The sequence below is a fragment of the Rutidosis leptorrhynchoides genome, chromosome 2 (genome assembly GCF_046630445.1).
Source record: "Rutidosis leptorrhynchoides isolate AG116_Rl617_1_P2 chromosome 2, CSIRO_AGI_Rlap_v1, whole genome shotgun sequence".
Taxonomy (NCBI): domain Eukaryota; kingdom Viridiplantae; phylum Streptophyta; class Magnoliopsida; order Asterales; family Asteraceae; genus Rutidosis; species Rutidosis leptorrhynchoides.
The window spans coordinates 64,647,654-64,719,742 of record NC_092334.1 but is presented as its reverse complement, the minus strand read 5'-3'; the positions used below and the strand labels follow the sequence as shown (position 1 = coordinate 64,719,742).

General features: G+C 33.0%; 2 protein-coding genes across 3 annotated transcripts; one reads left to right on the top strand and one right to left on the bottom strand.

Moving 5' to 3' along the window:
- Positions 1-54,439: 54,439 nt before the first annotated feature.
- Positions 54,440-65,123, top strand: LOC139890954 (uncharacterized). 2 transcript variants are annotated; one of them, XM_071873887.1, is made up of 23 exons: positions 54,440-54,683; positions 55,449-55,780; positions 56,351-56,454; positions 56,580-56,648; positions 56,825-56,885; positions 57,348-57,487; positions 58,203-58,392; positions 59,012-59,073; positions 59,164-59,252; positions 60,077-60,149; positions 60,233-60,292; positions 60,402-60,548; positions 60,636-60,671; positions 60,776-60,813; positions 61,526-61,612; positions 61,907-62,063; positions 62,339-62,413; positions 63,039-63,172; positions 63,326-63,402; positions 63,998-64,067; positions 64,214-64,279; positions 64,461-64,611; positions 64,797-65,123. In XM_071873887.1, the coding sequence occupies exons 1-22, from the start codon at positions 54,618-54,620 to the stop codon at positions 64,593-64,595; spliced, it is 2,268 nt and encodes a 755-aa protein (XP_071729988.1). In that variant the 5' UTR covers positions 54,440-54,617; the 3' UTR covers positions 64,596-64,611; positions 64,797-65,123. The 2 variants fall into 2 exon arrangements, with proteins under 2 accessions (XP_071729988.1, XP_071729987.1); XM_071873886.1 differs by having other exon boundaries at positions 61,898-62,063.
- Positions 65,124-65,952: 829 nt separating this feature from the next.
- On the bottom strand, positions 65,953-71,265 carry LOC139887934 (probable E3 ubiquitin-protein ligase ARI1). Its single transcript, XM_071870980.1, has 5 exons — positions 71,234-71,265; positions 68,589-68,948; positions 67,031-67,579; positions 66,788-66,954; positions 65,953-66,335 (listed from the first exon to the last, which is right to left on the bottom strand). Exons 1-5 carry the CDS (start codon positions 71,263-71,265, stop codon positions 66,193-66,195), a joined length of 1,251 nt encoding a protein of 416 aa, XP_071727081.1. The 3' UTR covers positions 65,953-66,192.
- Positions 71,266-72,089: the final 824 nt, after the last annotated feature.

Sequence of the window (72,089 nt, the reverse complement as noted above, 5' to 3'; positions counted from 1 at the left end):
TTTCCTCCTCGGGTTCACTTTCCGGGTTCTCTATAGTTGGTTCATCCGGAATTTGTGAGTCTTCCCCAAGGATATCATTTTCGTCATCGGACAGGTTAATGACTGGAACGCCATCTGAAAATTCTGATTCGGAGTCGTTGATTGTGATAACAATTTTTGAGCTCGACATCTATCACACAACAACTAACCCATTAGTACTTATATAATATTTACATATAAATTTTAACCAACAGTGATAAGCAATGGTTTTTTTTTTTTTAAATCAGACCCGGTCAAAGTCCAGACTTACTAATGTATCCTAACGGCTTCTCGGTTAGACACACTAATGCAGACCTGGTTCGCTAAGACCAACGCTCTGATACCACATGTCATAACCCGTCCTTAACCATAAGAACGTGTTAGATAACGTATGATTTCATTGCGAGGTATTGACCTCTATATGCGACATTTTTAAAAAGGAAAACTGCATATATTATACATTACAAACCAAACCATTATTTTTGTTACAAGCTTTAGACAATAAAAAGATGATTATCATTTAACGATAATCTTCGACTTACAAACTTTACAAATGATAATAACAACACGATTTCTAGCATATTTTACAACACACGTCCTCGGATATGCAGTTTTATTTTTGACACAAATATGAGTACGCATGATCCTGCTTAGATTCAACATAATGCAGCGGAAGCTTTAATTATCACCTGAGAATAAACATGTTTAAAAATGTCAACATAAAGTTGGTGAGATATAGGTTTAGTGCGCAGCAATATATATATATAGACCACAAGATTTCGTATATAAACATTTCAATAAAAATATTCTAAGTGGTTGAGCACTTGGTAACCATACTTAACATTTTCACGTCGCATATTCCCTTTAATATGAAATCTTACTACACCGTACCAAGTGTAGTCACAAAACGAAGTACTGTGCAACCGTTGAATACTGGTCGTCCAGTCCGATTGGGGTTGTCAGGCCCGATAGATCTATCAACAGGATTCGCGTTTACAATACCGCTGTAAATATTAGTTACCAAGCTACAGGGAAGTATGCCAGTGGTACAACTCAACGTAGAATATATTTTTCAGTTACTTGTGTCCATAACGTAAAACATAAAATACATGTATTCTCATCCCGAAATATTTAGAGTTTAAAAGTGGGACTATATACTCACTCTTGTCTTGATGATATATATATTTTGACTCGGTCTTCCGGTTGATATCACGAACCTATCCATATATAATATATCAATATGTTTTCATTTTAAAACAAACGTTATATATATATATATACTTGTTATACTTTTAATATTTTGAATATTTCCTTACTCCGTAGTTAGCATTTCGATGTTAGTAATTCAATTTTAATGGTTCATTTTTAGATGTTTAATATACCCGCAATAAACAAAACCCCCAACGAAATAAATAAAACCCCATCGTATATGTATTGGTCGAGATTAATCTTGACCCATGGTACCGGTGTTGTCAAATGACGTGTTGCGTACATAAAGTACCGGTGTTGTCAAATGACGTGTTGCGTACAATCATGGAATCTTATGATTAATCTTCTCGTGTTGTTTACGGGTGATCCTGAACCATATAAAATTGAATTATAAGTACATATATATAAAATATCATGTTATCTTAGAAATATGTGATTTATATCATTTTTTTCCAATTGATCCCGTAGTTGAAATGATCTAGGATAACCAATTTTGTTTCAGTCATAGTTTCTTCGTTACAAATCCGTTTTCGTTGATTCAAATTGCCATCTTCTTGGATCGAGTTCTTCTTTAAGACTATGAACTGTAAATACCTTGGTTTGTATTCAAAATCATACGGCATAAGTGAAACATTAGTGAAACATATGAAGTTAAACATTTTTGTTACAACAAAATCATTTAATGACCATTTTTCTAAAAATACTTATACTTTGAAAAACCAAGTTTTACCTTGTTAAATTAGCATATACATAAGTTATATTACAGGTCTTGAAGTATTTTAAAAGTTAAGTTAGAAGGATCTATTTAGTTTGCAAACAAGTTTGAAAACATTCAAACTATGTTCTTGTTGTTAAACTTTTGTACCACAAAATAAGATAGCTATATATATATGAATCGAATAAGGTTATGAACATAGATTCTACCTCAAGTTCCTTGGATAAGTTTGCTGTAAAAGAGGAGTAAGAAGCTAGAATCAAAAGGGTGATAGAAGTGGATGAAAGATTGGAAGTAAGTTGGTGTTCTTGGAAGGTTTTCTTGAAGTGTTTTTGTAAGAGTTTTCTTATGGTGTTTTAGTATGGTTTTTATGGCTAGATCTTCTTGGTTATTTACTGGATTGTTATGGAGTTTAGAGAGTAAGAAAGAGTGTGTGTTTTTGATAAGAAAATGGTAGTAAAAATGGATCAAAATGATGATACATATATACTCCTAAAAATGTGATCTTTAAGGATAACATGACAAAATTTTAGTTTGTATTTTTGTAATTAGTCTTGCAATGATTCAAAAGTAATTACCTTATACATAAGGCATGAATAAGGGCTGGTTAGGTGGTGATTTGATGTGTATATACCAATAGTAAATACGTATAGAAGCTTGGTATGATACGAGTACAAATACTCTAGGTATACGTATAGAAATTTTGTGAAAAATGGAATGAGGATTCAAATATAGCTATCTTTTTGTGAATACACTTATATGATTTTATGTATTTAAGTTCTTAAAAGTGATTAAATACATTACTTATACAATATATGTATAAACATTATATGTCTTAAGTATTTATGTCAAATAACGTTACGTATAGTTATCGTTTTGAAAACTTAAGTTAGTAGTTTCAAAATACACATATAACTTGTTGTTATTAATATAAAATGAGGTATTAAAACATTCCTTAATCATGTTAAATATGTATATATACATATATATACACAAACGTATAATTATCATATATTGTATGGTTCGTGATATCATCGGTCAAACTAGACGGTCAAACGTTGTGTAAAACTCTTTTCGGAAATATCAGTCTCGACAATTTGGATTGCTTATCATGTTGGCAAGGTTTAATTTATGTAAATATTAATCTTATAAGTATAGAATGATCGAAAAAGTGCGGGTCGTTACAGGTTAGTAATGTTCGCTTCTCACCAAAGTGAGAACAAGAACATCGGGCTACAACTATTAAACAAAACGTTCCCTCAAGTGACGGAGTCGGTAATTGGGGTAAGAAATGAGGTTTTTAGATTATTACGGGACTGTTGGACATTACGTAACCCTCGTCCCTTTGACGACGTTACAACACGCTGTCTTATCAACGGCCATAACGGTTATGTTCCACAAGACCAAGGATGGGAAGTAATCCTAGTAAAACCAGAATGCATGACTTGTTTCTGGACGTATGAATTACGTGTCTTTATTGCCTTTGCTGAACGACTTGTGTACTAGCTAGAATTATCTTCACAACCATCTTGTATCAAATTTATTGTGTGCTATATTTCATGCTATATGTAAAATAAGCGGTATTGTAAGTTTGTAAAATATTGTGTAAAAGTTTGAACGCGAAATATTATTACAATCAGTTTTTCATATAGAATTGTAGTAGTTGAATTGTATATTAGCTACTAAGTATGAACTTAACGGGTAGGTACTACCCGAATTTAAACTTATAAAACGCTAATATGAAGAAAAAGCTTTTATAAATGAGTTCATATTATGCTACGAAATACTATTAACTACTCTTAATATTCTATATGATTAACTTGTTCCATTTAACTATTTTGAAGGAAATGGCACCGACTACTCGACACACCGTGAATATGAATGAAGAGGAATTCCGTACTTTTCTAGCTTCAAACATAGCCGCAGTACAGGCTGCGCTATATACCAACAATAACCTTGGATCTGGCAGTACAGGAAATCGTGTAGGATGCACCTACAAAGAATTCACTGCCTGCAAACCTTTGGAATTTGATGGAACCGAAGGACCGATCGGATTGAAACGGTGGACCGAGAAGGTCGAATCGGTGTTTGCCATAAGTAAGTGTACTGAAGAGGACAAAGTGAAGTACGCTACGCATACCTTTACAGGTTCTGCATTAACATGGTGGAATACCTATCTAGAGCAAGTGGGACAAGATGATGCGTACGCACTACCGTGGTCAGCATTCAAGCACTTGATGAACGAGAAGTACCGTCCCAGAACCGAGGTCAATAAGCTCAAGACAGAACTTAGAGGGTTACGAACCCAAGGATTTGATATTACCACGTACGAAAGACGATTCACAGAATTGTGCCTATTGTGTCCGGGAGCATTCGAAGATGAGGAAGAGAAGATCGACGAGTTTGTGAAAGGATTACCGGAAAGAATCCAAGAAGATATAAGTTCACACGAGCCCGCCTCCATACAACAGGCATGTAGAATGGCTCACAAACTAGTGAACCAGATTGAAGAAAGAATTAAAGAACAGACTGCTGAAGAGGCCAATGTGAAGCAAGTCAAAAGAAAGTGGGAGGAAAACGGTGATAAGAATCACCAATACAATAACAACAGCAATTATAACAATAATCGTAACAACTATCCTAACAATCGCAACATCAATCGCAACTACAACAAACGGCCCAACAACAACAACAACAACAGCAACCACAACAATCATCTTAACAACAATAATAACCGCAACAACAACAACAATCAGAAGCAGCTATGCCAAAGGTGTGAAAAGTATCACTCGGGGTTCTGCACCAAATTTTGCAACAAGTGTAAAAGAAATGGTCATAGCGCGGCGAAGTGTGATGTCTACGGACCAGGGGTTAACAGAACGAAAGGAACAAATGGTGTCGGAACAAGTAATGCCGGAGCAAGTAGTGTCGGAGCAAGTTATGCCAATGTAGTTTGTTATAAATGTGGAAAACCGGGCCACATTATTAGAAATTGCCCGAACCAGGAGAACACGAATGGACAAGGCCGCGGAAGAGTTTTCAATATTAATGCGGCAGAGGCACAGGAAGACCCGGAGCTTGTTACGGGTACGTTTCTTATTGACAATAAATCTGCTTACGTTTTATTTGATTCGGGTGCGGATAGAAGCTATATGAGTAGAGATTTTTGTGCTAAATTAAGTTGTCCATTGACGCCTTTGGATAGTAAATTTTTACTCGAATTAGCAAATGGTAAATTAATTTCAGCAGATAATATATGTCGGAATCGAGAAATTAAACTGGTTAGCGAAACATTTAAGATTGATTTGATACCAGTAGAGTTAGGGAGTTTTGATGTGATAATCGGTATGGACTGGTTGAAAGAAGTGAAAGCAGAGATCGTTTGTTACAAAAATGCAATTCGCATTATACGAGAAAAAGGAAAACCCTTAATGGTGTACGGAGAAAAGGGCAACACGAAGCTACATCTTATTAGTAATTTGAAGGCACAAAAACTAATAAGAAAAGGTTGCTATGCTGTTCTAGCACACGTCGAGAAAGTACAAACTGAAGAAAAGAACATCAATGATGTTCCCATTGCAAAAGAATTTCCCGATGTATTTCCGAAAGAATTACCGGGATTACCCCCACAGCGATCCGTTGAATTTCAAATAGATCTTGTACCAGGAGCTGCACCAATAGCTCGTGCTCCTTACAGACTCGCACCCAGTGAGATGAAAGAACTGCAAAGCCAGTTACAAGAACTTTTAGAGCGTGGTTTCATTCGACCAAGCACATCACCGTGGGGAGCTCCTGTTTTGTTTGTCAAGAAGAAAGATGGTACATTCAGGTTGTGTATCGACTACCGAGAGTTGAACAAACTTACCATCAAGAACCGCTACCCACTACCGAGAATCGACGACTTATTTGATCAACTACAAGGCTCGTCTGTTTATTCAAAGATTGACTTACGTTCCGGGTATCATCAAATGCGGGTGAAAGAAGATGATATTCCAAAGACTGCTTTCAGAACACGTTACGGTCATTACGAGTTTATGGTCATGCCGTTTGGTTTAACTAATGCACCAGCTGTGTTCATGGACCTTATGAACCGAGTGTGTGGACCATACCTTGACAAGTTTGTCATTGTTTTCATTGATGACATACTTATTTACTCAAAGAATGACCAAGAACACGGTGAACATTTGAGAAAGGTGTTAGAAGTATTGAGGAAGGAAGAATTGTACGCTAAGTTTTCAAAGTGTGCATTTTGGTTGGAAGAAGTTCAATTCCTCGGTCACATAGTGAACAAAGAAGGTATTAAGGTGGATCCGGCAAAGATAGAAACTGTTGAAAAGTGAGAAACCCCGAAAACTCCGAAACACATACGCCAGTTTTTAGGACTAGCTGGTTACTACAGAAGGTTCATCCAAGACTTTTCCAGAATAGCAAAACCCTTGACTGCATTAACGCATAAAGGGAAGAAATTTGAATGGAATGATGAACAAGAGAAAGCGTTTCAGTTATTGAAGAAAAAGCTAACTACGGCACCTATATTGTCATTGCCTGAAGGGAATGATGATTTTGTGATTTATTGTGACGCATCAAAGCAAGGTCTCGGTTGTGTATTAATGCAACGAACGAAGGTGATTGCTTATGCATCTAGACAATTGAAGATTCACGAACAAAATTATACGACGCATGATTTGGAATTAGGCGCGGTTGTTTTTGCATTAAAGACTTGGAGGCACTACTTATATGGGGTCAAAAGTATTATATATACCGACCACAAAAGTCTTCAACACATATTTAATCAGAAACAACTGAATATGAGGCAGCGTAGGTGGATTGAATTATTGAATGATTACGACTTTGAGATTCGTTACCACCCGGGAAAGGCAAATGTGGTAGCCGATGCCTTGAGCAGGAAGGACAGAGAACCCATTCGAGTAAAATCTATGAATATAATGATTCATAATAACCTTACTACTCAAATAAAGGAGGCGCAACAAGGAGTTTTAAAAGAAGGAAATTTAAAGGATGAAATACCCAAAGGATCGGAGAAGCATCTTAATATTCGGGAAGACGGAACCCGGTATAGGGCTGAAAGGATTTGGGTACCAAGATTTGGAGATATGAGAGAAATGGTACTTAGAGAAGCTCATAAAACCAGATACTCAATACATTCTGGAACGGGGAAGATGTACAAGGATCTCAAGAAACATTTTTGGTGGCCGGGTATGAAAGCCGATGTTGCTAAATATGTAGGAGAATGTTTGACGTGTTCTAAGGTCAAAGCTGAGCATCAGAAACCATCAGGTCTACTTCAACAACCCGAAATCCCAGAATGGAAATGGGAAAACATTACCATGGATTTCATCACTAAATTGCCAAGGACTGCAAGTGGTTTTGATACTATTTGGGTAATAGTTGATCGTCTCACCAAATCAGCACACTTTCTGCCAATAAGAGAAGATGACAAGATGGAGAAGTTAGCACGACTGTATTTGAAGGAAGTCGTCTCCAGACATGGAATACCAATCTCTATTATCTCTGATAGGGATGGTAGATTTATTTCAAGATTCTGGCAGACATTACAGCAAGCATTAGGAACTCGTCTAGACATGAGTACTGCCTATCATCCACAAACTGATGGGCAGAGCGAAAGGACGATACAAACGCTTGAAGACATGCTACGAGCATGTGTTATTGATTTCGGAAACAGTTGGGATCGACATCTACCGTTAGCAGAATTTTCCTACAACAACAGCTACCATTCAAGCATTGAGATGGCACCGTTTGAAGCACTTTATGGTAGAAAGTGCAGGTCTCCGATTTGTTGGAGTTAAGTGGGGGATAGACAGATTACGGGTCCGGAGATTATACAAGAAACTACCGAGAAGATCATCCAAATTCAACAACGGTTGAAAACCGCCCAAAGTCGACAAAAGAGCTACGCTGACATTAAAAGAAAAGATATAGAATTTGAAATTGGAGAGATGGTCATGCTTAAAGTTGCACCTTGGAAAGGCGTTGTTCGATTTGGTAAACGAGGGAAATTAAATCCAAGGTATATTGGACCATTCAAGATTATTGATCGTGTCGGACCAGTAGCTTACCGACTTGAGTTACCTCAACAACTCGCGGCTGTACATAACACCTTCCACGTCTCGAATTTGAAGAAATGTTTTGCTAAAGAAGATCTCACTATTCCATTAGATGAAATCCAAATCAATGAAAAACTCCAATTCATCGAAGAACCCGTCGAAATAATGGATCGTGAGGTTAAAAGACTTAAGCAAAACAAGATACCAATTGTTAAGGTTCGATGGAATGCTCGTAGAGGACCCGAGTTCACCTGGGAGCGTGAAGATCAGATGAAGAAGAAATACCCGCATCTATTTCCAGAAGATTCGTCAACACCTTCAACAGCTTAAAATTTCGGGACGAAATTTATTTAACGGGTAGGTACTGTAGTGACCCGAACTTTTCCATGTTTATATATATTAATTGAGATTGATATTTACATGATTAAATGTTTCCAACATGTTAAGCAATCAAACTTGTTAAGACTTGATTAATTGAAATATGTTTCATATAGACAATTGACCACCCAAGTTGACCGGCGATTCACGAACGTTAAAACTTGTAAAAACGACTTAACGATATATATATGGATATACATATGGTTAACATGAGATTATGATAAGTAAGTATCTCCATAAGTATATTAACAATGAGTTATATACATATAAACAAGACTACTAACTTAAGGATTTCGAAACGAGACATATATGTAACGATTATCGTTGTAACGACATTTAAATGTATATATATCATATTAAGATATATTAATATATCATAATATCATGATAATATAATAATTTAACATCTCATTAGATATAATAAACAATGGGTTAACAACATTAATTGAGATCGTTAACTTAAAGGTTTCAAAACAACACTTACATGTAACGACTAACGATGACTTAACGACTCCGTTAAAATGTATATACATGTAGTGTATTTAGATGTATTAAAATACTTTTGGAAGACTTCAAGACATATATCAAAACACTCATACTTAACGAAAATGGTTACAGTTACTTTCCCATTCTTTTCTTTCATCAAGAATTCTAGTCGTATTCTTACCCGTATTATACACAGCTTCAAAACGTACTTACTATGGGTATATACCAATAGGAACTAGCATGGGATTCCACTCTTGATTATGTCATGTATGACTAATCAATTTTAACTTCTACCATGAGCTAGTCAACTAACTAGAACTCCTTTTAACCCCACTCACCACTCACCAATTAACACTCATCATTCACTCCATTTCACTTCCAAATCTCTTTCTAATTCTCTCTCAACACACCCACACTATTATGAACGTATTTTTCCAGTAGTTAATCATCATCTTCATCAAAAATCACTTCAAGAATCAAGCTATAATCATCATAGGAAGAACACTTCAAGAATACTTCAAAAATCCCTTCAAGTTTACTAATTTACTTCCAAGCTTTCTAATCCATTCCAAGTAATCATCTAAGATCAAGAAACCTTTGTTATATACAGTAGGTTATCTTTCTTATTCAAGGTAATATTCATATTCAAACTTTGATTCAATTTCTATAACTATAAACTATCTTAATTCGAGCAAAAATCTTACTTGAACTTGTTTTTGTGTCATGATCCTACTTCAAGAACTTTCAAGCCATCCAAGATCCTTTGAAGCTAGATCATTTCTTGTCACTTCCAGTAGGATTACCTACTAAACTTGAGGTAGTAATGATGTTCATAACATCATTCGATTCATATATATAAAACTATCTTATTCGAAGGTTTAAACTCGTAATCACTAGAACATAGTTTAGTTAATTCTAAACTTGTTCGCAAACAAAAGTTAATCCTTCTAACTTGACTTTTAAAATTAACTAAACACATGTTCTATATCTATATGATATGCTAACTTAATGATTTAAAACCTGGAAACACGAAAAACACCGTAAAACCGGATTTACGCCGTCGTAGTAACACCGCGGGCTGTTTTGGGTTAGTTAATTAAAAACTATGATAAACTTTGATTTAAAAGTTGTTATTCTGAGAAAATGATTTTTATTATGAACATGAAACTATATCCAAAAATTATGGTTAAACTCAAAGTGGAAGTATGTTTTCTAAAATGGTCATCTAGACGTCGTTCTTTCGACTGAAATGACTACCTTTACAAAAACGACTTGTAACTTATTTTTCCGACTATAAACCTATACTTTTTCTGTTTAGATTCATAAAATACAGTTCAATATGAAACCATAGCAATTTGATTCATTCAAAACGGATTTAAAATGAAGAAGTTATGGGTAAAACAAGATTGGATAATTTTTCTCATTTTAGCTACGTGAAAATTGGTAACAAATCTATTCCAACCATAACTTAATCAACTTGTATTGTATATTATGTAATCTTGAGATACCATAGACACGTATACAATGTTTCGACCTATCATGTCGACACATCTATATATATTTCGGAACAACTATAGACACTCTATATGTGAATGTTGGAGTTAGCTATACAGGGTTGAGGTTGATTCCAAAATATATATAGTTTGAGTTGTGATCAATACTGAGATACGTATACACTGGGTCGTGGATTGATTCAAGATAATATTTATTGATTTATTTCTGTACATCTAACTGTGGACAACTAGTTGTAGGTTACTAACGAGGACAGCTGACTTAATAAACTTAAAACATCAAAATATATTAAAAGTGTTGTAAATATATTTTGAACATACTTTAATATATATGTATATATTGTTATAGGTTCGTGAATCAACAGTGGCCAAGTCTTACTTCTCGACGAAGTAAAAATCTGTGAAAGTGAGTTATAGTCCCACTTTTAAAATCTAATATTTTTGGGATGAGAATACATGCAGGTTTTATAAATGATTTACAAAATAGACGCAAGTACGTGAAACTACATTCTATGGTTGAATTATCAAAATCGAATATGCCCCTTTTTATTAAGTCTGGTAATCTAAGAATTAGGGAACAGACACCCTAATTGACGCGAATCCTAAAGATAGATCTATTGGGCTTAACAAACCCCATCCAAAGTACCGGATGCTTTAGTACTTCGAAATTTATATCATATCCGAAGGGTGTCCCGGAATGATGGGGATATTCTTATATATGCATCTTGTTAATGTCGGTTACCAGGTGTTCACCATATGAATGATTTTTATCTCTATGTATGGGATATGTATTGAAATATGAAATCTTGTGGTCTATTATTATGATTTGATATATATAGGTTAAACCTATAACTCACCAACATTTTTGTTGACGTTTTAAAGCATGTTTATTCTCAGGTGATTATTAAGAGCTTCCGCTGTCGCATACTTAAATAAGGACGAGATTTGGAGTCCATGCTTGTATGATATTGTGTAAAAACTGCATTCAAGAAACTTATTTTGTTGTAACATATTTGTATTGTAAACCATTATGTAATGGTCGTGTGTAAACATGATATTTTAGATTATCATTATTTGATAATCTACGTAAAACTTTTAAACCTTTATTGATGAAATAAAGGTTATGGTTTGTTTTAAAATGAATGCAGTCTTTGAAAAACGTCTCATATAGAGGTCAAAACCTCGCAACGAAATCAATTAATATGGAACGTTTTTAATCAATAAGAACGGGACATTTCAAATAATACCCACGAATATTACCCATAATTTCCTTAGCTCTATCCCGCTCGAAAATCCATTTCAAAAATGACCCGCTCATGGCCTCGTCGTAGTATTTTATGTACTAATACTACTAATAATAATAAGATTAATAATAATAATATTAATCTTAATAATAATAATAATAATAATAATAATAATAATAATAATAATAATAATAATAATAATAATATAAATATAAATATATACGAGTGTAATATGAGTAAACAAAACTTGTGCAGAAACTGGACTTTTATAGGCAACTTTTTGGAATCTGATGCCCATGTGATAGCATGGGTTTTTAGTGTATTTTCCATGCGATCGCATGGCCGCCTGATCCAGCTCAAAATGTTTTTTTTTCTTGTTTGTCGACATATTATTATATAATATATATAATATATATAATTTAAATAATTAATTATATATTATATTAAATTCATGTGTATAGTTGACTTGTAATTTTTGTTCCGATGACTCGTACGTTGTCACTCGACTTATGTCCCAGTTCCGGTTTCTCGAACGCATTTTCGTACGCTTAGAAAACTCGCAATTTACGTTTTGTGACTCGTACCTTTGTCAAAATATAGTCTTAAATTATCAATAAACTATATCATTCAAAGTGTATCTTAAACTTTCGAGTATTTTGGTCATTTACTTCTATAAATCATTGTCTCGCTATTTGTTAATATATATATATATATATATATATATATATATATATATATATATATATATATATATATATATATATATATATATATATATATATATATAATAACAAATCGTTTTATGACCAAGTTAATATATATTTTCAACATTCATAAACACGTTTTAAATATACGTCGCAAGTTATTCATATAATTAATATTCCAACTTATCATATATATTCAAATAAATATTTAAACCAATAAGTTTAATGTACGGTATCAAACCATTAAAACTTTGTTACATTTTCAAGTTATAGTATATATATGTATCTATTTACATATAATGGTTAGCGAATCATTGAGAACAACCGAAGGGTACTTGAATAGTTCAAAAATTTTGAGATTCGATTTTACAGACTTTGCTTATCGTGTCGGAAATGTTAATCATACAAAGATTAAGTTTAAATTTGGTCAGAAATTTTCGGGTTGTCACAGTACCTACCCGTTAAAGAAATTTCGTCCCGAAATTTGAGTGAGGTCGTCATGGCTAACAATAAAAAATGTTTTCATGACGAATATTAGTTGGTAAATAGAATTTTATCACCATTGAATAATACGGATAAAACAATCCGATTACTCGAAGTGTATGAGAGAAGTTATTGTAATAGAGTGAAAAGGAGAATAGAGATTCGTCTTATCTCTTGATGTAGTAACGATTGATTTCCGGAATTTAAGGAATAGAAAATCTTCATAATTTAAATAAGATTTAATTCTTCAGAATTTAAGGAAATTAGGATTTCCTTTGATTAAATGCGTAATCTGCCTCGATTGTTATGTCTGATATTTCGCTATAAATTGACCTCTTCCGTTTCATTTATTTTCACCACTCCTATAATCTTCTTTCTTATTTCATACTTACAAAAGATTTGTGAAAATGCTTCATCCAGTTCTGATTCTTGATATTTTCTTGGCTATCATATCATTCATTCTTCTTTTTCATCTGCCACCAGAGGAAGTTATTTTCTTCTACTATTACCTTGGGGTTATAGTGTTTTTCATTCTCCCGTGTCTTTATATTGCTATACGCATTGATATAAACGGTTTGTAATTTCGGGGTTGTTATCGGGCTTTATATTCTCCATTATATTTCGGAGCTTCATGCTTTCGTTTTCTCTTCCCGACCTTAAGTCAAGCGGATAATGGTCCAGAATTTGTAGGTATGAAGTTTCAGATGAACATAAATAATGTTCTAAGAAAGAAATGGTAATAGTACAATCTGACTTGTCAAATTACCAGAATACCTCGAAAAAGACCGAATCATCAAGAAATATATTTTCTTGTTATATTTAGAGATTATATAGAATGAAAGAGTTATGTAACATGGTTCATGATGAGGGTGAGATCTGTGAACCTTTATCACGTTCCATTAGAAACTCAGCATGACTTACTTTAATATAATCACGTTGATCAAGTGTCATTATATTATACTAATTCATGCTTCAGTTCCCAACATTACTTCAAAACATCCATTTTTCGAATTTTTCAGATTTTAGAAACTAAAATAGTTTCTTTTATGATGTAACAAAGATAGCGTGAAGAGATAAATGATTTCAGATAAGAATAGTTATGAAAATATCTTCAGAAATATGGAGGATATTTATAATGGAAGATACGATGATATCTTAGAATTTCTAATATCAGAGGATGATGCGGAAAATCTGTCTGTGAAGGTTTAGAATAAGAAGTAAGGTTCTTACTAATGGTTTCAGCAGACACTGAATCATTTGGATTCTTTGAAGGTAGATTTCGTCTTTGTGATTTGTCCACAGCCTCCTTCATGGTCTGCTCAATCCGTTTTCCAGTTCCAAACCTTCTCTTTTTCTCAGCTTTACCACCATACTATTCTTTATCATCAAACTTTTGACTGTTAAGGTCGTTTACAGTTTTTGCTGCTTCATCAACATTTTTCCAAAATTCGGAAGAACTAGTTTCGTAGTTTGGGCTGTTTTTCGAAAACTTCACATTCGAAGTATGTAAGTCCAGGAGGTAGACGTTATATGTACACATATAACTGTTGGCGTAGACGTGCTACAAGATTTCAAAATACTGATTGCTAATTCCCGATAGTTGGTATGTCAATTGCTGTTACAAGATGTGGATGAGTACATGATACGGTTTCAATGAGTATAAGGATTTTTCGGAAGGTCAAAGATCAATGAAGTTGTTGGTAAATTTACTGCTAATGTGGTGGAACATGAAAGGTTCCCCAGTAACAAAAACGTATATATCAAGGTTATAATAAGGCTAATCTGAAAAGTCGAAGTTGACTGGTTGAAAGTGTGGTAAAACTGGATACTTTGAACAGGGATTGCAAGATTATTTTCGGTAATAACAATGCTAAAGGATCTTTCACAGTTTTAAAGTTAAAGTATACCTTTGAAAGATGTAGAGATCTAAGAATGATGTCATCGGTTCAGAGTTATGGCTTGGATTTTGATACGTCGATATCAGAATATGTGATTGAATTTGTATGAAATGATTGTGTATCATTGTGAAGATAGTGAGTATAGTTAATGATTTTTGAATCAAAATTGAAGAATGTACAATATAACATATTAATTGTGAACTTATATATTTCCCGGGAATTACCTACCCGTTAAAGATTTCACAAATAATATTTTGTACAAAAGAATTTTTATTACAGTCTTTTTGAAAATATATGTATGTATATTTCTTCAGATGTAATACGGATTTAATGAGTTAATATCATATTAAGCTCATTTGATTTTCGACTTGACTTAAAAATGATTAATCTCTAAAACATTAAAGATTACATAGTCTTTGCGGAGTATTTCACTAATGAAATCAACACTTCATTATTTATTCTTATTGATATTCCTCAGTGAAGGATGTTGGTGCTCGTGGAATTTTTGTGAACCTTACAAGGCACAGATGATGTTTTCTGAAAAGTTTCGAGTACATCGAAAATGAAAATGTAAAATCAATTATGTAATTGAATAATACACTTGGTTTATTATGAAATGGAATTCATTAAGTTGAAACAGAGATTGTAGTTAACAATGGTCAAGTTGTTAAGGAAGGATGTACATCATTGCATATTAGTAATATGAACTAACCGAGTAGTACCTGCCAGTTAAGATTCACACGTAATATCTTAGTACGAAAAGATTTATTTTGATTTCAAAATTCATATATATTAAATATACATAAAATTTCTTCAGGGGAAATGAGTTAATACTTCATCGGTTATTGTTGCTAGTATTTCTTGGTAACTACGATGCGTATGACGTTGATGTTCAAGGTACATATTGTAATGTTGAGGCTTGCGGTGCGGTTGTTGTTGGTGGTAGTAATGGTACTGTTGGTGTTGTTGTCGGTGGTACTGTTGATGCCGGTGATTCTGCTGGTGCTTGTAACCTTTGCACCATATTCTCCAAAGCCACTACCCGAGCGCGAAGCTCGTTGACTTCTTCTACTACACCGGGATGATTGGCGGTTCGAACGAGCGGATGAATAAGATCCAGAATTTGAGAGAGTATATGATCATGACGAGATATTCTGGAGATGAGAGAGAAAATGGTATTACGAACAGGTTCGCCGGTAAGTGCTTCAGGTTCTTCGCCAAGAGGGCAATGTGGTGGATGGAAGGGATCGCCTTCTTCTTGTCTCCAATAATTAAGTAGGCTACGAACCCATCCCCAATTCATCCAGAATAGATGATGGCTGATTGGTTGATCCATTCCGGTTACACTGTCTTCGGAATTCAGGTGAATATCCATATCGGAATAGCTGTCGGAGTTTAAGGAATTTGAACTAGATACGGGATCCATCTTGTATAATTAGAGAGATGATTTTTGATATGAAATAGATTATAGAATTTAGATTGGTACTCTTCAATACATAATTTACATATGTATATATAATACCAAAATTCCATAAATCACGGAGGAATTTTCGGAAGATGTCAGGAAAAGTTTACAGTAACAGATACGCTAAGATATGAATTTTTGTCTATACACTATTTATGCAATAAATGCAGGAAAACGTATCTAGACTTAAGAATGATAAACATGTAATTTTCGACAAGAAATGATAAGCAAAACTTTTAACATGCAGACACGGTCGAAGTCCAGACTTACTTATGCATCCTAACAACTATCAGTTAGACACACTCATGCAAGACCTGGTTCGCTAGGACCAACGCTCTGATACCAACTGTGACGATCGCTCCAAATCCATATGGACGAACACGTCATTCATCGATTTCATTGCGAGGTATTTGACCTCTATATGATACGTTTTGTAAACATTGCATTCTTTTGAAAAGGCACACCATAAATGAATATTTAAATCAAAGGTTTTCGACATCTGATGATTTCTATATATAGACAATCACCATAAATAATAGTTTACAATAGTACTTCCGTTGACAATGCAGTCAAAATAAGATACATGGTGATGATTTGGTGAATGCAACGTTTCCTTGAAAAAATATGCCATGTAAGACTCCATGCACATAGCTTGTGTAACATATAATCAAACAGCAGAAGACTTCTAGGGAACCTGAGAATAAACATGCTAACAAGTGTCAACACAAAGGTTGGTGAGTTCATAGTTTTAATGTTTCGTATAATCTGTATATAAAGGTGGATCACAAGATTTCAGTTGTTTCATCCAGAAACGTTTATCAAAATATTCTACGAAATTGAGCACCCTGGTAACTAAACTTTAACGTATATATAATTTGTACCCTTTGTATAATCATCTTAATAATACACGCAAACCAACGTGTACGCTTCTCAAATAGCATACATCCGTTAAAAGGCTAGTGCTCTAGCTCGGACGGGGATATCAAGCCCTATGGATCCATATACTACTACTCGCGCCCACCAGTTCTTATAACTGGCAGTTACTAGTTACCAAAGCTAAGGGATTTTCGGTTCAAACTCAGTGTAGAATTTAGTATGTACTTGTATCCATTGCGTTTAAAATAAAGTGCATGTATTCTCAGCACAAGAATATAGATTGCAAAGCAATTAAAAAGGGCGCAAATGAAACTCACGCATATAAATATTGTATATCGGTTAATAAAGCATTTGCATGTATTCTCAGCCCAAAAATGTAGAGAGTAAAAGGGATCTTATGAAACTCACCTTAGCAGCATATAAAGTCGTTCACCAAAATGTGATCGAAACTCGGATTACCAAATAATCGTAGATCTCAACCTAGAGAACATATGTTGGTCAATAAACGTCTATCAAGCTAGGTGATGTCGTACGAGGTGTATATAAAATAGTTTATATATTACTAGGAAAAACTATTAAATATGATACAATTTTACACAAGATATTTATTTATTTATAGAATGGATATACTTAAACCTTGCTACAACACTTATAGGCAGTGTACCTAATCGTACAGTAGTGTAGTTTTTAGTAAGTCCGGTTCGTTCCACAGGGAAATCTTTAAACAAAGCTCAACGCTATATTAGTTTACTTTTATAAAAATACAAACATATATATAAGTAATATTATTATTATAAAGGGGGGTTTTTACCGTTTAATGACCGGTTTGTCGATTTTAAAACTTTAGTCGCAGTTAAAACCTAATGTAAAATATAAAATAAATACAAGACTTAAATTAAAGCGTAAAGTAAATAACGATAATGAAATTGCGAATAATAAAAATGCGATAAAATAAAATTGCGATAATTAAAAAGTACGATAATTAAAAGTGCGATTAAATAACAATAAATAAAAGTGCGATAATTAGAAGTGCAATTAAATATAAAATAAAGGAAATTAAATATGAAATAAAAGAATTATGCTTATTTAAACTTCCGTAATCATGATGTTTGACGTGTTGATTTTAGTTTTATTCCCATGGGTTAATTGTCCTTTGTCCTGGATTTTTTAATATGTCCGTCTGGTTTTTGTCCATAACAGTCCATCAGTCATAAATATAAATTGCAAGTGTCCTTGTCAAATTATTATTATACCCGAAGTTAAATATTCCAACTAATTGGGGATTCGAATTGTAACAAGGTTTTAATACTTTGTTTAATGAATACACCAGGTTATCGACTGCGTGTAAACCAAGGTTTTACTACTTTGTTAACAAGTACACCAATTACCCTTGAATGTAATTTCACCCCTGTTTTAATTATTCTAGTGGCTATTAATTCATTCCCGTGTCCGGTTAAATGAACGATTATTCGTACATATAAATACCCCGCCCATCGTGTCCGATCGAGTGTATATGGTAATTTATAGGGACGCCCAATTGTAAATCTTTATATTAACATTAACAAACTTTCATTTAGTTAAACAAATATAAAGCCCATTAATAGCCCATAGTCTAATTTCCACAAGTGTCGTTCTTTTGTCCAAACCCCAATTATGGTACAAAGCCCAATTACCCAATTTTAGTAATTAGCCCAACATCATGATTACTTCGTTTTAAACAAGCATAATAATAACTTAGCTACGAGACATTAATATAAAAAGGTTGAACATAACTTACAATGATTAAAAATAGCGTAGCGTTACACGGACAGAATTTCGACTTACACCCTTACAACATTCGCTAACATACCCTTATTATTAGAATTATAATTAAAATTAAAATATAAATTATATATATATATATTACGTATATATTGAGAGAGAGATAGATTTAGAATATGAAATTTGATCAGAATTCGGTTTGCTTTATAGCCAGAGTTGAAAATTGGGGCTCCGCGACTCGCGGCAAAAGCCTCTTCAAACTCCGCGAGTCGCGGAGATAGAAATTACAGCTCAGTCCTTGGAGTTTTCTCTGCCGACGGTTTTTAATATATATATATAATATATATATAATTAATATAATTAATTATATATTATATTATATTTATATACATAGTTAACTTGTAATTTTTAGTCCGTTGCGTCGAGCGTTAAGAGTTGACTCTGGTCCCGGTTCCGGATTTTCGAACGTCCTCGCGTACAATTTAATATCTTGTACTTTGCGTTTTGAATCTTGTACTCTTGTAATTTCGAGACGTTTCTTATCAATAATTGGAACCTTTTTGATTGTCTTTTGTACTTTTGAGCTTTTTGGTCGTTTGCGTCTTCAATTCGTCGAATCTGTCTTTTGTCTTCACCTTTTATTATTTAAACGAATATCTCTTGTAAATAGAACAATTGCAACTAAAAGCTTGTCTTTCTTGAGGAATAATGCTATGAAATATATGTTCGTTTTTAGCATTATCAAATATTCCCACACTTGAGCGTTGCTTGTCCTCAAGCAATATTGTCTTGAAATACTAGAATCACTTCTTTATTCTTCACACTTTGTACATCAGTGATTTCTATACGGCGGTATAAACAATGGTAGTAACGATATGGTTTACAGTCCCACATGACTATAAAAATTTAGACCCATTAAGGAAATTGGATCTTTATGAAAACATTTGATCTTTTGAAAATTAAATCTAGTTTTTACCCTAGATAAGTTTTCCGGAATAACCCTTTACCGGTGTTTGCAAAGTATTTTTGTGGGTTTGGTGGGTTTCAGATTTGAAAATTTTAGCTCAAACTTGCGGTTTTGTGTCACCCACTTGCTAACCTTGTATTTGGAAAGCAACACGTCCAGTTTACTTGTTCCGTATATTACCTTTCGGTAAACTACCGTCCGGTTGTAAAGGAAAGCGTTGAACAAGCAACTGTTAAGGCAATGTCCCGTGACATGCTTTTGATTATGGTCTATAACGTGTCGGACGCAATTACTATCCTTGGTAGGAGCAATAGTAAAGCTCACCCTTATAATTTTTTTTCGGTCTGGCACAAGGTCCTGTCTTTGACCACTATGCAACCACCGTTCTTACGGTTGACACCCGATTTAGTTCAGGTGACCTAATGAATTCCAGGTGAATTCCTAGGATTTTACGTTCAATGGTAATGAACGCATTGAAAATAGGGTTTTCAGAAAACAAATCGGTTTATAATTTTGATCAAAATATTTTCTCGTTTAAGCTCGAGTTTAGATATTATTGAATTCCATGAGTTTGAATTCTCAATCTTTAAGGTCAATCTCTAGGATTGAATAATATCAGTCTTAAAAGCTGATTTTTAATCTTTAAGGAGATTATCCTTTCTGGGGATCTGATTCATTAGTCTTATCAAGCTAATTTGCACGGTGCCTCCCCATTGTACGAGATAAATCCTTCTCATGGTTAGGATAAATCTGACCACTTGGCGACCCTGTTTAATGCTGAGGTCCGTGGATTTCCTGCTGATTTTAGTGATGACTTTTCTAGATTTTTCGTCAACCTACAGCTGGTCTGGACGACAACTTCATGACCTAAATCAAGAAGCGCGTTTCTTTTTCGGAAGACTTTACTTCCTTTTAATGATGGAATTGATTCATCATGTAGATCCATCTCTTCTTTTCTTTCATCGGGTAAAACAGTTTAATTTAGTCCAAAGCAAAAGTATTTTCAGTTATTTGTTACAGATATATGTGACATATGTTTAAGATAACTTGGTAAATTTTCCCACACTTGGCTTTTTATTTTTCTTTTTATCGTCCTCTATTCCATTTTAAATGAATTTTGACATTTTAGTTTGTTTCTTAATTTATGTTCTTTCTGAGATAACAATAATTTCGGTGTTAAAACCTAGTTTTATCGTTCATAAATATGTATAAACATGATTTTGAATTCATTTAATTGAAAATTTTGAAAAATTTTACTAGAATTGGGTAGTTAGTATATAAGACTAGGGCTGTTCTTTTTTATCAGAGAGCACTAGATTCTAATACAACTACTGCTTTACTAGTATTTTTAATGGTAACCAAGTGTTTAATATAAAAATTTTAAAATCCGAAAGAATTTAACCCCTTCCCACACTTAAGATCTTGCAATGCCCTCATTTGCAAGAAATCATTAATAATTTAAATTATTGAGGGTGATTTGTGTGAAAATGATTAAATTTTACCAAAGTTTCCAAATATATTGGCGTTTGTTTGCTGAATGATAAATGGTGCACATCATTTGTTCATTCCGTCTTGTTGTTATTTCACATATATTTTGCATCTTGTCGTCAAAATTAGTTGCTTTTGCTGAACTTAATGCCAGTCTTTGAAAATGCGTTGTTTTACCCTGTTATGTACATAAGATAAACTGCAAACATATATACATATTTTTGAAGTTTGGTTTATTACCCCACATTCAAAAATTATTAAAATCTAAGAATAAAAGTTAGATAATTATAAAAATGATTACAATATTAACAAAAATATTAAATGTATCAATAATTACAAATTACAAAATAATAAAAAATAATAAGTAAACTAAGGATGATATTGGTACCAATAGGGGTTCCAGGCATAACCATAAGTGCTATAGAATGCTTCGGCAGGGTCATACGTAGGATATGGTGGCTGCATCTCTATCGACCAAGGAGGGAAGATGGGTTTCGGTGTAGGAATATAGTTTCTACCTATATGTTGGCAATGAGCTATGATCTGGTTCTGATGAACTTGCCAATCTTCAAATGCTCTCTGTCTAGCATTTTCGTATTCCTGAGAAGCTATAAACCTATGCATTTCTTGCATCTCATTCCCCCCTCCTACATTACCTTGCTGCTGGTTTCTCTCCACCTGTGGATGTCTACCTTGGTATCGTACTGCGGCGTTATTTCGCCGCTTCAAAACTTTCGCACCATGGTATACATTTAAACCTATAGTATCGCGGGGTTCCGGCTCTTCTAGTAATAATCCCCCCCGACTTATATCCACACCGAGATATTCACCAATCAAAGTAATAAAAATACCACCTCCTATTATGCTATGTGGACGCATCCCCCGAACCATAGCTGATAAATAATAACCCACACAATATGGTATACTTACAGCGCTCTGTGGGTCTCGAATACACATATGGTAAAACAAATCTTGTTCATTTACCTTTTCTTTGTTTTTACCCCTTTGTGTAATCGAATTAGCTAAAAACCTATGTATCACTCTTAATTCGGCTCTATCTATATCCAAATAAGAGTAATTTCCCCCTTTGAAACGGTGATGGCTTGTCATTTGACTCCACACACCGTGTGTATCAAAATTCTCATCTATCTTTCTACCATTTAGTATCAATCCTCTACAATCGGCAGACGCTAACTCCTCAGGCGTATATATACGTAAAGCCTGAGCCATGTCCAGTAAAGACATGTGGCGCATCGAACCGCCTAACAAAAATCTAATAAAAGAACGATCGGTTAAACTAGCTACCCGATCATTCAACTCTATACTACATAACAATTCTTCACACCATACTTTATATACAGGTCTGCGTATGGTGAATAAACATATCCAGTCATTAAAAGAAGAATTACCATACCTCTGTACAAGTAATTCCCTAATTGGCCCGGCCAATTCTACAGCTTCTAAGGGTCCCCATTCTATGACCCTCGGTACCTCAACAACCTTAGAGTGAAGAGTATGCAAACCCCGTTGATATTTTGGATAATCTATCCAAAATCTGTCAAATCTCAGGTTCGGGTGCAATTCTTCCAAGTGCATATCCGAAAAGGTCATGACTGGATGAGGTACATCCTGCTTGTAGTAGTTATCCACCTCCTGTTGTTCCAAATTCTCGGCAGGAGCATTGCGGGCTTGGGATGAAGATTCACCCCTTTCATTCTGCAAAACACATCAAACACAAATTTTGTGCATCCAAATATGCATTAGTGTCAGCAAAATCATCAATCAAAATAATTACAATGACATTATCAATTTATATCAAACTTAAGCTTATTTTCACATTTTTATCAAATCTACACTTTTTCAAATAAGCATATACGAAAATTTTCACCAAGTTCATAAACATTCAACTCAAATAACATGTCAAAATAATCATTACTAGCAATCAAACAAGTCTCAAATGGCATTATCTTTCAAAATTCAAGTTCATGAATTTTAGACTTGAAGAAGTCCACTTTAATTCTCAAAATCATGTTTAGGCTCAAAGTTTGGATCATTTAACTACCTAGACATGTTACACTACTCAATTTAGCAACAATTCATGACAAAAATCGGCCATAACCTGTTTATATCAAAAAGCCCCAAATTTGCTCAAGAACACAAACCCTAGATTATTCAAAATTTGAAGTTTAAGGCTTCTAATTATGTTAAACAGCATCAATCTAGGTTATACAAGCATAATACATAAACAATTTAAGTCTAATTACACTAAAAAGCATCAAAATCAAATTGGGGAAAAAATAGCTCAAGAACATCAAATTTCGAATTAAATGGTGTTTAGGTGTAGAAATTTACCATTTTTCTTGAGTAATTCTTAGATAGCATCCTTCTCAACATGATTTTAGCAAAAAATTTGGTGATTAACGGTTAAAAATTGAGATTTTTGGGGGTGTTTTTCGGGTTTTTCGGGTCTGTTTTCGCAGTATTTTTGCTGTGTTTTTGAGTTGTGGAGTATACTGATCGTTCAGCTCTTTTTATTTTTTTCTGGGTTTTCGTCCCTCCGCGAGTCGCGGAGATTTCCCTTTAAAACTCCGCGAGTCGCGGAGTTTGCTCTTTTTTTTTTTTTTTTTTTTTTTTTTATATAATCTTTAACTTATAAAACAATTAAGTATTTAATTTTAAAATTTTGTTTCCCTTGTTATTTAGGACGAGGTCGTTTCGGATCGATGTCCTAGTCCGTCTCTCGACAAAATTTTAAAATTTGTCTTTTTGTAGCGATTGTTTTAAAAGCTAAGATTTTTGGGTTTTTTTTTTTTTTTTATGTTTTTGGAATACTTTAATTCAATAAGATTAAAAATAATGATAATAAAAGTTCTCGTCCCTCCCTCGGGTAAAGCAATTTCGGTTCAAAGACCTAGTCTTCAACTTACGACGAATTTTAAAAATCATATTCTTAACTTAATGAGATAAAGTAAATTTTTGTTTTTAAATTCACACAACTTAAATATAAAATTCAAAATTAAAAATTAAAAATTCACACCAAACTTAAAATTTGAAATGCATAAAATTAAAATTTCATATTTTTTTAAAAATTAAAAATTCACACCAAACTTAATTTAAAAATTCATATTATAAATTCATACCAAACTTATATTAATTTTTCAAATATTTACAATTTTAAAAATATTGTTTTTACAAAGTTTACAATATTAATTTAAGATTTAAATATTAATTTTAAAAATATGGTAAAAATAAAATTAAAAATCTTTTTGTCTTTTTATCCCACTTTAATCAATCAAATATTATCAAAAATATTCGCCCCTCTTTTCGGTAAAGTAATTTCGGTTCCAAGACCTAATTTAACTCATGACGAATTTTTGAAATATTTTGGGTTGATTGATTAAAGATATTTATACCTTAAGAATAAACGTTAAATTTCGCAGTTATGTAATAAATTTTTGAATGATATCAATAATTTCGGTCGCCAAACCTAATTTAATTTAATACCAATTTAATACTTTTTAGTGAACAAATTAGCGTTTATTATCAAAAGGTTAAAAATAAAAATAAAAATAAAAACTGTACAGACATACCTGTGAAATAGATTTCTTAGTTATATGATCTATTCCATTCATAAGATAGTCGGTTTAATTGGTTTTCCATGGCTACATATGTAACGACCCTACTTTTTCCGTTATCTTTTGCCGTTAATTATTTAACGACCGTTAATTATTTTTCGTGCCACGTCATTTCTATGACCTATATTATTATTTTTGTAATAATATATTAATTATTATGTGTTATATGAATATTTGTATTCATATCTTTAATTGTACGTTTCTACGTGTCGCGGATTTCCATCCGGCGAATCTTTTCGGTTTTCAAACCAACGGTCGAGCTCTCGGGATTTTTAAATCCTAAATATTTTAAATATGATGTTTTAGTGTCATATGATTATATAGTGTTTATATATTTTATGTGTCGCGTGTGCGTTATCTCTCCGAAGATTTAATCGCGTAGCGGTATTTTCGCGTTTCGGGCTTCGTTCGGGCATTCGGGCCACAAGACCTCTTTCAATTGATCAAGTGGGCCATGTGGGGTCCACCCCTCTCAAAAATTCGGCCAAGCCCCTTTGAAAGGGGGTGTTTGTGCAATTTTGTGTAATTAGTGACTAGATTGATCAAAAGTCTCATTTTCCTTCATTTCACCCTAATTTCTCATTTTAGTTTTCTCCTCTCCTTCTCTTTTCTTTGGAGCCGTCACCTGCAACACCAATAACCATCATCATCTTTTTATTTCAAGCTTGAAGATTTAGGGCTTTCATCATTTCCGGATTCACCGTATCGAGCTCTACGCGTTCATACTAATCATTTCTTGATTAGAGTATAAACCCTAACCCTAGCTTTTCAATTTTTCTTATATTTTCTGTATTTTGATGTTATATGGATAGTATGATGCTTATATGTTATTGTAATGTTGATTGTATGCGTAGAAATGCTCGATTACATATGTTTTCGGTTTGATTAATTTGGGACAGCAGCATATTCGTTCATTTCTGATTATGTAACTGATATAAAAGTGAAATTAAAGTGTTTAGATGAGTTCCTCTCATCAAGACATTAATTTTAGACTCCGGATTCATGTCGTTTCGATTCCCGGAACCCTAATTATGATCAAAGTGGTATTTTGTTAAGATTGAAATGTGATTTTGGTATGAACCAGGTTTGGTCCGACTTTGTGACCATATTTGGTGACTTTAGGGTGTGTTAGTGTGTTAGAACTGATGGTGGGGCGAACTTTCATGTTCGGGTCATCTCAATCCAAGCCACGAATCACCCGTTACGTCTAAAACACGTTTTTGATTAAATTGAAGTTCCAAGTAGTGTATTGGCTGTATATCACGACTTGTGGCCTGTTCTTGGTGTGTTCTTGAGAGTACCAAAGTGTCGGGTGGTTTGATTAGGCAGAGATATATGTAAGGCTCGCCGAAAACCGACACCCGGGGCTCAAGATACGACCCGATGAACTTTTGATTTAAAACTTGGGATTTATTATTAAACTTATGATATAAATAATGGATTTCATTATCATTTAATTACTTATGATATAAAAAGTAATTATTATTATTATTTAAGACTTATGATATATATTTATTATATCATTTAATTAATACTTATGATTTAATTAACATTTTAATTAAACTTGTGATTAATAATACTTTCATTATTAATGGAAAATACTTATGATAAGTATTAAACTTATATTATGAGATTAATATAATAAGACTTATAATAAGGATTAATTAATTATTTAATTATTATAAGGCTTAGTTATTATTTAATTATAATTTAATTATTAAATACTTATGATTTAATGATTATAATTAGAAACTTATGATATGATTAATAATTCATTATTAATTAATAATACTTATGATATAATTTAAAATTTATTATTAATGAATAATACTTATATTATGACTAATATTTAATTAATTAATTAAATAATTATGTTATATTAATTATATCATTTAAACTTATATTAACTTTAATAATTCATTTTAATTTAATTAAACTTATGTTATGACATAATTAGACATATTTAACTTTAATAAACGTTATAACTTACATTATTATTATAACTTACACTTTTAAAATTAATGTTGACTATGTTTTGACCAAGGTTGACTTTTGAGTTGACTTTCGGTTGACTTTGACTTTCAGTTGACTTCTGTTGACTTTCTAAATTTGGAAACTTTCCAAAAATAGAAACTTTCCAAAAATAGAAACTTTCCAAAAATAGAAACTTTCCAAAAATAGAAACTTTCCTAAAATAGAAACTTTCCAAATATGGAAACCTGCTAAAAATAGAAACTTTCTAAAAATAGAAAGTGTGTGTCCGTACGCTGTTCCGATCAAACCGATGCATGTTGAGTATTGTTCTATGTCTACTTGCAACATGTACAATAGCTATCATACTAAGACTTGACCTAAGTTAGTTATTTATATCGACCTGCTTTATTTATAGGTCGGCGTTGTGATCATTCATGATCACTTTACTTCATTGCTGTTCGCATAATTGTGTGGTTACTTCGGTTGCTATTAAGGTGAGTTATAGTCCCATTTTTCTATTTTAAATCTTTTGGGATGAGAATACATGCAATTTATTTTATATTTTGGACACATGTGGAAGTTGGTTTAAATTATTCATTGTGAGTTGAACAAAAATATTCCCTAGTCTGGTAACTGTAATCACTGGTTTCTACTGGTGAACGCGAATCCTATGGATAGATCTATCGGGTTTGACAACCCCATTTCGAGCTAGTCGCGCTAGCAATTTGTTATCGGAATGTTTAGTACTTCGTATTTTGTTGTAGATACACTTGTTCGGTGTATATTATTTATTGTGTTTGGCAAGGGTAAATAAAGGGTTAAGTGGTTACCAGGTGGCTCACGGAAAATGGAATAATGTTTTATTATATGTTTTCTAGCATATAATTTGGTGGTTCAAAAAGGAGTTTTTATGTTTTCAAACATAAATTTTTATTGTTTAAATTAAATATTGTTTGCAATATTAAACCTATAATTCACTCAACATTTTTGTTGACAGATACTCGCATGTTTTATTCTCAGGTTCATGATTGATTGCTTCCGCTGTGCTTAGAGAGTCTGCATATTTATGATGGCAGCTTTTGTTAAACATTAACTTGCATTCTATTTTGTTACATTAAAAAGTGGTTGTTTGTTGACTTTATTTTGGTCAACTTTTGGTTAAAGTATTATTGTATAGTTTTTCTAAACTTATACATTTTAGTAGATTTCCTTTATAGGAAATCATTTTTAAATAAAGAATGCAAGGTTGTTTTATTAAATTCATATAGAGTTTCGATCAAGCTGTGGGACCAAGTGACGGAGCCGTTAAGTGTTTTGACGGAGTCGTCACAGTTGGTATCAGAGCTCTGGTTGTAGGGAATTAGGCTGCATTGATGTCGTTACCCGAGTCAATAGGGTGCATTAGTGAGTCTAGTCTACAGCCCGGCCTATTATATATTATTATATGTGATTATTAATATCGTGTTGGTATGTATATTGTTATCATACATACATTTCTATTATGTTCTGAATCCGGGAGGAACTCCCATTCCGATTTGAACGTATTCTCCGACTCATGCGAGTTCATCTTTTAGAGGAACACCTCGGTTAGTGAAACCGAGGGAGTGTCATTCTTGACTTCTGAAATTCTCGACATTTCTATGTCATAATTTGTGTTTATTGATATAACGTTTGAGTTACATTACGTGTTCTAGAATTCTAGGCATTTTTATGTCATCTATTATGGATATGTATATAACTTTTGAGTTATATTACGCGAGACGTCATTCTTGACTTCTAAAGGCTCGGCATTTCAATGTCAGCTATTCTGCTTAGGTATATAACATTCTTGTTATATTACGTGCCTTTGTGCCGTTGTGCCTATGTGCTTTGGTTTTTGAAACGGAAATCGTCATTCTTGACTTTTAGATATTCTTGGTACTTCGAAGACATTCTTATGTCATGGTTACTCCTATTCATTACTTTCAATGTCTTTGTCTCTTGTGCTATCCTTAGCACATTGTTAAGAAATTGTTTTAGGGAAATTGTGTTGAAATTCGAGGTTGACCACGTGTCCTGACCTTATGTAGTGATATTGGAATGGAACTATGAGTTAGTGAAATATAATGGCGTCAGGCCAACGTGATTATATTACTTTAATTCATAAAAAGTCCCAATATTGTGACATGAGGAATAGAAAGCTAGTCAAAGAAAATTTGTACACCACTCATTCGGCAATTCTAACGTTATTACATGAGTAAGGAAGATACTCATTATCTTATTTGTTGATATGCGAGAGACTCATCTTAACCGAACTACCTACCCCATGTTTTATCATTTATAACTCGCTTGTTAGTGACAGCTTCGCACGTGAATAGTTTTGACCCAAGGACTTGTGTTCTGATAAAAGTCAAGACATTATTTAACTCATTGGTTTCCATGACCTCGTAGCATTTATTGAAGAGATGTCGCAAGACGATTCAAGTCCATCACCCGAGCTTTAACGATCTTACTTCAACTCGTAACCTCTGTGATGCGGATACCCTGCTTTTCATTAAAAATTTTACACATTTGTGTAATTGGGCGGTTCTCACGAGATTTATGGGCGAATATAAGTAATGAAATACTTTGTCATGTATACTATTTATAAAATCATATATGTACGTATGAATTCAAATGGACAAATTTACCCTTACCTATTTTGGCTAGTATACACTAATTTATACCTTCAAAATTATTTTAAAACCACTCTTATTGAGTTGTCTAGTTAACTCAAATTGATTTACGTAAAATGGTACACGTTGTACATACTTCTAAATTTACTAAGAGCTTCGTTCCATTTATGGGGTTACATTAGACGTTTAAAGCTTTTTCAAAACTTCTTTGATTGATTACATTAGAATTTTCGCATTACTCTACAGAGTGTTGGATCACATTTCTTCTCATCCTCCGTTTAAGGATGAAAATTTACCATTAAGTCCATTGATAGAAATTCTTACACCAGTTTGGATGCCGGTTTTATAAAATTTGTTGGAAAGTCTTTGCGCTCATAGAATTTTCCCTCTTATGGTTGGACATGGCCGAAACGCAGACCGATAAATCAAGTTTCTGGGGTACACTCGATGGTCACCTTATTGTAGAAAAGGCACTAGGTGGGTTTCTACCCCAACTGTTGTTATAATGGGTATCATGGATATATATTACTCTAGACCGTTTGAGGAGTTTCTACTCTCAATTTTCGCTGTCAACCGCAACACCCTCGTAAACATCAATCCTAGGATTCGATACTTTAGGGTGCACGAAATTATTTTTGGAGATCCATCTCACCTGGAGTCGGCCATTCTTTATAACCCATGATTCGCGTTCTTTTCATCCGCACATAAATTTAAGAATATGGATGAATCCTAGACTTCCTCGCTCATTGTACAAGGAAGTTCACTCTCGTTGAATTATCACACCTTTCATACGTCTTCCTTTCGGAAATATAATGAAAATTTACTTTGGAGTCCATGATCCTCGTTAACTCCTTTGAGAGAATTGCCTTAAATATCTATGCCACAGATGTGACTACTCCATATTTATTTCTTCCTTCATTATTGCAACTTTATTTCATCCGTCCCAGTTCGTCCCCTTGGGGAGCTCCCGTTTTGTTCGTTGAGAAGAAAGATGGTTCATTTCGTTTGTGTATTGATTATCGTGAATTGAACGAGCTTACTGTTAAAAAACCGTTACCCTCTTCCGAGAATTGATGATCTGTTCGATCAACTTCAAGGTTCGTCCGTTTATTATAAGATTGATCTTCGTTCCGGTTATCACCAATTACGCGCTAAAGAAACTGATATTCTGAAAACCGCTTTCTGTACCCGTTATAGTCACTTTGAATTTCTTGTTATGCCGTTCAGATTGACAAATGCACCTGTTGTGTTCATGGACCTCATGAACCGTGTGTGTAGACCCTATCTGGACAAATTCATTACTGTTTTCATCGACCACATCCTTATTTATTCTAAGAGTGATGAAGGGCGAAGAACATTTGAAGTTAGTGCTTGATCTGTTGAGGAAAGAAGAGTTGTACGCTAAGTTCTCTAAGTGTGCTTTCTGGTTAAGAGAAGTTCAATTTCCTCGGACATATTGTTAGTAAATAGGGAATACAAGTTGATTCTGCTAAGTTTGAGGCGATTGAAAAGTGGGAAGTTCCGAAAACTCCTACTCAGATTCGCCAGTTTCTAGGATTAGCAGGCTATTATAGAAGGTTCATTCAAGATTTTTCACGAGTAGCGAAACCTCTGACTGCTTTAACGTATAAGGGGAAGAAGTACGAGTGGAAGAGTGAACAAGAGTCTGCTTTCCAAACTCTGAAGAAGAAGTTAACTTCTGTACCGATATTATCACTACCTGAGGGTAATGATGATTTTGTTATCTATTGTGATGCTTCGTGTCAAGACTTTGGTTGTGTTTTGATGCAACGAAAGAAAGTTATTGCGTACGCGTCACGTCTGTTGAAGATTCACGAGTAGAATTACGTAACCCATGATTTAGAGTTGAGAGCTGTTGTGTTTGCGCTTAAGATTTGCAGACATTATCTATATGGGGTCAAAGGTACATTGTACACTGATCACAAAAGTCTTCAACATATTCTTGATCAGAAACAGTTAAATATGAGGCAACGAAGATGGGTTGAGACGTTAAATGATTATGATTGCGAAATTTTATATCATCCGGGAAAGGCCAATGATGTGGCTGATGCATTAAGTCGTAAAGAAAGGGCTGAACCTCGCAGGTTTAGGGCCTTGAATATGACAATTCAAACAAACCTCGCTAGGCAGATCCTTGAGGCACAATAAGAAGCCTTGAAGGAGGAAAATTTTGTAACGGGAAGGTCCGAGGCTTGAGTAAACAGTTAGAGGTACGGACCGATGGTACTCGGTATTTTACGGGACGCCTTTGGGTTCCGAAGTTTGGTGATCTACGACAACTAGTTTTAGATGAGGCTCATAAGTCTAGGAACTCTATTCATTTCTGGTACAGGAAAGATGTATCATGATCTTAAGGAGCTGTATTGGTGGCCTAATTCGAAAGGTGATGTGGCTACGTATGTGGCTAAGTGTTTAACCTGTGCTAAGGTTAAAGCTGAACATCAGAAACCGTCTGGACTTTTGGTGCAACCTGAGATTCCCGAGTGGAAGTGGGAAGGTATTACGATGGATTTTATTACGAAGTTACCGAGAGTTGTGGGTGGTTATGATACCATTTGGGTGATTGTTGACCGACTCACTAAGTCAACTCATTTCTTACCGATTAAGGAAACTGATTCGAGGGAGAAGCTTACCCGTTTATAATTGAAGGAAATTGTTTTGAGGCATGGTGTTCCCGTATCTATTATTTCGAATCAAGACAATCGATTTACGGTGAGGTTTTGGCAGTCTTTACAAGATGCTTTGGGAACTAAATTGGATATGAGCACCGCTTATCATCCACCGTCGGACGGTCAGAATTAAAGGACCATCCAAACGTTAGAAGGCATGTTGAGGGCGTGCGTAATTGATTTTGGTAATAGTAGGGATAGATACTTGTCGTTGGCTAAGCTTTCTTACAACAACAAGTTATCATGCAAGTATTAAAGCCGCTCCGTTGAAGCTCTGTATGGTAGAAAGTGTAGGTCTCCTGTCTGTTGGAATGAGGTTGGGGATGCTCAACTCACAGGTCCAGAAATTATTCATGAGACTACCGAGAAGGTCGTACAGATTAAGGAAAGATTGAGGACCGCCAGAAGTCGGCAAAAGAGCTATGCCAATAAGAGAAGGAACGATATTGAATTTCAGGTCGGTGATCGTGTTATGTTGAAGGTATCACCTTGGAAGGGCGTGATACGTTTTGGTAAAAGGGGAAAGTTGAATCCTCGATTTGTTTGACCTTTTGGGATTATTGAGAGAGTTGGACCAGTGGCTTATCGTTTGAAATTGCCACAAGAACTCAGTGCTATTCGTGACGTTTTTCATGTATCGAATTTAAAGAAGTGTTTGGCCGAGGCCAATGAAACTATTCTTTTTGATGAACTTCATGTTGATAAGCAACTTTATTTTATTGAAGAACCTGTTGAAATTATGGACCGAGAGGTAAAGACTCTTAAGCAGAGTAAAATTCCTATTGTTCGAGTTAGATGGAACACCGGACGCGGTCCCGAGTTCACTTGGGAGCGTGAAGGTCAGATGAAGCAGAAGTAACCGCATTTGTTCCCAGATGCCGAGGAAACCCCTGCACCTGCTTAAATTTCGGGACGAAATTTCCGTAACGGGAAGGTACTGTAACGACCCTACTTTTTCCGTTATCTTTTGCCGTTAATTATTTAACGACCGTTAATTATTTTTCGTGCCACGTCATTTCTATGACCTATATTATTATTTTTGTAATAATATATTAATTATTATGTGTTATATGAATATTTGTATTCATATCTTTAATTGTACGTTTCTACGTGTCGCGGATTTCCATCCGGCGAATCTTTTCGGTTTTCAAACCAACGGTCGAGCTCTCGGGATTTTTAAATCCTAAATATTTTAAATATGATGTTTTAGTGTCATATGATTATATAGTGTTTATATATTTTATGTGTCGCGTGTGCGTTATCTCTCCGAAGATTTAATCGCGTAGCGGTATTTTCGCGTTTCGGGCTTCGTTCGGGCATTCGGGCCACAAGACCTCTTTCAATTGATCAAGTGGGCCATGTGGGGTCCACCCCTCTCAAAAATTCGGCCAAGCCCCTTTGAAAGGGGGTGTTTGTGCAATTTTGTGTAATTAGTGACTAGATTGATCAAAAGTCTCATTTTCCTTCATTTCACCCTAATTTCTCATTTTAGTTTTCTCCTCTCCTTCTCTTTTCTTTGGAGCCGTCACCTGCAACACCAATAACCATCATCATCTTTTTATTTCAAGCTTGAAGATTTAGGGCTTTCATCATTTCCGGATTCACCGTATCGAGCTCTACGCGTTCATACTAATCATTTCTTGATTAGAGTATAAACCCTAACCCTAGCTTTTCAATTTTTCTTATATTTTCTGTATTTTGATGTTATATGGATAGTATGATGCTTATATGTTATTGTAATGTTGATTGTATGCGTAGAAATGCTCGATTACATATGTTTTCGGTTTGATTAATTTGGGACAGCAGCATATTCGTTCATTTCTGATTATGTAACTGATATAAAAGTGAAATTAAAGTGTTTAGATGAGTTCCTCTCATCAAGACATTAATTTTAGACTCCGGATTCATGTCGTTTCGATTCCCGGAACCCTAATTATGATCAAAGTGGTATTTTGTTAAGATTGAAATGTGATTTTGGTATGAACCAGGTTTGGTCCGACTTTGTGACCATATTTGGTGACTTTAGGGTGTGTTAGTGTGTTAGAACTGATGGTGGGGCGAACTTTCATGTTCGGGTCATCTCAATCCAAGCCACGAATCACCCGTTACGTCTAAAACACGTTTTTGATTAAATTGAAGTTCCAAGTAGTGTATTGGCTGTATATCACGACTTGTGGCCTGTTCTTGGTGTGTTCTTGAGAGTACCAAAGTGTCGGGTGGTTTGATTAGGCAGAGATATATGTAAGGCTCGCCGAAAACCGACACCCGGGGCTCAAGATACGACCCGATGAACTTTTGATTTAAAACTTGGGATTTATTATTAAACTTATGATATAAATAATGGATTTCATTATCATTTAATTACTTATGATATAAAAAGTAATTATTATTATTATTTAAGACTTATGATATATATTTATTATATCATTTAATTAATACTTATGATTTAATTAACATTTTAATTAAACTTGTGATTAATAATACTTTCATTATTAATGGAAAATACTTATGATAAGTATTAAACTTATATTATGAGATTAATATAATAAGACTTATAATAAGGATTAATTAATTATTTAATTATTATAAGGCTTAGTTATTATTTAATTATAATTTAATTATTAAATACTTATGATTTAATGATTATAATTAGAAACTTATGATATGATTAATAATTCATTATTAATTAATAATACTTATGATATAATTTAAAATTTATTATTAATGAATAATACTTATATTATGACTAATATTTAATTAATTAATTAAATAATTATGTTATATTAATTATATCATTTAAACTTATATTAACTTTAATAATTCATTTTAATTTAATTAAACTTATGTTATGACATAATTAGACATATTTAACTTTAATAAACGTTATAACTTACATTATTATTATAACTTACACTTTTAAAATTAATGTTGACTATGTTTTGACCAAGGTTGACTTTTGAGTTGACTTTCGGTTGACTTTGACTTTCAGTTGACTTCTGTTGACTTTCTAAATTTGGAAACTTTCCAAAAATAGAAACTTTCCAAAAATAGAAACTTTCCAAAAATAGAAACTTTCCAAAAATAGAAACTTTCCTAAAATAGAAACTTTCCAAATATGGAAACCTGCTAAAAATAGAAACTTTCTAAAAATAGAAAGTGTGTGTCCGTACGCTGTTCCGATCAAACCGATGCATGTTGAGTATTGTTCTATGTCTACTTGCAACATGTACAATAGCTATCATACTAAGACTTGACCTAAGTTAGTTATTTATATCGACCTGCTTTATTTATAGGTCGACGTTGTGATCATTCATGATCACTTTACTTCATTGCTGTTCGCATAATTGTGTGGTTACTTCGGTTGCTATTAAGGTGAGTTATAGTCCCATTTTTCTATTTTAAATCTTTTGGGATGAGAATACATGCAATTTATTTTATATTTTGGACACATGTGGAAGTTGGTTTAAATTATTCATTGTGAGTTGAACAAAAATATTCCCTAGTCTGGTAACTGTAATCACTGGTTTCTACTGGTGAACGCGAATCCTATGGATAGATCTATCGGGTTTGACAACCCCATTTCGAGCTAGTCGCGCTAGCAATTTGTTATCGGAATGTTTAGTACTTCGTATTTTGTTGTAGATACACTTGTTCGGTGTATATTATTTATTGTGTTTGGCAAGGGTAAATAAAGGGTTAAGTGGTTACCAGGTGGCTCACGGAAAATGGAATAATGTTTTATTATATGTTTTCTAGCATATAATTTGGTGGTTCAAAAAGGAGTTTTTATGTTTTCAAACATAAATTTTTATTGTTTAAATTAAATATTGTTTGCAATATTAAACCTATAATTCACTCAACATTTTTGTTGACAGATACTCGCATGTTTTATTCTCAGGTTCATGATTGATTGCTTCCGCTGTGCTTAGAGAGTCTGCATATTTATGATGGCAGCTTTTGTTAAACATTAACTTGCATTCTATTTTGTTACATTAAAAAGTGGTTGTTTGTTGACTTTATTTTGGTCAACTTTTGGTTAAAGTATTATTGTATAGTTTTTCTAAACTTATACATTTTAGTAGATTTCCTTTATAGGAAATCATTTTTAAATAAAGAATGCAAGGTTGTTTTATTAAATTCATATAGAGTTTCGATCAAGCTGTGGGACCAAGTGACGGAGCCGTTAAGTGTTTTGACGGAGTCGTCACAACATAGGCGTAACCTCGAGCATTCAGTGTCTTTTCTTCTAAACATATGAACGGTCCGTCTCTGCATAAAGTAACAAATTCGGTATTTGAATAGGTTTGATTATTTGAACATTTACCTCCATGTGACCATTTTCCGCATTTGTGACATCTTTCTAGGTGTCGTGCTCTTCTTTTCGCTGCGGATTTTGATTTTCCTTTACCAAATTGTAACTTATTATCTTCGCATCTGGATTCTTTTCTAACTCCGTCCATTCTTTCTCTGATTACTGATACTAATTCGCTCGGTAGTATGTCATTATTACGTTTAGTGATCAAAGCGTGTAGCATTAGACCATGGTTTAGTTCACAGGCAGTCTTCATTTTGTAAAAACCTAAAAAAATAAAAATTCAGAATGGGGGGAGAAGACTAGTTCTTTAGGGTATGCTAGGGAAAGACCATACGTGTTCCATTTTCGAGAACTACACGAAAACAGACAATCTAACTCTAACAGAAATACATATTATCCTTTAAAGACTTGATTCTCCTCACACTTAGTTAGCTGTGGTATCGAAATTGTGATTAACTTCGTTGTCGACTTTCATCGGATCATGTATGTAATGTTTAACTCTGTGACCATTAACTTTAAATTCCATCCCATTTGAATTAATCAATTCTATCGTTCCGTATGGGAAAACTCTTTTGACTATGAATGGTCCAGACCATCTTGATTTCAATTTTCCAGGAAATAGCTTGAATCGTGAATTGAAAAGAAGAACTCTGTCTCCTTCTTTAAATTCTTTTGAACTTCTGATTCTTTTATCATGCCATTTCTTCGTTCTTTCTTTATAGATTAACGAATTTTCGTATGCTTCATGTCTTAATTCTTCTAATTCGTTTAGTTGACTTAATCGTAGACGTCCGGCTTCATGTAAATCAAGATTACATGTCTTCAAAGCCCAAAATGCTTTGTGTTCAATTTCTACTGGAAGATGACATGCTTTTCCATAAACAAGTCTAAAAGGTGTGGTTCCAATTGGAGTTTTGTAGGCTGTTCTAAAAGCCCAGAGTGCATCCTCCAATTTAATGGACCATTCCTTCGGATTTGATCCTACGGTTTTTTCTAGAATACGTTTTAAAGCTCGGTTGGTATTTTCAACTTGTCCACTTGTTTGTGGATGATATGCGGTGGAGATTTTATGAGTTACTCCATATCTTTTAAGAACTTTCTCAAGTTGATTATTACAGAAATGAGTACCCCGATCACTTATTAAAGCTTTCGGTGTTCCAAACCTTGCAAAAAGACGTTTTAAAAAGTTGACTACAACTCGTGCATCGTTAGTTGGGAGAGCTTGTGCTTCCGCCCATTTAGATACATAATCAATGGCTACGAGTATATATAGATTATTATGAGATTTTGGAAATGGACCCATAAAGTCAATACCCCAAATGTCAAATACTTCACATACTTGGATGACATTTTGTGGCATTTCATCACGTTGACTTATTTTTCCGGCCCTTTGACATGCATCACAGGATTTGCAAAGAAGGTGTGCGTCTTTGTAAATTGTAGGCCAATAGAATCCAGCTTCATAAACTTTTCTTGCTGTTAGTTGAGGCCCATAATGCCCTCCTGTTGGTCCTGTGTGACAATGGTTTAAAATTTTACTAGCTTCATCTCCAAATACACATCGGCGTATTATTCCATCAGGACAACTTTTAAACAGATGTGGATCTTCCCAGAAATAGTGTTTTATATCACTGAAGAATTTCTTTCGTCTTTGGTACGATAATCCTTTTTCAAGGAATCCACAAACTAAGTAGTTTGCATAGTCTGCAAACCATGGGATTTCTTTATAATCTATCTTCAATAGATATTCATCAGGAAAGTTGTCTTGTATGGCCGATTCATTCAGAACTTCTAATTCGGGATTTTCAAGACGAGAAAGATGATCAGCGGCGAGATTTTCTGCTCCTCTTTTATCTCGGATTTCAATATCAAACTCTTGTAAGAGTAAGATCCAACGGATTAATCTTGGTTTAGCATCTTGTTTTGAAAATAGGTATCTAAGAGCAGAATGGTCTGTATAGACCACCGTTTTTGCTAGAACAAGATATGATCGAAATTTGTCAAAAGCAAAGACAATAGCAAGGAGTTCTTTTTCAGTAGTTGTATAGTTTGTTTGTGCTCCTTGTAATGTCTTACTAGCATAATATATAGGTTGAAATCGTTTTTCAATCCTTTGTCCTAAAACGGCTCCCATTGCAAAATCACTTGCATCGCACATTAGTTCAAATGGTAGATTCCAATTTGGTGTTATCATGATCGGTGCATTAGTGAGTTTCTCTTTAAGAATATTAAAAGATTTGATACACTCATCTGAAAAGATGAATGGCGCATCCTTTTCTAGGAGTTTATTCATAGGAGTGGCAATTTTAGAAAAATCTTTTATGAAACGTCGGTAAAAACCGGCATGCCCTAGAAAACTCCTAACTCCTCTAACATTGGTGGGATGTGGAAGTTTAGCAATTACATCTACTTTAGCTCTATCCACTTCAATTCCTTCTTTTGAAATTTTATGTCCAAGAACGATGCCTTCTTTAACCATGAAATGGCATTTCTCCCAATTAAGTACTAGATTTGATTTTTCGCATCTAATTAGCATTCGTTCCAGATTAACTAGACATGATTTAAATGTATCACCGAAGACTGAAAAGTCATCCATGAATACTTCCATGCATTCTTCTATCATGTCGTGAAAAATCGCCATCATACACCTTTGAAAGGTTGCAGGGGCGTTACAAAGTCCAAATGGCATGCGTTTGTAAGCAAAAGTACCATAAGGGCACGTGAATGTGGTTTTCTCTTGATCTTCGGGTGCTATTGGAATTTGAAAATATCCGGAAAATCCATCTAGAAAACAATAGTAACTATTTTCGGCTAATCTTTCCAACATTTGATCTATGAAAGGTAAGGGAAAGTGATCTTTTCTGGTGGCGTCATTTAATTTTCTATAATCAATACATACACGCCATCCTGTTACAGTCCTAGTAGGAATAAGCTCATTTTTCTCATTTGTAATGACAGTCATACCACCCTTCTTAGGCACGCATTGAACTGGGCTTACCCATGGACTATCAGAAATTGGATATATCAAACCTGCATCTAGCAGTTTAATAATCTCTTTCTTAACTACATCTTGCATATTAGGATTTAGTCTTCGTTGGCGTTGCACATACATTTTATGACCTTCTTCCATAAGGATTTTATGTGTGCAATACGAAGGACTTATTCCTTTAATATCATGAATCTTCCATGCAATGGCTGGTTTATGAGCTTTCAACACAGAAATGAGTTGTGATTTCTCATCATTTGTAAGAGAAGACGATATTATTACAGGTAATTCAGATTCACCATGTAAATAAGCGTATTCCAAATGGTTTGGAAGTGGCTTTAACTCTAATTTCGGAGGTTCTTCTATCGATGATTTATATCGATATCTGTCTTCTTCTTTTAGCATTTGAATTTCTTCTGTTGTTGGTTCATATCCATTAGCTATAAGTGTAGCTAACATTTCAGCTTCATCAATTGGTTCATTACCTTCTCCTAAAGAACATTCTCCTGTTCCTTGTAATTCTGGAAATTCTTCTAATAATTCTGCATGTGCATCTATAGTTTGAATATAATAACATGTATCATCTGCAGATTGTGGTTGTTGCATTGCTCTATCAACTGAAAAGGTAACACTCTCATCCTCTATACTTAGGGTCAGTTTCTTACCGAACACGTCTATCATTGCTTTAGCCGTGTTTAAGAATGGTCTTCCTAATATGAGAGGAACTTGAGAATCTTCTTCCATGTCCAAAACAACAAAATCTACTGGAAATACTAAAGTACCAACTTTAACTAGCATGTTCTCCATTATCCCTCTAGGATATTTTATTGATCTATCTGCTAGTTGTATACTTATTCTTGTTGGTTTCAGTTCTCCAAGGTCTAGTTTAGCGTATAGTGAATACGGCATTAGATTTATACTAGCACCTAAGTCTGCCAATGCTTCTATTGAACTAAGACTACCCAGAAAACATGGAATTGTGAAACTTCCTGGATCAGATAGTTTTTCTGGTATCTTATTCAACAGCACTGCTGAACAATTAGCATTCATGGTAACAGCCGAGAGTTCTTCCATTTTCTTTCTATTTGAGATTAGATCTTTCAAGAATTTAGCATATCTTGGCATTCCTGAAATCACATCAATGAAAGGAAGATTTACATTTATCTGTTTAAACATATCCAAAAATTTGGATTGCTCGGCTTCAAGTTTTTCTTTCTTCATTTTACTCGGGTAAGGAAGTGGTGGTTGGTATGGTTTAACATAAGGTTTATCCTTAACTGTGTTATCTTCATTAACCTTTTCAACTACCGGTTCTTTTTCCTTATCTTGATCAGGTTGTGGTTCTTGTGGAGTAGGAATGGTTTCATCAGAAGTTACAGGTATTTCAGGTGGTTTAAGTGTTGTACCACTTCTTGTGGTAATAGCTTTAGCTGTTTCATTCCAGGGGTTAGCATTTGTATCACTAGGTAGACTTCCCGGTTTTCTTTCACCTATTAACCTTGCTAGGTTACTCACTTCTTGTTCCAGATTTTGAATAGAAGCTTGTTGATTTCTAAATGCTTGAGCATTTTGTTCATTGGTTTGTTTCTGAGATGTGAAAAACTGTGTTTGAGTTTCAACTAGCTTCGTCATCATATCTTCTAAATTCGGCTTTTTATCATCGGTTTGTTGTGGTGGTTTGTTTTGAAAATTAGGTCTTTGCTGATTGTAAGTATTATTGGATACTTGTTGATTGCTAGGACCTTGTTGGTTGTTGTATGGAATATTTCGGTTATAATTCTGGTTTTGATTGTAAATCGGTCTTGGCGGTTGATAATTATTCTGATAATTATTTCCAGGCCTTTGGTTTATGTATGAAATATTCTCTCTTTGTTCCATTGTTAATTCAATACTGAGACAATCTTTTGTCAAATGTGGTCCTCCACACTGCTCACAACTAATTCGTATTGAGTGAATCTCCTTAGTCATCTTTTCCATTCGTCTCTCCACAGCATCTATCTTTGCGGAAATGGAATCTAAGTCATGGCTAGAATCGGCTCTAGCTGCTTTAGATGATCTAATGATATCTTTTTCTTGGTGCCACTCATGTGAGTGGGAAGCAGTATTATCAATAATTTTGTAAGCATCAGTTTCGGTTTTCTTCATAATAGAACCACCAGCTGCTATATCTATGTCTTTTCTTGTAGTGATGTCGCATCCTCGGTAGAATATTTGTACTATTTGACAGGTGTCTAAACCATGTTGCGGACATCCTCTTAACAACTTTCCATATCTTGTCCATGCCTCATATAGAGTTTCATTTGGCTTCTGTGTGAACGTAACAATTTCTGTTTGAAGTCTTACGGCTTTAGATGCAGGAAAGAATTGTTTAAGAAATTTGTCAATTAAAACATCCCATGTATCGATCGCCCCTTCAGGTAACGATTCCAACCAATCTTTGGCTTCTCCCTTTAAAGTCCAGGGAAATAACATGAGATATATCTGTTCATCCTCCACTTCTCGGATTTTAAATAGTGTGCAGATTCTATTAAAGGTACGTAGATGTTCATTTGGATCTTCCTTCGGCGCACCACTAAATTGGCATTGATTAGTCACCATGTGTAGAATTTGTCCTTTGATTTCATAATCTGGCGCATTAATGTCTGGATGAGTAATTGCGTGACCTTGGCCAGTGCGTTTAGCTCTCATTCGGTCTTCCATACTTAAAGGTTCCAGATTCTCCATAATTGAATTTGTTGAATCGGTATCACTAGATGATTCTGATTTAATGGTTCGTTCCTCAACAATCTCTGTTTGAATGATTGGTGGTTCCGGAGGAAAGTTTAGTGGTTCAGGATCTACGAACCGCTCCTGAATATTTTCCGGATTCTCAATTGTGAGGTTGGGTTCAAAAAATGGATTATCGGAAATTTGAACTGAAGTACTTGGTTGACTGGATGACGATTCTAAAGAAAAATCAACGGCGGTTATATTTGTTAAACGATGTCTTGATCGAGTTACAGGTGGTGAACGTACAAAAGGTGATGAACGTCTTGCTCGGTGCATTCACTGAATATCATATTAGTTTTTAAAAGGAAAGAAAAATTATAATAAGTTATCCAATCAATAGACTTTTCTGATTTTGCCCACGTTTCGAATAGCCAAAAGATGCAGCAGAGGGGCAGGATTCGTTTGGTCTCAATATAATTGAGGACTGTTTGGCTCCAATAACCCGGTCCACGTACAAATCCAACTATTACTACGAACCAGAAAATTTTGATGTCTATCAATTTAACCACTCAAAATAAATTTTCGTAATTTTAAGAAATTTAGATAAGAAGTAGAAAAAAATTCTAAGTCCTAAAAACTAGAATGGCGAGAAATAAGAGAGAAAAAGAGTTCGTCGCAAAAGGTCGAAAAAGAAAAATGGTAAAAAAAAAATAAAAGGTGACGGAAAAATAAAAGAAACTTATAAAAACTTAAAAATACTTTACTAACCTAACCTTATTACTACAACTAACTTAAAATTATAATCGCAAATTGAAATTACTAATTGGAATGATAATTGGTACATAGTAAAAGGTCTAAAAATATTAAAGCTTACAGGAAAAACTAAATCCCAAATGGAAATAACTTAAAAAGAAACTAAAACTTAAAAAGGCGTCGCAAGATTCTAAAGCACCTAAATCTTAGTCTAAAGAAAAAGCACTTAAGGAATTCTACGGCAAAGCCTAAAAATCTAGGAGTAAAAATAACTATAGCAAAAACTAAGTTTAAAATTAACTATGAGCTAAAAAAAATACAAATATTACGCTACAATGATTAAAAAGGTACAAAATATAAAAATATACAAAAAGTTGTAAAAAGTACAATTTTTATAAAAATATTATTTTTATATTATTTATTTAATAAAACTACTAATTTTACAATTTAATAAAACTAATTAATACTAAATACATAAATTAAATAAAAAGTAAAAATAAAACTAAAACTAATAATAATAATAATAATAATTAGGTTTAAATAATAATTAATATTAATAATAACCCGTAATTAATGCAGTTTTAGGGTTTCTTGTCGCCTGTCAGAAAGGCTCCGCGAGTTGCGGTGATTAATGAAGAAAACCCCGCGAGTCGCGGGGTTCAGAAATTCAGTTGACAGCTTTGAAATTTTTACGCGTTTTTATATATATATATTTTTTTTTTTATTTTCTGTTTTCTGTTTTTAAATAAATAAAAGATTTTAAAATAAAACTTATATTTTTATAAACTAAAATAAAGATAAAGAAACTTATAAAACTTAAATATTTAACAAAATCTTAAAAATACTTATATTTTTGTTTTTTTCTTTTTATATTTTTGAATAATTAAAACGTATTCTTACAAAAGCGAATTTTAAATAAAGTAAACAAAAAATCTTTTTTTTTTATATTAGCGTTGCGCTTCCGGCTTTTAAGATAGTTCCCCGGCAGCGGCGCCAAAAATACTTGATGTCGTACGAGGTGTATATAAAATAGTTTATATTTTACTAGGAAAAACTGTTAAATACGATACAATTTTACACAAGATATTTATTTATTTATAGAATGGATATACTTAAACCTTGCTACAACACTTATAGGCAGTGTACCTAATCGTACAGTAGTGTAGTTTTTAGTAAGTCCGGTTCGTTCCACAGGGAAATCTTTAAACAAAGCTCAACGCTATATTAGTTTACTTTTATAAAAATACAAACATATATATAAGTAATATTATTATTATAAAGGGGGGTTTTTACCGTTTAATGACCGGTTTGTCGATTTTAAAACTTTAGTCGCAGTTAAAACCTAATGTAAAATATAAAATAAATACAAGACTTAAATTAAAGCGTAAAGTAAATAACGATAATGAAATTGCGAATAATAAAAATGCGATAAAATAAAATTGCGATAATTAAAAAGTACGATAATTAAAAGTGCGATTAAATAACAATAAATAAAAGTGCGATAATTAGAAGTGCAATTAAATATAAAATAAAGGAAATTAAATATGAAATAAAAGAATTATGCTTATTTAAACTTCCGTAATCATGATGTTTGACGTGTTGATTTTAGTTTTATTCCCATGGGTTAATTGTCCTTTGTCCTGGATTTTTTAATATGTCCGTCTGGTTTTTGTCCATAACAGTCCATCAGTCATAAATATAAATTGCAAGTGTCCTTATCAAATTATTATTATACCCGAAGTTAAATATTCCAACTAATTGGGGATTCGAATTGTAACAAGGTTTTAATACTTTGTTTAATGAATACACCAGGTTATCGACTGCGTGTAAACCAAGGTTTTACTACTTTGTTAACAATTACACCAATTACCCTTGAATGTAATTTCACCCCTGTTTTAATTATTCTAGTGGCTATTAATTCATTCCCGTGTCCGGTTAAATGAACGATTATTCGTACATATAAATACCCCGCCCATCGTGTCCGATCGAGTGTATATGGTAATTTATAGGGACGCCCAATTGTAAATCTTTATATTAACATTAACAAACTTTCATTTAGTTAAACAAATATAAAGCCCATTAATAGCCCATAGTCTAATTTCCACAAGTGTCGTTCTTTTGTCCAAACCCCAATTATGGTACAAAGCCCAATTACCCAATTTTAGTAATTAGCCCAACATCATGATTACTTCGTTTTAAACAAGCATAATAATAACTTAGCTACGAGACATTAATATAAAAAGGTTGAACATAACTTACAATGATTAAAAATAGCGTAGCGTTACACGGACATAATTTCGACTTACACCCTTACAACATTCGCTAACATACCCTTATTATTAGAATTATAATTAAAATTAAAATATAAATTATATATATATATTACGTATATATTGAGAGAGAGATAGATTTAGAATATGAAATTTGATCAGAATTCGGTTTGCTTTATAGCCAGAGTTGAAAATTGGGGCTCCGCGACTCGCGGCAAAAGCCTCTTCAAACTCCGCGAGTCGCGGAGATAGAAATTACAGCTCAGTCCTTGGAGTTTTCTCTGCCGACGGTTTTTAATATATATATATAATATATATATAATTAATATAATTAATTATATATTATATTATATTTATATACATAGTTAACTTGTAATTTTTAGTCCGTTGCGTCGAGCGTTAAGAGTTGACTCTGGTCCCGGTTCCGGATTTTCGAACGTCCTCGCGTACAATTTAATATCTTGTACTTTGCGTTTTGAATCTTGTACTCTTGTAATTTCGAGACGTTTCTTATCAATAATTGGAACCTTTTTGATTGTCTTTTGTACTTTTGAGCTTTTTGGTCGTTTGCGTCTTCAATTCGTCGAATCTGTCTTTTGTCTTCACCTTTTATTATTTAAACGAATATCTCTTGTAAATAGAACAATTGCAACTAAAAGCTTGTCTTTCTTGAGGAATAATGCTATGAAATATATGTTCGTTTTTAGCATTATCACTAGGTCAGGTCATAGTGTATCACAATCCTAATGCTCGAGATCGACATACAAAAGTTATCCAATGTCGTTTCAAAAAGTCAATTTTGACAGTTGTTTAACAAAACGAGACGTACCTTATATAAGGATTCATTTACTTGGTTGGTAATATTCAAAAATCCAAATTATCAATCTCGTAAACGAGTTGTTTAAATCTTAATTGTAGATTCAAAAGCAATTTCAATTAACATCAATCATAATTCAGTTGATCATATCTTTTAATCAGTTCATCGAAATTATTCGATATCTAAATGAAAAGTTATTGATTTTTCGCCAGCTTTCCAAAAACATGTATATCATATACTTTTTACCAGTAATATATGTATTTAATTCGTGATTCATTATAACTGTTTAACAACGAAATTTAGCATACAAGCATATATAAATATATATATACTCGAGCACTAGACATGGATACACAATTAATATATAAAAGATAAAATATGCGTACTTACGTATCAATATTGAGATTCAATATTGTAGGAAAGTACGTAGACGCAACGGAGATGATAAAAACTAGGTTTGACTTGTGAATAATACCCACGAATATTACCCATAATTTCCTTAGCTCTATCCCGCTCGAAAATCCATTTCAAAAATGACCTGCTCATGGCCTCGTCGTAGTATTTTATGTACTAATACTACTAATAATAATAAGATTAATAATAATAATATTAATCTTAATAATAATAATAATAATAATAATAATAATAATAATACTAATACTAATAATAATAATAATAATAATAATAATAATAATAATAATAATAATAATAATAATAATAATAATAATAATATATACGAGTGTAATATGAGTAAACAAAACTTGAGCAGAAACTGGACTTTTATAGGCAACTTTTTGGAATCTGATGCCCATGCGATAGCATGGGTTTTTAGTGTATTTTCCATGCGATCGCATGGCCGCCTGATCCAGCTCAAAATGTTTTTGTTTTCTTGTTTGTCGACATATTATTATATAATATATATAATATATATAATTTAAATAATTAATTATATATTATATTAAATTCATGTGCATAGTTGACTTGTAATTTTCGTTCCGATGACTCGTACGTTGTCACTCGACTTATGTCCCGGTTCTGGTTTCTCGAACGCATTTTCGTACTCTTAGAAAACTCGCAATTTACGTTTTGTGACTCGTACCTTTGTCAAAATATAGTCTTAAATTATCAATAAACTATATCATTCAAAGTGTATCTTAAACTTTCGAGTTTTTTGGTCATTTACTTCTATAAATCATTGTCTCGCTATTTGTTAATATATATATATATATATATAATAACAAATCGTTTTATGACCAAGTTAATATATATTTTCAACATTCATAAACACGTTTTAAATATACGTCGCAAGTTATTCATATAATTAATATTCCAACTTATCATATATATTCAAATAAATATTTAAACCAATAAGTTTAATGTACGGTATCAAACCATTAAAACTTTGTTACATTTTCAAGTTATAGTATATATATGTATCTATTTACATATAATGGTTAGCGAATCGTTGAGAACAACCGAAGGGTACTTGAATAGTTCAAAAATTTTGAGATTCGATTTTACAGACTTTGCTTATCGTGTCGGAAATGTTAATCATACAAAGATTAAGTTTAAATTTGGTCAGAAATTTCCGGGTTGTCACACTCACCACCTATAAATACAAGCCTTATTTAAACCATTTTACACTTGCTCTCATTTGCATTTCACACACACTTACTCTCAAATTTTTCTCTAGTCTTTCTTTCTCTAAAAAGTGTAAGTAATTGATTTTTTTTTCTTCTTCTTCTTCCCTTCTCTTTCACGAAATCATCATCATCATCTAAGGGTCTAGCGTTTTAGCTTTGATCTTGATTACATCTTGTAGATTCAAACATGGATTTGAATCCTTCAAGAACATAGAAGATTCAAACTTTCTAGCTTTGAATCTTCACCTACTTTGTAAATCTAAATCTTTTAACTTTAATCTTGTTATTTTGTTATAAAGATTCAAACTTGTGTTTGTAATCTTCATGTAACTTAAAGATCCAAGCTTTATGCTTCAAGATCTTCAAGAACAACCAAGATGCAAGCTTTCTAGCTTGAATCTTCATATCTTTTGTTGAATCTAAGTTTTATAACTTATGATCTCATTACTTTGTTATAAAGATCAAACTTGTGTTTATGGTCTTCATGTAACTTAAAGATCTAAGCTTTATGCTTCAAGGTCTTCAAGAACACCAATGGTTCAAGCTTTCTAGCTTTGTAATCTTATAACTTGTGTGAAAAGGATCCAAGCTCTCTAGCTTAGGGTTCCATCACCTTATTTAATTTAGATTATGTTCATACTTGTTTGATTGAAGTAAATTTAGTTGTAAATGGAACTTGTAATTGTGTTAATGTAACCTTGGTTCATCATCCATCTAAGACTCTTAAATGAGTTGTGTTCTTACTTGGTCTTAACATATTGTGTGTTGATGGTAGAATCTTAGTCAAGGTGATGCTAACCCATCAACGAGTTGTACACTTGAAGCTACAAGCATCAAGGATGAGAACCGTGATGAGCATCAAGCACCAAGAACCCCACCGGAGCACTTGTTACTGTTTTTTCGGGATCTGATCAGATTCTTGGACTTTTGGAAAATTGATTTTCAGTTATTTAGTTTCGAGTAGATGACTTTTCGTTTAGGCCTCGACTTAATATGACATACGGTTTAGGATTTATAGCCCTCTGAAAGTCACTACGCCGTTGTAACGTTGTGCTGAAATTTCTAACCTACTCGCACTTAAACTGTCGCCACGGTCAAATGAAGACGAGTTTGGTTCTGGAATTTGGTCAGAAACTAGAGGACTCCCATACGGAGCCATAGCCACTGATTTCGCGTCTTTTCGATTTACGTAGAGGCCGTAGCAGCTGATCAAAGTCAGCCTATTGTTTCTACCTCTATACTTGTTAAACTTACTTAGCTTTTACGATGATGAATGATGATGATAATGACACTTAAACTTATTTTATGCACTATTAGAACTTATGAGGACAACCTACTGACCTAGTAACCTTTGACTTAGGTTGACGACCTTTCGGACCGACTTACTACTTGCACACTTTCATGACGACTTTTACTGCTTATTCACTGTGAGTTATAGCATCCCTTTTTTACTTTAACTATTTTGGGACTGAGAATACATGCGCTTTTTACGTTTTACATACTAGGCACGAGTACTTAAACTTTATACATGTGTGGGTTATACAACGGCATAAACTTTCCCCTTAGCTCGGTAACGTTTAGTCATTGGTTTTTAAACCGGTGAATGCGAATCTTAGATATGGATCCATAGGGTTTGGCATCCCCACTCGGGCTAGTCGCGCTAGCATTTAACGAGTGTTTAATTGTAACGACCCGGAAATTTCCGACCAAATTTAAACCTTAACCTTTATATGTTTCCGACACGATAAGCAAAAACCCTAATGTTGAGTCTAGAAAGTCTGAAATCTATATCTGGATGATTAGTTACCTTTTTGACCATGTCTGACGATTCACGAACAATTGTTTGAAAATATGTATGAGTATATATATATATAGAATCGATACATCTAGGTTGTCATTAGAATTAGTAGAAAAATTATAATATGTATTTGTTATTATTACTTTCTTTATCAATATTATTATTATATTATTATTATTATTAGTAGTAGTATTAATATAGTTATATTTTTAGAAAATAATACAATCTATTATTATTAACATTAATAATATAAATATTATTTTTTTTTAAATGATTGGGTATCATAATTTATTATTATTATGGATATAATAATTATTAAAACAATTAATAATATATTTAGTAATTGTTAATATTGATTTAATCACATATATTAGGATGATACGTTTTTTTTTGTTGTTTGTTTGCTTTCACCATCAAGGATTATTTTTCTGTCTCTTATCTTGTTAACATATCGAATAAGATTTTAGATATACTCCAAAAATCGTTAATCATCTCTATCTTTTACTTATTTATATATATATATATATATATATATATATATATATATATATATATATATATATATATATATATATTTTTTTTTTTTTATTTATTCTTGATATATATATGATTGTCGACTGCCATTTCTATAAAAGTACTCGTTGAATCAATTGTAGACAAAACATTGATCAGTCATTGGAATCCAATTTCTAATAACGAGTTCGAATTTAGGAGTTAAAGATTTGTTCAACATCGGTTCTTCATTCAAATTCGATTTTCTGGTTTTGAATTAAATAAAATTGATGATTTACGAGTCTTTAGAACAGGATTTGATATCTGTTTTATAAAACAATTGAAGCCTAAAACTCATCAACCCTCGATTTCAAATTTTTTTTTTTATTTGAAGATAGAAACCGTAAATATTTGTTTATAATATTAGCAGCTATGAATCGATTCTTTCACAGTAAGTGTTAGTCGCTAGTTTTGGGACTCAACAGATTATATTTCAATTCCAATCGAAACGAATTAAACTGTTGGTCGATTGGGTTAGTTGATGAAGTAGAAGATGATTACGGGTTGTGGGTTAAAACAAATTAAAATCATGCATTAACAGAAAAACAGGCGCTGGAGGAGTGGTTTGGGTATTTGAGGGGTGGTCATGAGGTCTCGGGTTCGAGCCCGTCTTGGACAAACATTTTTAGAACGATTTCTTTTAAGGGTATATGTTCTTTTTCTTAATTATCATTATTATCATTATTAATAATATTATTATTATCATTATTATTATTATTGTTATTATTAATATAAATATTACTAATAATATTACTAAATTTATCATTTCATGTATTATTATCACTAATATGATTATAATTATTATTATTATCGTTTTATAAGTATTAGAACATTTATTATTAACATAGGTATATTATTAGTATTAGTATCATTTTATAATTATTAGTATTATTAAAATTGACAGAAGTATCATTATGAAAATTATCACCTTTATTAAAATGATTATCGTTAATGAGTAGCGTTATTAATAAAAGTTAATATAATCAATACTAAAAAGGGAATCATTACTCTAAATATGTATATATTTTTTTTCTTATAAAGACTATTATTAATACTACCATTATTATTATTAAGAAGATTTTTATTTCTACCATTATACTTATCCTAGTATTAATGTAACTATGTTATGTAAACAAAATAATGCTATATAAAAAAAAATATATAACATAACACTTATCTATATTAAAATTATTATGTATTTAAAAAGATAAAATAACAAATAATTTATTAATATAAAAAAAAATTATATCATTAAAAATATATATCTATTTGTTCGATTACAATTTGAGTATTAATATATACATGAATAATATAGGTTCGTGAATCCGAGGCCAACCTTATACGTGTTCAGTGATGTTATATGTATTTTTACTACAAAATACAGTATGGTGAGTATATAGATCCCTTTTAAACTCTAATTATTTTTGGGCTGAGAATACATGCGCTGTTTTTATAAATGATTTACGTTATGGACGCAAGTGATCAAAATAAATTCTACGTTGAGTTGTACCACTGGCATACTTCCCTGTAGCTTGGTAACTATTATTTACAGCGGTATTGTAAACGCGAATCCTGTTGATAGATCTATCGGGCCTGACAACCCCAACCGGACTGGACGACCAGTATTCAACGGTTGCACAGTACTTCGTTTCATGACTACACTTGGTACGGTGTAGTAAGATTTCATAATAAAGGGAATATGCGACGTGATTAAATGTTAAGTATGGTTACCAAGTGCTCAACCACTTAGAATGCTTTACATACACTTGCGAGTGTATTATGTTTATGATTATGAAATCTTGTGGTCTATTAAAATATTAAAATGATTGTTATGATAAACCTATGAACTCACCAACCTTTTGGTTGACACTTTAAAGCATGTTTATTCTCAGGTACGAATTAAGTCTTCCGCTGTGCATTTGCTCAATTTAAGGACATTACTTGGAGTCGATCATTGCAATGGGACCAAATGTTGATGACTTCGTCCAGGTGGATAAGGACGGGTTATTACATTAATACTTCGTAAACATACGCACTAGCCAAGTGTACTTTTAGGGGATTATAAACGTTAAGTTAGTTACCAAGTGCCCACGGTTAAACATATACTTTTCATACTGTTTTGAAACACTGAAATCTCATGGCCTACCTTACATTACTGTTACAACTTAAACTATAGCTCACCAACATTATTGTTGATGTTTTCTAAGCATGTTTTCTCAGGTGCTTAGAGGTTTGTTGCTTCCGCTGTTTAGACTTGTTGTCTTGGTGTTTAAACTTGCTGTTAAGGACCTGCTGTGCTAGAATTCCGCTGCATTACTTAGAAATGTCTCAATCATGGAACTTTTCTTTTGCATTCGTAATTTATGTTATTTTCAAATAATGACTTTGTAACGACCTTTGTGTCACGATATCTTTTGTAAACGTTATCTTTTTATGAATGCAAAACTGGTTTTCAAACAGCATATAGTGTTTGACCTTGTAATGATCCTGTTGTTGATGATCCGTACACGATGGTTTTGTACGGGACGTCACAAAGCTATACCCACGAGAGAGTGATCCTCGCACTATTAGACCATTTACTACGCGCTGGTTGTTTTTCTACATGGTAAAATAAACACACTAAAATTCCTTTTACCGAGCATCATTTAAAATGCATTGAAAAAAAGCATGTGATGTCATATCAAAAACTTACTTTTTATTCAAAAATTTTGTAACAATACTCATCAAAAACAATGTCACATTCAAATAACAATCCAAACAATATTCAAAATCACAAAAATAACAATTTAAACAATAGATATACTTATATTTATTCATTGACAGTTGTATTGTACAAACAACTACTGAGAAAAGTGAATATAAAAAAATTTGAATGACCATTTATATGTTTATGTTGATTATATAATAGTAATAGCATATAAAAAATAAATCATATTAAATAAAAAGTTACTATTCAAATTATCAATTTTGTTTGTAAAACGAAATATTTCTATTTCTATTTATATATCTCTTAAAACAAAATCTATATATCACATTACGTCATATATCATATATCATATCCAAGGTTGGAGAACTCGATTTTCGGGGAGATCTCGTTTGAACATTTTTGGGGAGATCTCGGCTTCTCAAAAAAATTTCGGGGAGATCTTGAACGTTGACTTATGTTGACTTTTTAGTGTTTTTAGTATAAATTTATATATATAAATAAATATATGTATATTTATATACATTATTACGAGATTTCACATAAAATTCAGAGAAATGGGTGAGAAAATTAGAGAAATGTGCAAGAAAATCCGAAAAATCGTATCTTTGACCATGTTTGACCCCGTTGACCGTGAAATCTCGGGAGATGGACATTTCGTCTCGGTTTCCTTCTATAAACGAGAGATCCCGGGGAGATCTCAGAGAGAAATAAGGAGATTTACAACACTGATCATATCATAGATATTAATAATAATGTTCACAGCCGTCTCACTATTTATAGGTCCTTATTCCAGATATAAAAACGTGACCTTAGAAACGTTAACTTTTTCAAAACATATGAAAAAATAAATATTACTAAAAAAATTGATCATTATAAATTTCAAAACAAGTTATCAATGTTTCTGATATCTTTCAATTATAATCACTTCTGATTTTAAATTATTTTTCTCGAAAGAAGGAAAAAACATTTTTTTTTTGTTTTATATTTTCCTTCTTACTTGAACTGATATCAAAACAAGGACATATGAAATTTTTCAAAATTTCAAGCACGTTGAGTGACTTGTTTTGCACACATTCTATGATTCTATGATAATCTTATACTCTTAAAAGCTTTGATTTGTGAAACAAGTATCTTATTATTGATTATCTGTTTATTACTCTCCCCGTTCCATAAAAAGTTCACATTACTATTTATATGTGTTTAAAAATAAATGTTAATTATTCAAAAATATACTAAAAAGTCAGTTAAATTCAAGTTCTACCCTTTTTATATATGAAAGTCTGCAAACATTTACTTATAATTTCATTCTTTCACTTACGTTATCAAGGAAACGAATTAATTCGATTCACGTATCAAATGAAGGAAAAAATATAATCCCTCCGTCCCAAATTAATTGTACCCGAAAAAAACACCCAGTTTAAGAAATGTTATTATCACACTGTATTTTTTCCTAATTTTACGGTACATTTTATTAACATATCTAAATCTGAACATTTTTTATTTGGGACATTTTTTGTAGAATGGATAGAGTATTTTTTTTTATAAATATTTGATTTAAAATCATTTTTATTTTTATAACCCTAAAATAAACCGCATAATAAAAATAATAAAACTTGTTTTAGGCTTTTAGCAGAGTCCAAATAAGTTCGAGCCTTTGTGGGGTTTATAACTCAACGATACCGATCAAGCGATACCACCGTCGTATCACCACATAATAACTTGGAGAACAAGCGATACCACATAACAATCTGTTTCTCCGGAGACTACGACAATCAGAATCCCCAATTGTCTCTCAATTAACTTCTTCAAACCCTAAATTTCTGATATGGCTATGGATATTGATTTCTCTCAGTACCAATTGCGCTGTCAGCTTCGAGGTCATGAAGACGACGTATGTCTCATCTCTCTCAAAATATATATCTATCTATATTGCTTAATTATAGTTCATTCTTACAGTTGTTTCTATTAAAGTACATTAAAGTAATTTTGCTTTCGAGTTCGTTTTGTTTATTTGTTGATCGATTTCATTCTATGATCGTGAAAATTGAATTTGATAATGCGAATGAAAATTGAGCGATTCTATAACTACATGTGAGTTTACCTGTGTTCTTACTATCGTAGATATAGATATATATATATACGGTGAAAGTTAGGGATTCGTGAAAGCCGTTGGTGCTACATTTGATTTGTTAGAGGGATAGTTCATAGTTATGCTTATTGTTTAACCGGTTGATGTTTCGATTATTATCGGATGAGTTAGTAATTTACATTCACCTAGGTTATGAAATCAGAGATATGTTCTGAAAATTGACACAATGTATTCAACTCTGTACGATAACAGCGGTTTAAGTTATAATTGGTGTGTATTATATAGTAAACGAGTTCATATGAACTTTGTTGTTCAGGAAATTACAAAATTATTGTCCTGAAGTATAAATATAGTTCAATCTTCAGAAGGGAGAATAACACATTTTGTTTGTTAAGTTAAGCCTGGTGTGATATGATAATAGTAATTATTGCTCAAGCTGTTGACGTTATCCAGTATGAAGTCATGTTGTTTGCATACATTTGTTATAAGAACTTTTATTAGCTTCAATTACAAATATCAAGTTTGTCTGTTATGATTATTGATGCTTATTGTTTGTTTAATATTTAGGTTCGTGGTATATGTGTATGCGATAATGCTGGAATAGCAACTTCTTCAAGAGACCGAACCATAAGGTTCTGGTCTTTGGAACAAACCAATGACAAAGCTTACACTTCATCAAAGATACTGCTTGGGCATACTAGTTTTGTGGGACCACTGGCTTGGATTTCTCCGAATGCACAGTTTCCAGAAGGTGCTCTTATATCTGGCGGGATGGATACACTCGTTCTGGTATGGGATATAGCAACCGGAGAGAAAGTTCAGATGCTCAAGGGTCATAAAATGCAAGTCACAGGACTCACTTTGGATGGATCAGACATTGTTTCATCATCTGTTGACTGGTTAGTTAATTCATATTCATATATCTCTTGAAGTAAATGCTTCAAAGTCTCACGTTAAAAGTATTAAATTATGATTTTTAAAATGTATTTGTAGATTTTAAAAAGAAACTTTAAATATATTAAAGCGTTAGGGATTGAATCTAAAAATAAGGGTTAAATATAAAACATATTGTTGTGCGAAGATAAATTATGCATTTTTAAAAGATTTCATCAAGGTAATGGATTATATACAAATATGTTGTTGGTTATAAAAGGATGTTAAATCATTGGGTGGGCCAGCTTGTCAAACTGTTTCTCATCCAAACAGTATTGACTTTAATATAAGAGCATATCACTTACAATGGCATATACCCTGCACACCTCATTGTTTAACACCTTTTAACTTTGACAAAACAGAGCACTGTTGATGGTCTAAGGCCGCAAGTTGAGAACTTTCATTATCTTAGACCGTTTGTCTCAATTGCCTTTATGATTAATTCATTCCAGAAAAAATCTACAACTGACTAATATTTAATATTGGATACTTATTTATATTTGATATTGGTTATCCATCTTTTTTATTCATGGAAGTACACTAAGACGTTGGAAAGGAGAGCATCAAGTAGAGGTTTGGGAAGCTCATAAGGCACCAATTCAAGCAGTAAGGAAGCTACCGTCGGGCGAACTTATAACAGGTTATAATGCATTATTTGTTTTTTCACACATACAAAATTTTATTTTGTCATGCTAAATCCATGAATATAACATCTATTATCTAACCGTATTTAATACAAGAAGCTTTTGATATTTCGTAATCCAGGTTCGAGTGACACCACTGTAAAGCTTTGGAAAGGAAACAAATGCACCCGTACCTTTACTGGGCATACAGGTTAGTTGTTGTTTTTGTTTGTCTTTAATGTATAAAGTATGGGCATAAAATGATATTGTGAAAAATTATTATGTAGTAGAAGTTCGGCAACTTTTAGGAATACCGGGTTAATATGTTTTTGATAAAATATATTTATGTTGAAATGTCTTATGTTTAACTTGAGAGCACTCTTGCAGATACAGTGAGAGGTTTGGCTATAATGCCTGATTTGGGCATACTTTCTGCATCACATGATGGGTATGCTTTTTGGTTTTTAAGGATGTATTATTTGGTACATGTTGCTGCTTTTTGTATATATGCGTGTGTGTGTAATGTAATGCATGACAATAACCTTTTCTTTATCTGATATTGAACTATATGCGCAAAAGCCCCCATCATACAATTATCAACTTTTTCTTTGAATTTCTTAATGCATTTATTTATGTCATGAATGATGGTGTCCTGTCAATAACTGTGAGTCTTTCAGCCGTCACATGTGTCTTAATTACACATCTAAAATACATTGCCTTCTTTCTTTCATAACATTTGGATGTTTAATAAGGATGTATGTATATCTATCTGACATATGCATGCTTCCACCTGGATTTAAAAGATTGACCACTATTGTCTCTCAAGTCAGTTTTTGTTTACGTACTAAAGCAACTAATTCTCAGTTAGTATGCTTTAAATTGACAGATCATATTGGTTTATAAATGACAGTTCAATCAGGTTATGGGCACTTACTGGTGAGGTCCTACTGGAGATGGTTGGTCACACAGCGATTGTCTATTCTGTTGATGCACATAAATCTGGGCTTGTTGTTAGTGGAAGTGAGGACGGACTAGCAAAGATCTGGAAAGGTGATATGTTGTCCTCTGTACTTTGTTTTGGTTATGAAGTCGGTAATGAATGGGATGGTAGTTCAGTTAAATTATAAAAGTTGAGATCGAGGACTAAGATAACATCATTTAAAAGAATTTTATTTTAGTCAAAGCCACGTACAGTTTTCTAACTGAAGTATGAATATGTGTGTTGTACTTATGGCAGATACCTAGCGGGGTTACATTTTAGAGATAGCGTTTGTAATCGATAATGCATATGCTTTGTTGCTTAAATATTTTTGAAAAGAAATTTATATAGTAATATAAATTCTGGGTTTTGTGAAATCATGAGAAATTTGTGATTTTATATATGTACTAATATATTACATGAGGCGGTTGCAAATGTAGATTGCATACATCCAAAACATTAAACTAAGATTTTGAATACCTTTCTAATAGAGGTGGTTATGTCTAGTAATGAGATGTTATGAAAGAAGTGTCTCATAATATTCAGCTATGTTATATGCTTCTCAAAATCAAATATTTAGGCAAGTTTCGTTAGTGATTATGTTCATATCATTGTATGCTTGTATGACATGGTACTTGATGCATTTAGGTGCCCGTCACATGTAGTATTGTTGCAGTTTTAAGGGTTTGTAAGGAAACTATGACATGCCTACGAAGTTTATAGTTTATATTATGAGTGTTGATCTTTTTGAAGTCTAACAATTGGGAGTATGTTTTTGGTTTGTAGATGGAGTTTGTGTTCAAAGCATAGAGCATCCTGGTTGTGTTTGGGATGTAAAATTTTTGGAAAATGGTGATTTTGTGACTGCTTGTTCTGATGGTGTGGCTCGTGTTTGGACCGTAAATCGAGATAAGATAGCTGAGACTCTTGAGCTTGAAGCATATGCATTTCTACTTTCTCAATACATGGGCAGCAGGTATCTACTACAGTACAATACTTAAAACATGTTATCCATCTTTTGTGTTGTGTATCGGATATATATTATTTCAATAGCTGCAACTTTAGAAAGACATTAACTACTTACTATAGTAGCTATGGGCTTTTGTGATTTTTATTTTTATTTTTTATTTTTTTTGGGCGCTTCTGTAGCCAAAAGATGATTTGCTTGCGGTCAGTTTGAACTTGTGTTTGTTCTCAAATAGGTTAAGTAATAAAAAAAAACTAGCTTAAAGGGGAAAAGTCGCCCATAGTCTACTTTCAGTGCCTGCCCTCTCCCAAGTTGCTCTGCTCGAAGATTGAGAAATTGTTTATATAATTATGTTGTTATTACAATCGTATTTGACAGTTGACACTATAATATGATACACTTAAACAAAAACTTGTGCATCCAAAGTTAAAGCACAATATGTATGGTTACACCACATATGTGGTGAAAGTTAAGTTAACCACTTATTTTCATACCATTCATGAGATTCAGACTTAGATGTATGATCAACAACTTTTTGATCAATCAATGAGTTGCTTCAAATATCACATTTGGTTAAATGTCTTGGATCATGTATTTTCTAGTTATACTTGCATCTTGTTTCTTTCAGGAAAAGAGTTGGAGGCTTAAAATTGGAGGAATTACCTGGTCTAGAGTCTTTGCAGGTTCCAGGTAACGTCATTTTTTGTTTTTCTTTTATTATTATATTATTAATTATTAATATTATCAATAAAGTGAACCCTTCGATTTTTTGGTGATCAGGAACCAAAGATGGGCAGACAATGGTTGTACGGGAAGGAGACAATGGTGTTGCATACGCGTGGAACATGATAGAACAAAAGTGGGATAAGGTAGTAATTAATGCATGCTAACATTAGGTTTTATACTCTTCCTCATGGATAGAGTCTTACTGTTTTTCTTTTTTTATACAAGTAAATGAGTTGTTAACAATGATTGTAGTTAATATCCACATGTATAGTACATGTTGACAAACCTAGTATTTAAATGTATTTTGTTGATCACAAGTTTTACTAGCACTGTTGATTGATACTGACCTCACAATTCAGTATTTATGACAGCAGCATTAGCACTTTAATCTTCCGATGGCATTGTGCTGCTTTGAAAACCTGTTCATTTTGGGTTGTTTAAGTGGTACGAATCGGTTAACACATAGTAAGCCGCTCGATAAGAAATTCTTATGTGACTGTTAGCCCGTAGGTTCCAATTCCTCACTCATTTCTCATAAGATGTTAAACAATTGTTAGTTTGAGGGTAGGTCAGTTTTTAACACTTGAATTAATACAAAACTAGCAAGAGAATAGACTCCTAAAATTAAGACCATAAACTAGCAGTTTAAGAAAAGTAGGTTGAACTAGTGATTTAATTTTCTTTTGTTCTCGAATCACTGTTCATAAATTGTCACAGACCATAAAATGTTACATGAAGCAAGCTGTAAAATAAATGTAGATGATAGCTATTAGTTTCTTAGTGAGTTGTCAGGAAGTGAGTTTTTCACATAAGTTTAGAACAGAGCAGATGAACTTTGCATAAACTGAAGAAATGTGGGAAATACTATATAGTATATTCTATTAAAAGCAGGTAGTTTAGGTTAGTGTTGTAGTTAAATCACTTGGTTCCTGATGCCATAATTTAGCATTTGTTTTGCCTATTTCAGATTGGGGAAGTAATTGATGGGCCTGATGATGGCATGAAGCGCCCTGTTCTTGATGGGGTTCAATATGATTACGGTTAGCCTTTTTAGAATCTGCTTTGTCTTTATAGACTGTTGTTTTTTATTTTTTGTTCCCTACTGATACCAAAACTTCATCAGTGTTCGATGTGGATATTGGAGATGGTGAACCAATTCGAAAATTGCCATATAACAGATCAGGTACTTCTTTTTCTCTTCTTTTTTTATTCCTTTTTTTTGTTTACCTTTTTTATGATACAATTTGATAACATAATGGATCATAATTATCCTTTTTCTTGGTCATTTAAAGATAATGTGTATGACACGGCGGATAAGTGGCTCTCTAAGGAGAACCTGCCCCCCGCTTATCGTCAACAAGTTGTAGAGTTTATACTACAAAATTCAGGACAAAAAGATTTCATTCTTGATTCGTCATTTCGTGATCCTTACACTGGCTGTAAGTGCATTATATGATGATGTAATGAAATACTTGTTTCTTTCTTAGAATTTTTTATATTGACTGATTTTACGTTTCATTTTTCAGCTAGTGCTTATGTACCAGGACAGACTTCCAAATCTTGTATGTATTGATTGTTACATGAAATTTCGTTTTTCTCACTTTTTCATGTCTATATGCTATTTTTCTTACATGGTATTTGATCATGCTCTTTGCTTTTGCAACAGCCATATCAAGCAAATCAACATTCAAACACATACCCAAGGTATGCTTATTATCTCTCATATATGTCACTTAGTTGGCTTGTTGTTATCTTGTTGCTACTCATATAGTTGCAAACTTTTTGTTATATTAGGTTTTAAAGAAAGTTAACCCTGTTCTACATAGCATGTAATTTGATTTCTTCTGTTATAGGAATTTGATTTCTTCTGTTATAGGATTCAGTTACTCAACTTTGTAGCCTTTTAAAATTTATACGAACGCATGCAGGGCAAATTACTGTCTAAAAAGTTATAGTTCTCTTGCACTCAAATCTTTTTAACCTTTCCTTGTCCTAAAATCTAAGAAGATAGTCAGACATTGTAAGTCAGTCATTGTAAACATTTTTGTAAGTTTGTTTTGAGATTAACCAAACTAATTTGGAAAGCTTTGGCAAGTGGTTTGAAGTGATATTTACATTTTAAATAAGTGACAAAAGGTATTATGCAAGTCTATATTTTGAAGGTGCATATTTGGTTACTTTTTTATGTCTAAATTAAGTTTTTACTCAATCACTTGAAAAGTAATTGCTGTGGTTACACACAACCCACTTACATTAAGGTTATCAATTCTGTTTTGTTGTACAAGATAACCCTTTAGAGTTCACCAAACATGACCAAAAGTATGTCTTATAATCATTTGTTGGATAATGGATTTATGTTTGATCCTAGGATTGCATTTTAAGTATTTATGTATAACTAACAAAAAACTCTTTCCAGAAAGGAATGCTTGTTTTTGATGCAGCTCAGTTTGATGGAATCCTTAAAAAGATTTCAGAATTCAATAATGCTTTACGGTCTGACCCGGTAAGTTTATTGCTTTATTTATCATCTATCTTTTTATATTTTGTAATATCTTTTCTTCCTCTTATTTTTATGCTGCATGTTTGTCAAATCATGTATGCGTATACTTTGGTTTCTTCTATTTCGCGATATTATACTCATATCCCAAATGAAAATATTTTCTATTTCGCGATATTATACTCATATCCCATTGCATTTTTTTGTGTAATGGGGGAGAGTTGTATGCTTTTAAATAGATCTCTTAAATTGTTGCTTCTCATATCTACTATATATGGTATTCTGTTTTAGGGTCAGCAGAACTTGTCAATCAGTGAGGCTGAGATTTCAAGATTTGGTGCCATAGCAAAAGTGTTGAAGGATACATCACATTACCATACTAGTAAATTTTCAAATGATGACATCAGCTTATTGTTTAAGTTGCTAAAATCGTGGCCACTTTCAATGATGTTTCCAGGTGAGCATTTTTTTTTTTAATTTAAGAGATTAATATTGTCCTAGGAAAGATAAATTTTTACGGCTCACTGAATGTATGTATTCTGTAAGGTAAAAACATGAAATTTTAAACCTGTTGTGGTTGATTTTGGCACCCAAAAAGATACGTCTTTGTTGAGTTGTGTGTTAGTGTCGTAAATAACTCTAGTATGACCATATGCTTTTTCTATGTAAAACGGGTGGCCACCTCTAAAACCTTTGTATGCTTATATCATGAAATGTTTTCTTGCTTTTCAGTTATTGACATATTAAGGATGGTTGTTCTGCATCCCGATGGTTCAACTGTTCTTAAACACGCTAATGATGAAAAAGGTATGCATACTAATTGTCATTGTCATAGACGTAAAACATGCAGCTAGTGTCTAGAATATGTAGAATCTGTATTTGTGCAATCATAGTATAATTGTCTGATCCCTAAATTATCTGATCTTATTTCACTGGGTATTTCCAGATGTATCTTTCTTTGAATAAGGTCTTAAGTAAATTTTCATTTTATGTTTAATGATTTGATATCTCTCTCTAAGGCCCCGTTTGGCTCACGGAATCCAATGGGACGTGAGCCAAACGGGGCTTAAGTAGATCCAGCAGTATGGCTACTTGGTAGCATAATTTCTATGCAATGTCTTAAATTTTAAATCTCTTTGGCCACTCGTTACACGTGCCATTAATTTTGGGTAAATGTTGAACGTGAACGGGTTGGGAAACATGAATAGGTAGTACTTCAGTTAAAATTTTAATTATGTGACTAAACCAGTTATGGCTTTTCTGACCCATTAGTCATGTTCCCTTTTAGCTAATCTTGTATTCGACCCAAATCAACCCATCTATAAGTAAATGGGTCGAAATTGTCACTACTGGTTCTGGGCCTGCTTGTTGTTTCATGTGTTTATTGCTACTTTGGAACTTATATGATGGATATCTGTCTTTGCTTCTTCAGATATTTTAATAGAATTGATTCAGAAGGTTACAAGTAGTCCTCTCCCACCAAATCTGTTAACCAGTATCCGTGTATTGGTTAATCTTTTCAAGAACTCAGACTACCATCTCTGGTTACGAAATCGTCGTGTTGAGGTATCTACTTAAATATGTCTGTATTTTTCTTTTCTTATATTAACCTTCTTTTACTCTTATATTTATTATTTATTAGTTGTTAGTTATTTGTTTATATTAACATCAGCCTTTATTTATAATGTAAATCATAGTGAATTTTATCTGATTTTGTAGATTTTTGATGCATTTGCAAATTGTCATTCATCTCCAAATAAGAATCTGCAAGTGTCTTATTCCACATTGGTGCTCAAGTAAGTTATCATAAGTTTAACCTCCTACTTTTTTTGCAGCCCCAAATTGTTGCAGGTGTTGTCTTTTATCCGTTGATGTGTTTGCCTTCGTTCCCTTTGAGTGTATAAGCTTTCATTATGTTCCTCGTATGCTGAAGAGTCTATTAATTTTAAAAATCAATGGACATCGATCTATTTATTGCCAAACATATGACATTTGGATTTAAAATTATTATGTTATTAAAGGGTTTAATCGGAGAAATGACCTATCATTAATGGAGGAACTGATATCTCTATTGAATGAGTCAACTACATGTTTGAGTTGTGCTATTTTTTTGTCATATGCAATTCAGTTCTGTGTATGATTTTTTTTATGCGTTCTCTTATGTCTGTAAAAGTAAACAAAAACCTTCAACTCTTCAACAGAAATTGAATTTGGTGTTGTGCCAAAACTAAGTTGGCAGTATGAGCCCTATACTTAACTATTTACACTCTTTTTATCGTTATTTTATGTGTTAACACTTCTCAAAGTTCTTACATCATTTTTGTTTCTCGGTTTACTCATCGGTTGCAACATTGGTTAGCCAACACTTTCGTGTGCTTTTTTGCTGTATAGTTATGCTGTGCTTTTGGTTGAAAAGAAGGATGAAGAAGGGCAAGCTCATGTTCTTACAGCAGCTCTGGAGGTACATAATAAACCTTTCTAATATGTTTGTGTTGGGTAACGGGTTGAAAAAAGGTTTGAGTTATGATAGGCAACTTTAAAGCACTACTTGAATGAGTAACATATGTGCACAGTCCGTACAGTAACTTTTATAATTTTCTCCTGTAGATAGCGGAAGGGGAAACATTGGAACTTGATGCAAAATACCGAGCTTTAGTTGCTATTGGCTCGTTGGTATATCTTCTCATTCATCTACAATACTCATGTTTCTTCTTTCCAAGAATAATTAAATAATTAACTAGTTTTACCAAGTGAAATTTATTCATTATAAAGAACATCTGCAACAACAACATTACGCTTTAAGCTTCTGCTTAAATTAAATATGTTTTCATAATCAAGTTAAATCTAATCACAGATGCTTGAGGGTGCGGTAAAGAAAATAGCGCTGGACTTTGAAGTTGGTGGTATTGCCAAAATAGCAAAAGCATCCAAAGATACTAAAGTAGCTGAAGTTGGAACTGACATTGAAGCTCTGGTAAATCAAAGCTGATTCTAGTCATGTCATGGTAATCATCTATCTAAACGTTCATAATCTAACTCTAAATTACTGGACTTTCTCATTTATTTATTTTTTTTCCTTTTCACTCAGCACATCTCAATAATGAGTTCTGTAATTTTGTGCACTCAAACCCTTTATATGAAATTTATAAGGCAGAGTTTGTTACTAAATGGTGTGTCCACTTATTTGCAGAACTGATAGAATGCTATGCACATGTGTAATCGAGAATCCTGGTGCAAGAATTCGCCAGCTTAACTCATTCGCTCCATCGAATTCTCACATATAACCCATATTTTAGTGAAAAATGAAACTAAAAGAATATATTTTCTCCTCGTCTGGTGTAATTAACTCATTTTGCATGGTCTAGATACGTTATCTTTATGATATTGTGTTGGATGACGGTTTAACTGTCCAAGTCCTAAATTTTATGTTTTTTTTTTTTTTTTTACCCAATTTGTGCTCGGCATATGGTGTGACAAGTGTTGATAAAGTGCTAGCAATGTTTCGATGTTCATAACACCTACTGAATGGATCCTCTGAAAACATTGGTAACTGAGAGCTTCCTTGCATGAACTTCCTTGCATGAACTGGTAGTCATAATATTTTCAAGGTTTTGGACTGCTTACCCAACAACAAATATTGACTGATAGCTTAATTTATTATGCAAGTATTCTACAAAGATGGTGGATTTTCATAAATGAGAAGAAAACATTGGCGTAGACAAGCTTTATTCTACACGTTGTTGCTACTAGTAGACTTGTAGTAGACTTATATGTTAAGTTTTCGAGTGTGTTTGTCGTAACTAGCTGCAGGAGCTTATGGCTGGAGCTGGTAGTTTGAGCTTAGAAGCTATAGCTTATTTTTTAATAAGTGTGTGGTGAAAAATAGTTAGAGCTTATTGTTGTAAATTAACTAAAAAGGACAACAAAATATATGATATATAATTACATAAGGGTCAAATATGTAATATTAACTCCATAAGCCTAAAAACTTATTTTTTTCTTTTCCTACAGCTTATTTCTTTAAAAAGCTCTAGAAATTATGTCAGCCAAACGATTCTACTATGAAATAAATAAGCTTAAGTTTCAAATTTCAATAAGCTGCGCGGCCAAACACACCATTCTTGTTTGTTTCCTTTTATAACTATATTATATTATCCGGATAAGCTAACACAAAAACATCCCCAACCCCCACCAAAAAAAAATTCCCCGAGTTTTGACCCATACGAAAAATCACTCATTAGAGTTACGCCCCACACCAGTTTTGACTCGATAAAAACTCCTATTTTGACACCTTCAGACAACACAAAGCTACTGGATATACATAAATTGATCAATCAAAATCTCCCACAACCTGCTTCAACAGAAAACAGAAAGTCAACTATACATTGCCAGGGGAATCAAAATATGTTAAATAACCCAAAAGTAGCTAGTTTTTTCCTCTTTAAATAAAAAACAAGTTTAAACCAAAAGATTGGTGAAATAAAACCAATTCCCAAAATAGAATTGCTACGAAGTCAGAGCTATACAGTTGCTTGTAACTGTTTCCGTGAGCAACTTACGGTTTCCAAATATGGACAACCTCAATTTCAATCAATAACATCTGCAGGCAAATTAAGGTCAAACATACCACCATCTCCAAATTCCTCTTTTCTGTCCTTTTTCCGAGAAGAAAATACAATCTCTTCTGAGCTGCCCGAACCTGATGGCCGATCCGATTCATATGTACCACCTGTAACAATAACAAACAACACATAATAGTTGGTGGCAGTTTCGACCCGTTTACTTATAAGTGTCCAATTCAAGTTATGTTTCATCTCAATCATGTAACCTCGTAAAAACACTTGACCGTGAAAGTTCTCGAGTCTGAATGAATACAAATAACCCAAATACAAAATTACAAGGACAGTCCCTGTGGTTTGTACCAGATTACAGGTACAGTCCCTAAACTTTTTTTTTGACAATGTCAGTCAATTTACGTTTGATACCTTAACGACTTAATGTGAAAAGCATGTGCTTTGACTTAACGGTAAATTTTAACAGCAGTTTAACGGAGGGACTGTTCTTGAAATGCTTACAAACCACGGTGACTGACATCACCTGTAATCTGGTACAAACCGCAGGGACTGTCCTTGTAATTTTGTCTAACCCAAATAAACAATAAACAAGTTCAAGTTACTTTACCATTACTTGGTTCTTCCGGCTGTTGACGTTTACCGTTATTACATGATTTTGCGGCCCAACTAACGGGAAGTTCTGTAGCCTTCTCAATCCCCTTCGAGTAATATGGAGCTATGTTATGTATGCCAAATTGTAGCGAGCCCAACAGATCCGTTTCGATACATTCGTACCTATAAATGTTCCACATAAATATATATTTCATCTGGTTCAGTTTTTTTCTCTAGAAACGAGGGAAAAAAAACTTACATTTTCTTGCACAAGTTGTCGGTGATAACAGATAAATTAATGACTTGCATACGAATTTCCATTATTCTGTCTTCAGGGTACTTATCAAACGGCTCCTCAATAAACTTACTAAGCTTCTCAACGTTAGTTTCAAGCTGCTGTTGCTGATCTTCAAACAAATGTTGTTTTATCTCCACATCTTCTTTTGTCATCTCACCATTAAACAGCTCTTCACCAAACATATAATATGCAAAGGGGTATGAGTAAGAAAGTGCTCGTCTTGATCTAAATAAACGATATAGTCCATTTGTGACCCAGCTAAAATCTCTTAACTGTGAATCTTTTCCCTCCAAAACTACCAACTTGTCTCGTATGGTCTCCTTCAGTCTAGATTCTTGCTTAAATGAATCTGTATGAGCTTTGTAACGATTGTGATAATGCATGTACCGGTATAAGTCTCGTTTTGCTCGCTCAGATTTTTTCACAATGTCTTCCTTGTACCGACCACAACTATGACCCGCAATGCTTGACCACGTATGATCCCGACCAGTTGCTCCACCACACAGCCAACTAGTTCACATGTAACTGAATTAGAAAATTCAGCATTGACAAAGATATTGCCACACACATTATTTTGTTAAAAGAATAGGTCTTGTGAATAGGTCAAATGGGTCGAGCATAACAAGATTCATTTGTCACTCTTTATGAAAGCATTAATGGTCATACCAATAATTATTATGTATATTACTATCAATATTTTTATGTATATAATACATAATAATAACTAACACAATATAATAAATGTGAAAAATCAAATGTAAAAGCATATGACCTGTTTGGACCTATTTGACCCATTACCTGTTTCGACCTGTTACCAAAACCGACCCAACCTGACCCGTTTGGACCCGTTTAAACATTTTACCCGTTTGACCCATTGACCCATTTCAACCCAAAACCATTTTACCCAAACCGACCAAACCTGACCCGTTTGCCAGGTATAGTATAACGTGATTATTGTAGTCAGATAACATGCTGTAACGAAACAGATCGCAAATGATATTGCTTTGGATGAATTTCTACTTTCAACTACTGTTAGAAGTTTTAGAATCAGGTAACCATATTTTTGAGTATTTATGTTTATCTATAGTGGGTTAATATAGTGACCAAAAAATGCATTTCTTCTAAAGAAAAAACATTTTGTAAAACAAAGTAAAACTTAGAAGAATGTACAAGTAACCTTCATCTTTTTCTTAGATGACCGGTTTTGTTGTAGCTAGTATGAAAATGATATACCAAAGCTGATAATCAAATACTCAGAACCAAAAACTGAATATAATAATATCAAACATAAGTAATTAGATAATTAGATAATCAGTTGAAAACACAGATGCAAATAAAGCAGGCCTTAAACATAGGTCAAGGGATAATGAACTTGTTCGAACCTATGGTGTATTTTTGCAATTTTTTTGTATGCAGTGTATTTAGTTAAAAAAAAAAAAAAAAACTTACAAAAAGTGTGATTTAATGAATTTACCTAATGTAATATTAAAACGGATCAAAGAACAAATTGTGGTCTTACCAAAAGGCTTGTCCACAGATGCAGCTGACTAGATTACAGCCACCGTTTTTCTCGACAGGTTTATGACACTTAGGGCAGGGCTTTGTGTGAACAGTTATCCAGTTAACTGTTTCTGATTCATCTCGACACTTCTTAGTCCAAAGTTCCCACATTGTACAAGAACAAGGAGAATGGGCTTCACATAAACAACTGAAACAAAATTGATTACCACATGAACATTCTACCTCACAAAACTCATCTTCTTCAACACGGATTGCATTCCCACAATGAGGAGTACTCGGACACCATTTTACCATTTTATTATCCTCGATATACGACTCGAGAAGAAAGCGATCAAATTTCTCAGCCAAATCAGGATGCCTTATTTAAATTTCTAGTACAAAGATTAAGTTTAAATTTGGTCAGAAATTTCCGGGTTGTCACACTCACCACCTATAAATACAAGCCTTATTTAAACCATTTTACACTTGCTCTCATTTGCATTTCACACACACTTACTCTCAAATTTTTCTCTAGTCTTTCTTTCTCTAAAAAGTGTAAGTAATTGATTTTTTTTTCTTCTTCTTCTTCCCTTCTCTTTCACGAAATCATCATCATCATCTAAGGGTCTAGCGTTTTAGCTTTGATCTTGATTACATCTTGTAGATTCAAACATGGATTTGAATCCTTCAAGAACATAGAAGATTCAAACTTTCTAGCTTTGAATCTTCACCTACTTTGTAAATCTAAATCTTTTAACTTTAATCTTGTTATTTTGTTATAAAGATTCAAACTTGTGTTTGTAATCTTCATGTAACTTAAAGATCCAAGCTTTATGCTTCAAGATCTTCAAGAACAACCAAGATGCAAGCTTTCTAGCTTGAATCTTCATATCTTTTGTTGAATCTAAGTTTTATAACTTATGATCTCATTACTTTGTTATAAAGATCAAACTTGTGTTTATGGTCTTCATGTAACTTAAAGATCTAAGCTTTATGCTTCAAGGTCTTCAAGAACACCAATGGTTCAAGCTTTCTAGCTTTGTAATCTTATAACTTGTGTGAAAAGGATCCAAGCTCTCTAGCTTAGGGTTCCATCACCTTATTTAATTTAGATTATGTTCATACTTGTTTGATTGAAGTAAATTTAGTTGTAAATGGAACTTGTAATTGTGTTAATGTAACCTTGGTTCATCATCCATCTAAGACTCTTAAATGAGTTGTGTTCTTACTTGGTCTTAACATATTGTGTGTTGATGGTAGAATCTTAGTCAAGGTGATGCTAACCCATCAACGAGTTGTACACTTGAAGCTACAAGCATCAAGGATGAGAACCGTGATGAGCATCAAGCACCAAGAACCCCACCGGAGCACTTGTTACTGTTTTTTCGGGATCTGATCAGATTCTTGGACTTTTGGAAAATTGATTTTCAGTTATTTAGTTTCGAGTAGATGACTTTTCGTTTAGGCCTCGACTTAATATGACATACGGTTTAGGATTTATAGCCCTCTGAAAGTCACTACGCCGTTGTAACGTTGTGCTGAAATTTCTAACCTACTCGCACTTAAACTGTCGCCACGGTCAAATGAAGACGAGTTTGGTTCTGGAATTTGGTCAGAAACTAGAGGACTCCCATACGGAGCCATAGCCACTGATTTCGCGTCTTTTCGATTTACGTAGAGGCCGTAGCAGCTGATCAAAGTCAGCCTATTGTTTCTACCTCTATACTTGTTAAACTTACTTAGCTTTTACGATGATGAATGATGATGATAATGACACTTAAACTTATTTTATGCACTATTAGAACTTATGAGGACAACCTACTGACCTAGTAACCTTTGACTTAGGTTGACGACCTTTCGGACCGACTTACTACTTGCACACTTTCATGACGACTTTTACTGCTTATTCACTGTGAGTTATAGCATCCCTTTTTTACTTTAACTATTTTGGGACTGAGAATACATGCGTTTTTTACGTTTTACATACTAGGCACGAGTACTTAAACTTTATACATGTGTGGGTTATACAACGGCATAAACTTTCCCCTTAGCTCGGTAACGTTTAGTCATTGTTTTTAAACCGGTGAATGCGAATCTTAGATATGGATCCATAGGGTTTGGCATCCCCACTCGGGCTAGTCGCGCTAGCATTTAACGAGTGTTTAATTGTAACGACCCGGAAATTTCCGACCAAATTTAAACCTTAACCTTTATATGTTTCCGACACGATAAGCAAAAACCCTAATGTTGAGTCTAGAAAGTCTGAAATCTATATCTGGATGATTAGTTACCTTTTTGACCATGTCTGACGATTCACGAACAATTGTTTGAAAATATGTATGAGTATATATATATATAGAATCGATACATCTAGGTTGTCATTAGAATTAGTAGAAAAATTATAATATGTATTTGTTATTATTACTTTCTTTATCAATATTATTATTATATTATTATTATTATTAGTAGTAGTATTAATATAGTTATATTTTTAGAAAATAATACAATCTATTATTATTAACATTAATAATATAAATATTATTTTTTTTTAAATGATTGGGTATCATAATTTATTATTATTATGGATATAATAATTATTAAAACAATTAATAATATATTTAGTAATTGTTAATATTGATTTAATCACATATATTAGGATGATACGTTTTTTTTTGTTGTTTGTTTGCTTTCACCATCAAGGATTATTTTTCTGTCTCTTATCTTGTTAACATATCGAATAAGATTTTAGATATACTCCAAAAATCGTTAATCATCTCTATCTTTTACTTATTTATATATATATATATATATATATATATATATATATATATATATATATATATATATATATATTTTTTTTTATTTATTCTTGATATATATATGATTGTCGACTGCCATTTCTATAAAAGTACTCGTTGAATCAATTGTAGACAAAACATTGATCAGTCACTACTCACACAACAATATTAATCGATTTATACACTGCAAATTCAAGATTAAAAACAGAAAACCCAAGGAACAGACCCACGACCCTGTTCTTGGAAACTTTTTAGCCAAAACCCAAAATCAATCGAATTTTTAGATTCTGTAAATGGTGTTGTGTTGGAAATCACTCTTTTAAACTATCTGGAAAAGCTTAACTTCCAATTTCTAATAACGAGTTTGAATTTAGGAGTTAAAGATTTGTTCAACATCGGTTCTTCATTCAAATTCGATTTTCTGGTTTTGAATTAAATAAAATTGATGATTTACGAGTCTTTAGAACAGGATTTGATATCTGTTTTATAAAACAATTGAAGCCTAAAACTCATCAACCCTCGATTTCAATTTTTTTTTTTTATTTGAAGATAGAAACCGTAAATATTTGTTTATAATATTAGCAGCTATGAATCGATTCTTTCACAGTAAGTGTTAGTCGCTAGTTTTGGGACTCAACAGATTATATTTCAATTCCAATCGAAACGAATTAAACTGTTGGTCGATTGGGTTAGTTGATGAAGTAGAAGATGATTACGGGTTG

What these genes read in the sequence shown, in the direction of transcription:
- LOC139890954 (XM_071873886.1), top strand. Translation starts at nt 54,618, where the DNA reads ATGGCTATGGATATTGATTTCTCTCAGTACCAATTGCGCTGTCAGCTT. An exon ending in CTTTCTGCATCACATGATGG is followed by an intron (nt 56,886 to 57,347) that starts GTATGCTTTTTG and finishes TATAAATGACAG; the next exon opens with TTCAATCAGGTTATGGGCAC. An exon ending in ACACGCTAATGATGAAAAAG is followed by an intron (nt 62,414 to 63,038) that starts GTATGCATACTA and finishes TTGCTTCTTCAG; the next exon opens with ATATTTTAATAGAATTGATT.
- LOC139887934 (XM_071870980.1), bottom strand. Translation starts at nt 71,265, where the DNA reads ATGGTGAAAGCAAACAAACAACAAAAAAAAAC. An exon ending in AACAAACAACAAAAAAAAAC is followed by an intron (nt 68,949 to 71,233) that starts GTATCATCCTAA and finishes AATTTAAATAAG; the next exon opens with GCATCCTGATTTGGCTGAGA. An exon ending in GCCGGAAGAACCAAGTAATG is followed by an intron (nt 66,336 to 66,787) that starts GTAAAGTAACTT and finishes TTATTGTTACAG; the next exon opens with GTGGTACATATGAATCGGAT.